General features: G+C 57.6%; 2 protein-coding genes and 2 long non-coding RNA genes across 7 annotated transcripts in view; 1 reads left to right on the top strand and 3 right to left on the bottom strand.

Annotated features, from left to right (window-relative positions):
• Window positions 1-23,912, bottom strand: part of LOC108387937 (uncharacterized) — a 24,554-nt gene extending 642 nt beyond the window's left edge. The window contains exons 1-8 of one of the 4 annotated variants that reach the window (XR_012130930.1): window positions 23,291-23,912; window positions 10,477-10,633; window positions 3,941-10,268; window positions 3,651-3,788; window positions 2,501-3,554; window positions 2,319-2,414; window positions 2,150-2,235; window positions 1,251-1,506 (exon numbers count right to left, since the gene is read on the bottom strand). This is a non-coding gene — a long non-coding RNA (uncharacterized lncRNA). Of the gene's footprint in view, window positions 1-1,250; window positions 2,236-2,318; window positions 2,415-2,500; window positions 3,555-3,650; window positions 3,789-3,940; window positions 10,269-10,476; window positions 10,634-23,290 lie in introns of all 4 variants that reach the window. The other 3 variants (XR_012130932.1, XR_001850943.3, XR_012130931.1) reach the window with 3 other exon arrangements.
• A 16,156-nt stretch (window positions 23,913-40,068) lies between these two features.
• Window positions 40,069-41,833, bottom strand: LOC118968121 (uncharacterized). The gene is made up of 3 exons (XM_036997002.2): window positions 41,679-41,833; window positions 41,391-41,588; window positions 40,069-41,168 (listed from the first exon to the last, which is right to left on the bottom strand). The coding sequence occupies exons 1-3, from the start codon at window positions 41,683-41,685 to the stop codon at window positions 40,630-40,632; spliced, it is 744 nt and encodes a 247-aa protein (XP_036852897.1). The 5' UTR covers window positions 41,686-41,833; the 3' UTR covers window positions 40,069-40,629.
• Window positions 41,834-41,855: 22 nt separating this feature from the next.
• Window positions 41,856-49,498, top strand: CBX4 (chromobox 4). Its single transcript, XM_036997000.2, has 5 exons — window positions 41,856-43,446; window positions 43,591-43,634; window positions 44,766-44,831; window positions 46,965-47,031; window positions 47,286-49,498. Exons 1-5 carry the CDS (start codon window positions 43,378-43,380, stop codon window positions 48,711-48,713), a joined length of 1,674 nt encoding a protein of 557 aa, XP_036852895.2. The 5' UTR covers window positions 41,856-43,377; the 3' UTR covers window positions 48,714-49,498.
• Window positions 49,499-59,534: 10,036 nt separating this feature from the next.
• Window positions 59,535-68,123, bottom strand: LOC118968122 (uncharacterized). Its single transcript, XR_005055480.2, has 5 exons — window positions 67,948-68,123; window positions 60,959-61,090; window positions 60,550-60,725; window positions 60,307-60,446; window positions 59,535-59,846 (listed from the first exon to the last, which is right to left on the bottom strand). It is a non-coding gene; the product is annotated as an uncharacterized lncRNA (long non-coding RNA).
• Between the last annotated feature and the right edge of the window lie 660 nt (window positions 68,124-68,783).

Here is a 68,783-nt window from a genome sequence, read left to right as displayed (position 1 = left end):
GGGGTGAGGCCTGGCACCGTGCTGAGGGCGGAGGGATGCTCAGAAGGGACATTCCAGCAGGGGTGCAGTGTCACAAGGGGCTCTGAGAGGAAGGGATGACAGTGGGCAGGTGCCCAACGTCGCAGCGATGGGGTAGAGGGACCCAGGGCCGGGTCTGAGAGCAGGCAGGCGGCAGGAGCTTTGCCCCGGCGGCTGGATGCCTCCTGTCCTGGCTCCCCTTGCGGGTAATCCATCAGCTTGGCTGTTCCTGTCCAAGCCCGCGAGCGGCCATAAACGCGCCGGCACCCACCCCCCCGCAAGTGGCCCAGGTTTTATGTTGTAAGGACACTGTGGGGCGTCTCAAACACGCCGCTAATGACAGGCATCATGAAGCAATAAAAGCGCTGGGGCTGGTGGGAGGGGGCTGGCGGGAAGGGCAGGGGCCGCCAGCACCGGCTCCGCGGTGCTGGCGGCAGGAGCTCTCCAAGAATTGATTAGTCTTGGACGTGCTGACCTTTTTGTTCTTGAAAAATTGCTTTTGAGCAGCTGAGGCAATAAAAGTAAATTGATTCAGAGAGAACGGAGGATGAAATTTGCGTTGGGCAGGGCGGGGCCCAGAGAAACACCCTGTGACGTCAGAAGGCCCCCACCCCGACCCCTGGACAGCGGGACATGACCTGGGGAGCCAGGGCGGGGTGGGGCTGGAGGGGGGCAGGCTGGGTCTCTGCAGAGAAATGAAACTGAGAGAGGAAAGAGGAGGGAAAGAGAAGAAATGAGACCCAGAGGACAGGTGGGGAGGGGAAAGAGGCAGGGATGCCAAGCCAGACGGGGGGGAGGCCACAGCACCCAGCAGGGGCCCGGGGAGGGTGCGTGACACAGGGGGCTCTCTCGACAGTGCATGTTCCCCCATCTCATTTCATCCCCACAAAGCCTCATCTTATCCCCATTTTATGGAATGAGAAAAAAGGCCCAGGGAGGTCTAGCTACCTGCTCAAGGTCACCCACCTGAGAAGTGGGGAAGCCCAATTGAGCCCCTCTGAAACCAGGCCAGGGGCTCCCGAGGGGGTCCCTTTACTGAGCCACAGTCAGCGACCCCCTCCCAGCACTGAGGAGTTACTGGGGTTTAACGGGCCCCACAAACTCGTGGGGTGAAGACTCAGAGAAGAGCCACATGCTGGCCCGGGCTGCTGGCGTGGAGGGCACACTAGGACCCAGCCAGCATCCTGCCGCCTCACGGGGCTCCCCCCACCCCCTGCAGGCAGTCTCCTCACCCGGGCTGCCAGAAAACCACGTGAGCTGGGCTGTGAAAGCAGTGGCTGTGGCTGCGTCTGCAGGGGCCCAAGAGTGCTGCAGACGTGGGCACGGCTTGGCACAGGAGAAGGGTTAACCCCGTGTCCTCCCCATAGCTGAGGCCCTTCCGCCAGGGCCCTGCCACAGGCTGGCTCCAAGTTCACAGCCACACTCCTGCGTCTGGGTTTGGAGGTTGGAGATGTGGAAACATGTGGCTTTTTGGTTCCAGTGTGTGGTCTCAAGTGGAGAATAAATACCAAATCAGTCTGGTGCAGGAAGTAGCAGGGGCCACCCCAAAGCGCAGGCACCCAGGGGGAAATCCAGACCCTGCCCAGGCTCTGGGTGATCCTGGGGGCCTTGAGGAGGCAGGTCCTAACCCTGCCCTCCCCCCGGGGCCAGCCTCAGAGGGACCAGTCCTGCATGGGACCCCACATCAGGACAGAACCCGCCAAGCCATGGGACTGCACCCTGCTGGCTCCCCAGGGAGCCTTTCTTGGCCTGGACTCCCCAGATGCTCACACCTGTGCGCCCCGCTCCCACCCAGCCTCCAGAGAAGACAGGAGCGTCGCTGCCTCCATTTCTACGGGGAGGAGAGGGCTCACCCGGTGCCCTCCTGTGTCTCCCGCCTCCCTGGTGCCAGCGCGTAGCCACCAGGTGTCCCAGCCCCTGCCAGCAGCACCAGCAAGGGGCTGCCCCGACTGGAGCATGCCCTGCCGGTTCCCCTGCCATCTGTACCCCCTCCTCTGCCCTCCCCCTCGGGGATCCCCGGGGCAAGAGGGGCCTGGGGCGCGCAGGTTGCCGGGCGACCACGCTGTTGCCAGTGGAGATGGTCATGTGCAGGCCCCCCGGGGCGCCCGAACCGAGGCTGGGCCCTGGGTACCTGAGCCAGGGCACTGGGCCGGGGCTGCTAGGAGGGATTCCGGGGCTTCTCCACCTCTCCTGGCGCAGGCTACCTCTGGCCCCGTTCTGCAGTCAGGGCGCGAAAACGGCGGGACGTCACAGGCCACCCCACGCCTCGCTGTCCAGCGCAGACCCCTCCCCACGCATACCGACTTGGAGTGAGCGCTGCAGAGGAGGTGGCAGTTGTGACTCCGAGCTTCCCAGCCCAAACTCCATCCTCTGGAGCTATTGGCCTGCAAGGGTCTCTGGAGGACAGAAAGGGGCATTTTTCATGGGAGACAGGTTGTTTCCCTACAAGGAAACTGAGGCCCGGAGTGGTTTAGGAACTAACCTGAGGTTTTACCACTAGGAAAGGACAGCGCTGGTACTCCAGCCTGGTTCTGGCCACTCCTCTCACTGCCCGCTTGGCTCCTGGCCTTAGTGGCTGGGCCTGGGCAGAGCTCTGTCTCCCTCTCTGGCTTCCCTCCCAGCTGTAAAGAGTGGCAGTTCCTGGACCTGGGAGACACGCCTAGGGTGCAGGCCCAGGCCTGGTACAAGGCCTCGAAGCCACTGCTGGGCTCCTCGCTGTTGGAGCGGGCCTGGCCCTGTGCTGGAGGCTGTGCAGAGACCAGCCCAGAGGGCTGTATACACAGAGCTCCTGGGACTGGCCACCAGGTGCAGCCAGGCCGGGCCCCTGGACAGGCCGTTTCACTTCCCCTGGAGCAGGGCAGTGAGGAGGAGGGAGGGAGGCCTGTGTGTCCCCAGGCTCCTGATCGGTGAGGTCTCCGAACAGGGGCCCCAGGCACTCTGTGCCAGAGCTGTGGCAGAGGATTTACGGAGGTCATGGGTGAACCCCTAATTCTCCTCCCCATGAAAACCACCCTAGGGGCCCTGGCAGAGGCCACCATGGAGGTCCCCTCCCTGTCCTGACTGGCAGTCCCAGCCTGTGGCATACACCCCCAGGGGCCACAGCAAGATGCTGGTATGGGTATCTGCCAGACCCCAGGACCCGAACCCAGAAGCTTCAGGGTGGGTCTGCCAAGTGCCTGGGCTGGGCTTATTCATCCATCAAATACTAATTCAGCAACTTCCAGTCCTCTCACTAATGTTGTAATAAAATACAAATTCCTCTAATGGTGTGTAGAATTCAGAGTAGGCCTTGTCACTATCAGATACCAAAAGGCAGGCTTGTGACTATGACTTCTGGGAAGAGTGGGTCACCTCTGATCTAGATAGTGTGCCCACCACCACCCACATCTGTCTCTCCCCCAGCATCTGAGGTTGGTGGAAAAGCCACCCTGATTCGTCCTGTGGTGGCCCATGTGTCATCCGCTCACCACGTCTTGGCTGGGCTGGACCATGTGGAGGGGAGGTGGTCAGGAATCCTCAACACAGACTGACTAGTCCTACAGGGATGGAAAGGAAGGCACGAGCCACACTGGGGGTGCAGGCAAAGGAGGGTGGGCACCCAGGAACACTTTGGGGAGGAGGGGTATTTTGACCTGGGCAGAAGAAGACAGGATTTCTGAAGTAGGGGGTTTCGATGGACCCTGTGTCCTCATGGGAAGGTCTGGCAGGAGCAAGCAGGTGGAAGTGCTAAAGATACATCCAGGAAGGCAGGCAGCCCTTCCAGCCTGGGTCTGCAGAGGACGTACTGTCAGCTCCCGGCTTCGCCTGCCACACACATCACACCACCTCCCCCCCCCCCCCCCCCCCCCCCCCCCCCCCCCCCCGCCCCCCCCCCCCCCCCCCCCCCCGCCCCCGCCATCTGAATGCAGGAAGGTCAACAAACCTCACAACTGAAGTGGGAGCACAAAGTGCAGCGCAAAGGAGACCCTGCCCTACCGGGGAGTTGTCATGCCTTCACAAAGCAGGCAGTCTGTGCCTGTGGATGACGATTTGTATGGGGTGGGGGGGGTTGTATGTATGCATGCATGCCGCCTGCAGGCAGAAAGGGGGCATGCAGTGTGTGCATTTGCACTACACACACACACATTCAGCAACCGCTGGGCAAATGCCTTTCCTTGGTAGGTCGGTGACATGCTGAGCACTTTGCCAGGGAAGCGCCTTCGCGGGGCCCCTAAGCAGTGTCCTTCCAGAGAAGCTAGGAACCCCTGCCCTGCAGCCAGAACTGTCCTCTCTCCGCAGCCCTGTCTGCAAGAGGTAGGTTGACACAGAACCCCAGAGGTCCCAGCGCCATCTCCCTCAGGCCCCCTGCTGCACAGAGCTCCCCCCACCCCAGAAACTGGCATTTGGGGGAGCTCCACAGTGATCTACAACTGCCGATAATATTTTGGGAACTGCCTTTTAGAATCAGTCCCCTGGGGAAGTCCCAGTCCCACCCCTTCGCAGCCCTGCTCGGGCTTTGTCTTGGTTTGGCTTTTGCTTGTTCGGTAGACTCTTCAGGTCTGGGGTGCTCACCTTCCCCCTGATCTGGGGGTCTCCCTCTATAATCATCTCCATCATCAGCAGAAGAAGGTCTCCCAGCAGAAAGCAGCCCATGTGGGGCTCTGGAGGGGGAGCCCAGAGCCACCGGAGCAGGGGCGGCGTGGGGCGGTGTGTAGACAAAGCACAGCCTGCCGGTGAGCCGATGGCCCCGATCTGTCTGTGGCCACCCCGCGTTCGTTGAGCCCCTCTGCCAGCCAGTACTGACAGCACTGGGGGTGCCCACCTGAGCCAAGGAGGGGGCCCTGCTTCTGGACAGTGCGTGGGTCCAGTGCGGTCGTACCATGCATTCCCCTCCCCCTTCATAATCCTGCCTTGCCATCTTCCGAGAGGGGTGGGTGGGCGGTCCTCCCAAAGCACAGGAATGCTCAAGATAAGGGAGACGCCCAAAGAAGAAACAGTGTCTCCACAGATCAGAACCCTGAGCGCTCATCTATGTGGGGTGTCAAAAATATTAAGGCCCTGAAAGAACTTTGTGTGGTTCCATTTGCGTGAAATGTCCAGAACAGCAAATCGACAGAGACAGAAGGATTAGTGGTTGCCTAGGGCTGGGGGACGGATGGGGGGCGTGACTTCTAATAGGCACAGCCTTCTTTTGGGGGTGATAAAAATGTTCTGGAATTAGATTATGGGGGTGGTCGTACTACTCTAAATTTACTGAAACCATTGAATTTTACACTTTCAATGGGAGAATTTATGGTGTATTAATTATATCTCAATAAAGCTGTTAAAGACTTTAAGTCTCATGGGGAAATGTTCCTGGTGGTATTATTGACCAGTCTGTACATCTGATTTCATCTTTACAGGTGTATGTAGTGGGAAGACTAGAAGAAGACACCAGACCATTCACAGGGCTTCGTCTGGGTGAAGGAATCAGAGAAGGTTTTGTTTTCCGTGTACAAACAGCCAGGGGGCAGGATCTGTCTAGAGCTGGGGGGGACACCACAGCCGAGCCCCTGGACCAGCCCATCCCTGCCCGAGGTGCCCCGTGACTCACCAGCAGAGGCTCCCTGCAGCACGCGGCCAGGGGTCAGCCCCTCCCTGGACAGGGAATGCTGCTGGGCCGGCGGGGCAGGCAGGTGAGGCGGGCATGGTGGGCGTGGTGGGCAAGCGGGCTCGTGAGCCCCACTTTGGCTGTGAGCTCACCTGGTTCGCCTCCAGGCAAGCGGGCAGGAGACCAGCAGTAATTATGCAGCCAGGCAGGAGAGCTTGGCACCCCTCTTTCATTCCCAAGGAGAGAGGTCACCCCTGGCGCCTGGGCCTGCCCTGGTGGCATCGCCCACAGGCTCTTGTGGGGTTGCTCATAACCCTCCAGGATGGGTCAGGAGGTGCGGCTGGTCCAGGAGGCTATCCGCCGGGGCCCTAGCCTGACTCTTGTTCGGGACCCCCGGCAAACCCTCAGGCCCGGGGTGCCCCGGTTGAACAGCTGTGCCTCAGGTGCTCTGCACAGCAGCAGGCTCAGTAAAGAGCCGTGGGCAGATGAATGGATGAATGAAGCAGGACAGACGAGGGTCCTGCACGTCATCCCAGGGTGCACTCACAAGGCCTTGTAAGGGCAAGTGCCCAGAGAGAGGGCCAGCACCGTGGGCATGCCTGAGTCACGGGTTATTCCTGGCCAGGGAAGACATTCAAAGCAGAAGTGGGGCTGAGCAAGGGGCCACCTGGCCACCGGGGGACTTGGCAAGGCTGGCAGTGGGGCATGCAGCCTGGAGTGGGCAGAGCAGGGGTGCCTGGGGCCCAGGTGGGAGGTTTTCAGAAGAAAAAGGGGCTGGCTGGGGGTCAGTGAGTCCTGCTAACGTGAACACAAATGCTGGTGTCCTGGTGCTCGGCACTGCGCAGCCGGTCGGCAGCCCTTCCTCAGGCCCTGAGCGGCTCAGGGAACGGGGAGGTGACCAGGAACAGAAGATGGAATCAGCCCTCCCTTCTGCCACCCAATGCCGGCCCGGCTGGTGCACGGAGAGGAAGGGCAGCCTAGCAGCTGCCTCCAGAGCCCAGGGGGGCCTAGGAGAGCACAGGGCCCACCACCTGTGGGCTTCGGCCTGGGAGGCCCAGCCGATGGGGAGCTCACATCATGGACCGGCCACTGGTCCTGCAGCACGGAGGCCCTTGCAGGCAGTAACGGGTGCCAGAAGCCCCGGGGTCATATCCCAGCTGTGTGGTCCTGGGCCAGTTACTTCACCTCTCTGAGCCTTGATCTCCTCCACTGTAAGATGAGGTTGAATACTGGGTCCCAGGGTCTGTGCAGGGATATGTATATGCAAAATATATGCAAAACACTTGGCATGTAGTCTGTGCTTGATAAGTGATGGCTGTTATCATCCTATTACTAATAGAATTAATATCAACATCATTGTTAATATTATTGTCCAGCTGCAATATCTTTGATCCTAAGACAAGACCTGCCAGCAGGGCTCCCTTGCCCCCTCCACACTGAACCCTGCTGGCTTAGAGTGTACAAGCGATTTCTTACGGATCTGGAAGATTTTCTGACTTTGTGCAAATGCCCAGTGCCTTCCCTGCCTCGTCCTCAAACTTGTCCACTTGCTTTGTGGCCCACTTTCTGGCTTTGGCAGCCTCCTGACTGGCCGTCGTTGGTGCCTGGCGGCCAGCACCTCCCTGGTGAGCAGGGCCCAGAGCAGGACTGGTGTGCGAGGGGTGCCTGGGGCTCTGTCCCTGAGCCTCCTCCACCCCAGCAGGGCCTGGGACTGGGTGGGAGAGGGCTGCAGGAGGAGGACGCGGGGAGGGGCCCCGGGAGAGGTTGAGGACAGAGGAATCACGGCCCTCTGAGGTCAGCCCATCTATTTTTACATCCCTTCCCAAAGAGGCCAGCCCTGCTCCGAGGCGGTTGCTCAGCTTGATTGTAATCCCCAGGGAATCCGGTGTCTTTGGGAAATTGGACCCAGGCTGGGGGTGCTCAGAGGCCCTCAGTCCCCAAGGAGGGCCTGAACTGCAGAGAAACTAGCCGCTGCACTCAGACAGATGGGCCTGTGCAGTCAGACAGACAGGCCTGGCTGCAAATGGGCGGGGCTCCTGCTCTGTGAAATGGGCATGACTTGCCCCAGCCTGCTGCGGGTGGGGGCGGAGTGCAGGGAGGCCTCTGGGTCATTATCTGGTGAGGGCAGGCCTGCCCCTCTGGGGTTGGTGCTTGGAGGCTGTGGGTGGGGCAGGCACGGCCGTGGGAGGCCTGACCTGGGAGGACTGGAGAGCTTCAGGGACCAAAAGTCCCAAGGGCTGGGGTGGCAACCCAGACCCCCTCCAGGAATAAGGAGCCTTCAGCTCAGCCCTCGTGGGGGTTCCCTTGGTAGAAGAGACCTTGCCCAAGGGCACACCCCTGCTGGGCCACAGGTATGCGAGCACCAGGGGGCAGGCCAGGGGGCCCAACCCCACAGAACTCCCCCTGCCGGGCCTGCCTCAGGACGGCCTCCATGGCTCATCCGCCAGCTCCCTGTCCCTCCTCAGGGGAGCCCCCATGGTGCAAACAAGCAACTTGGCTTCACCAAGGCACCTGGGCTAGGGGCTGAGGCAGCAGACCCCAACCTGGGTACTGGGCAGAGCCTGCCTCAGTTTCCCCAACAGCATACGAGCACCCCCCAGCCCCAGGACATGTGCAGTGGATTAGCTAGTGTTCCCCCAAGTTCATGTCTGCGCTAAGACTCAGAAAAGGAGATAGGGTCCCTGCAGGTGGAGTAAGTTAAGAATCTCGAGGTGAGGGCCCTCTGGATTTAGGGTAGGCCCTAAATCTAAGGAGTCAACTGAAGGAGACCCACAGGGGAGGCCCCGTGATGATGGAGGCAGAGTTGGGAGCCACACAGCCCCGAGCCAAGGAGCACCGAGGCCCCTCAGAGCCTCTAGCAGGAACCAGCACTACCGACACCTGGAATTCAGGCTTCGGCCTCCAGAACAGGGAGCGAATCCCCCTCTGCTGTTTAAGCCCCTCGCTTTGTGGTGACTTGTGACGGCAGTCCCAGGACGCTCACAATTTCAAAGGCAAAAGGGTCTCAAGACAAGGATTGCTACCTGTCCCCCACGCCACCTGTCCCCCAGACGCCCCACTTGGTCTGCCCTTGAAGCAACAGGCAGGGGCAGGAGGCAGACAGCGGAGGGGCCCCACGGGCCGGGCTGTGGGGTCATTTGATCCCGAGGTGCTTCGAGTCTTCAGGAGGAGAGAAACGAGATGGGATTTCAGTTATAGAAATAACTTCCATGCAACTGTAATCGAGCATTCATATCGAGCGGAGGAGGAGAGGGGACACAGTTATAAGGGTGACCAGCATCCCCTCTTAGCCCTGGAAGTCCTACACCCCAAGAAAATCTTCAGTTCTTGCGATTTCAACTGCAAAGGGACCCGTAAATGCCAGACACTGGGCTGGGCTCAGTGTCCCAACCCTGTTGGTGGGGGCATCCTCTTCCTTATAGAAGGACCTGTCACCTTTTTGAAGGGGGACAGGAAGGAGTGGCTTCTGGGCAGGCTGGGAGGGAGGTGGGGGACACACTGGCCTCAGAAAGCTCACCTCCACAGATGCTTCCTTCAAAGGAAGTTACTTAGGATGTGTGCCAGCCCGGCAAGGGGCACTAGGAAGCAGTGGGCTTCCTCCAACTTCCTCAAACATTGCCGTGTGACCCCACAATTCCACTCCCAGCTATGCCCCCAAAAGAACTAGATACAGGGGCTCAAAAGAATACATGTACACACATGCTCAGAGCAACATGATTCATAACAGTCCAAAGGGGGAAACAACACAGTGTCCACCAAGGGATGAATGGATAAGCACAAAGTGGCCCAGCCACCCAAGGGAATAGTATTCAGCCATAAAAAAGGAAGTAAGTCCTGACACATGACATAACATGGATGAAACATCCCAAACATCATGATCAGGGGAAGAAGCTAGCCACAAAAGGCCGCACTGTGTGATTCCATTTATATGAAACACCTTGGGTAGGCAAATCCCCAACAGGCAGAAAGTAGATTGATTCATGACTGCCGGGAACTGGGAGGTGGGGGGCCGGGGGCAGGAAAATGAGGGTGATTACCTTAATGGGCTGAGAGTTTCCTTGTGGGGTAACGAGAAGTTCTGGAGCTAGATGGAGGTGGCTGCTGCACAACATGTGAGTGTCCCAAGTGCCTCTTTAATACGGTCAGTTTTATGTGATGTGAGTGTTCCTTCCATTCAGGAAGGAAGTTGTGGGCCTACTGGAAGTAGCCCTGGTGGTGTGGCCATGCCAATAGCACTGGGAGTGCTGCTGCTCGTAGTGGGAACCAGCAGGGGAGCCCTCAGGTGCCCCCAGGTCAGCCAAGTCCCTCCCAGGATGCCCGCCAAGGAGCGGCACCCCCCAGCAAGCAGCCGAGCTGAGCAGGGGCGGGCAATCCAGAGGTTCTACCCCTACAGAGGCGTTCCAGAGACTTGATTTGAAGGATGTCACCAAGGCACCAAGGCCGATGGGACAGAGAGAAGCCTAAGGTCAAAGACCAAAGCCACTGGCCTTACACGCCACTCACCCGGGCCTTGAGCTTTCACGCACCGTCACAGTAACATGATCGTTCTCGGTCTTCGACTGTTCGTACCAGCCTATCCAGAAAGCACAGGCCATGATGGGCTGCAGAGCAGATACGGTTGTCTGCAGCCTTGGTGAGGCCCAGGAAGCAGAGCTGCAGGGGGTCGGGCAGCAGGGTGGACCTGCGGGCGGGGCAGGGGAGCTAATATCCACCCTTTCCCAGGGGGCAACCGGGACAGGCGGGACAGTGTCCTCAGTGGCTCCGGAAATGGGGTGGGACAAAGTCACGGAAGCGAGCAGCAGGGGAGCCGAATGTAGTGCCCATGGCTCCCGGAAGAGGTTGGGGAGCGGGGCGACCAGCATAGCAGAGCCAACAGGATGGCATCTCACCCGGATCGGGAGATAAGATTCACGTGGTCATCTGTCTCCTCCAGTCCTTGTCTTTAAATAGTGGCTTTGTGCATTGCCTCGTAAGCTGACAGCTCTGCATTAGGCCAAACGTCTCCCAAGTCCGGCCGCCACACCCAGCAGGAAGCTGACCACTGCCCTGAGCCACCAAGGAAGCAACCCAAACTTAATGCACCGAAACCGAACACTGCTGCTCTGCCCCCCACCTGTCCCCCCAGGCTGCTCCATCTCAATGTGGGCAATGCCAGCCTTCCAGCTGCTGAGGCAAATCAAACTCAGAATATCAGTGGCTCCCTCTTTCCTCTGCTCCCCACCTCAAACCTGCTGGCATTGCCTTCAGTATTGACCTGGAACCTGGCCACCCCCCACTGTCCAAGCCTGCATCATCTCTTCCTGGAGTCTTCCCTCCCCACTCCGGTCCTTGCCTGCCCTGGAGCCGCGCCGGCCTCAGCAGAGAAGCCCAAGCACACCTCTGAACACCCACGTCAGTGGGTGCCACTCCTGGGCTCACAAGCCAGCAAGGAGAACAGAGGAAGGCTAGCGTCCTTGTGATGCCCTCCGAGGCCTACATGCTGCGGTGGTGCCCCCATCCTCGCTCTGACCTTACTCCATACAGCCTCCTGCCTTGGGCCTTTGCCTGGCACACTCCTGCTTGCCCTCCACAGAGCCACATGGCTGGTGCTGTCATCTATTCAAACCCTTGCTCAAATGTGTCCTTCTGAGCCCATGCCCCTGACCAGTTTTCAAGTGCATGCCCCTGTCCCTGGCAGTCCCGATACCCCCTTGCCCTGCTCTGTTTCTCCTAGAGCACTGGCTGCATTTTCAGGTACTGTCCAACCCCTGCGCGCATGGTGTCTACTGTCTGTGGTCTGTCTGCCCGGCTGGGTTTATGTCACTGCAGGATGAGGCTGGCCCCGTCCACCTGCTCGGGGAGGGCAGAGATCCTTGTCTGTCTTCTTCACGGAGTTTCCCACAGGCCTAGAACAGTGCCTGGCACACAGGAGGCCGTTGGTAAATGTCAAATGGTAGTTGAATAAGTGTGTCCTCTGAAGATGCAGCAGAAATGGCCAGAGAGAGCTGAGGCCCTAAAAGTGGGTGCCTCCAGAGAACTGGCTCAGAAGAGGCAAAAGGGAGAGAAGGAAGTCACTGTGTGTCATGGGGAGACGTCTGCACCATTAAGAAATCTGGATGCATGTATTACTTGATTTTAAAGTTCATATTTTAAAACAAATAAATGGGCTTGTATGGCTCTATGTGTTTTCCTTTCAAGGAATAGCCTGCCTGGACTTGTTAAGACGTCATGGAGAAACCATCATCCCACATAAAAATCCCGGGCCCAGCTGGCCTTGCAGGTGAGTTCTCCCGGGCGTTGAAGGCAGAAATAATACCAACAAACTTTTGCGGAAAACTGAGGCAGCGAGCGCCCTGGCCAGTTCATTCATTCTACAAGTCCCGCCATCACCGTGATAGAAAAGTCAGATGCGTTACGGGAAAAGAAAACAACAGGCCTGTATGCCTCATGAACATAGGTGCAAAAATTCTAAACAGAATGTTATCAAATCAGATCCAGTGATACATGGAAAGGGTGACCCATCGTGCCCTGGGGGGCTTATCCGGGAATGAAGGTCGGTTGGTGTAACGTGTGAGAATCAGTCAATGCAGTTCACCGTTTTAACAAACTAAAGAAGAAAGATCATACGATTATCTCAGAATAGAGGCAGAAAAAGCATTTGACAAAATCCAACATTTATTCCTGACCCAAAAATGCTCAGCAGACTCCAAGAAAAAGAGAACTTCCTCAGCCTGACAAGAGGCACGACTTAACTCTTCCTCGGTGGCGACAGACTGAATGCTTCCGCCCACAGCAGGACTAAGACAAGGACCGCCACTCTCGCCCCTTCTAGGCAACATATTATCGAAAGTCCCAGCCAGAGAAAAAAGACAGAGGGAAACAGCATGCAGATTGCACAAGGAAAACACAGAACTGTCTTTAATCACCTACTCTAATGCAAATCAAAGGAAAGCTCCAAAAAAATTTGCTAGGACTTAACCAGTGAGTTTAGCAAGGTGGCAAGATAAACGTCAGTATATATAAATCAACTGTAGCCTCTCTATCATAATAACAGTTCAGAAATATTTTTTTAAAATGTAAATGTTATTTACAATAGCACCAAAGATGTGAAACACTTAAGGACAAATCTGATAAAGGATGTCTAGGAATCATGCACTAAAACCTGTGAGTCGTTATTAAGAGAAATAAAGTGCCAAATAAATGGAGAGAGATGCTCTGCTCATAGCTTGGAAGATTCACTACTGTTAATATGTGCATTCATTCCCCCCAAGTTGTTTATAGATCCATCGTGATCCCCATCAATCCAGCAGGCTTTTTGGTAGACATTGAGAAGCTCGTTCTAAATGTCTATAATTATTTCCATATAATTATATGGAAATAGAAAAGGATCTAGAAAAGAGGAAACAACTTTGACAAAGCACAAAGTCGGGGGGTCTAACACTACCCGATATCGAGACATATCAGGACGCTGCAGCAGTCAACGCAGGCGGTGCGGGAGTGAAATGCCGCAGGCGGGCTGATGGATCGGAAATGGGCTCGCGCAGACTCGGACGGCGATTCACGAAGGTTCAAGAGCAGCTCAGGGTGGGGCAGTCTTTCCAGCAATGGGACATTTGCATATCCATAAGTAAAAAGGAAACTTCCATGCATCCCACCCAGCATATAAAAAAGTTAACTCAAAATGATCATTGACCTAAGAGTAAAACCCAAAGTTGTAAAACTTCTAGAAAAAAAATTGTGACCGTGAGGTATAAAAGATATCTTGGATACAATAAGGAAAAATGTGGTCCATAAAAGAAGAACTTGATAAAGTGGAGTCATCAGAGTTAAAATTTTTTCTTAGTAGTTGGCTCGAGGTGGGGTGGGGGTGCTGCTAATGGGTATGAGGCTTCTCTGGGGGTGATGAAAATCTCTGAATGTTCTAAAACTGATGGTGGTGGGTGGTGTTTGCCCGTATCTGTGAATATACCAAAATTCTTTGAATTGCACACCTAAGTGGGTGACTTATATGGTATGCGAAGTATATCTCAATAAATCTATTATCATTTGTAAAAAGTTAAAACTGCTCTTTGAAAGACACTGCTTAAAGAATGGAAAGACACAAACTAGAAGAAAATCACTGTAACTCAGATATCCAATGGAGAGTGTGTATGAAGAATCTAAGAACTCCTAAAACTCAATAATATGAAAATAAACAACCCTCTCCCCATCCACCCCCAAAATTCCCAAGTATTATTTGAACAGATGCATCACCCAAGAAATTATATGGGTGGCAAATGAGCATATGAACATCATTAGTCATCAGAAAAATGCAAATCCAGACCACAGTCAGATGCCACCACACGCCAATCAGAATGACTAAATCAAGTCTGATGATAGCGAATGTTTGATGAGCACAAAGGGGAATCAGAATTCTCGCCACTGATGGTGAGAATGCAAAAATGGTGCAACTGCTTTGGAGAAGTTTGTCAGTTTCTTAAAAAGGTAAAGACATGCTATCATACGATCTTGCCGTCCCATCCCTCGATATTTAAATGAAAGTGTGAATCCATACAAAAACTTACACAGAAATATTCTTATTTGTAAGAGCCGAAAATTGGAAACAATTCGTCAACAGATGAGTAGATAAACAAATGATGTTATTTCCGAGCAGGGCAACTCCACTTCAACAGAAAGAAAGGAACTGCTCGTACACTCAGCAGCATGAATGAATCTTAAAATTAGGCTGAGTGATAGAAGCCAGACAAAAGAATACATACCATCTGATTCCATTTATACAAAACTCTACAAAATGCAAACGAATCTATGGTGACAGAAAGCAGATCAGAGGAGGATTGGGGAGTGAGGAGGCAGAGAGAGGGAGAGAGAGAAGAAATTTGGGGTGGTGAGGGATGTATTCACTATCTTGATTGTGGTGGTAGTTTGACATGTGTGTGCATGTCAAAACTTATCAAATTATACTCTTTAAATATGTGAGTTTTTGTATATCAATTATATATCAATAAAGCTGTTTTAAAAAATAACATGTCCTCATTTTTTCTTTTCTTATATATTTTATTTTTTGATAATTCTATATTGAGGCACAAACAATGAAGTGCACACATCTTCAGGACCGGCCTGCTGGATTTTGACACGTGTATACGCTGATGTAACCAACATATACTCATTTTAACCAGGGAAACAGCACAAAGATAAATGGAGATACATGACCGCTCCCCCCACCTGCCCTTTACTCCCACTCACTAGGGTTTCCAACAGCCAGTTTGGGGTTTTGCCACAGATTTCTCTCATTCATACCATAAAACACATATGTGATAGGGATAATTACTGCTTGATTATATTGTTAAATAGGGAACCATGACCTACAACTTCTATTTGTTGGAGTCACCAAATATTTGATGGACATCTCCTTCCATTTCAATTGCTATAGATTTAATTCATTCCACTTTGATGCGGCCTGATAAGCCGTGGTGTGAATACACTTCGGTTTCTACAGTCATTCCCCTAAAGATGTGGGCTTTTGTTCTTCTAGTCCATCGCTGGTTTGGGGTTTTGTTCCACTTTGGTTTTACTCTCCATAAACAATGCTAGAAAAGTCTTCATTTGAATCTCTTTGCAAATACTGCTGCTTTTATTTCTGTTGAAGAGGTTCCCGTAATGGAATCATCGGGTCAAAGGTCATGTGTGTATTATTTTCTTCTTAGTAAATATTGCTAGATTATTTTCCCAGGAAGTTGTGCCAATTCACATTTTCACCAGGCATGTGCCTCAATGGATCTTAGAGCTTGTATTAAATTTTCACAACCTAAAGAGTGAACGATATATCGTTTCATTGTCTTAATTTGGATTTTCCCATCGGTGAGCTGCAATGTTGTTTCTTGTTGATTCATTGAATCATTTCGTGTTTTGTTTCACTAGAAACAATGTGGTTATTGCGCCTATATCCTTGTCTGTTACATTTTATTGGGATTTAAATTAAATGAACCGTTCGAATCTCCTTTATTATGAATGACCTGTTTACATCCTTCACCTGTTTTTCTGTTGATTGTGTTTATCAAATTGTATGAGCCGTTTGCACATTAAGGAAATTAAATATGACACACTAGATACACACATACATATACACCACACACATGTAAATGCAAACATATACATGTCACGTCAATACACAAGCATGATACACACATACATGTGCATACACTTGTTCCATGCACCTACATGCATGTGTATACATATACACATATACACACATGCCTACACGCATCACATACACAGTGTGCACTGTGTATGCATATTCACGTGCATCACATGCATGCATGCATGCACACATGCACACATACATGGGTACACACATATATATATAACATGCACATCACGTACAAATATATGCACGTGAACATGTGCATTGTGCACACACAACATACACATAAATACATGCATATGTGCACATGTGTGCATAGGCACAGGCATTGTCCACATACACACACATGCATGCATGCATAGAAGTTGCATGTAACGCCATAGGGAGAAGAGCATGTTCCAGGGCACGTTCCTGAAGAAAGATCCAGGGCCTGGACAGGTCAGTGGTGGAGCTGCCACAAAGCAGGATGCAGGCAAATGGCCATGCGTGGACAGGGTAGTCAACCCAGACCCTGCAAAGGGTTCACAGACCACTTGGCTGCTGTGACAGCAACTCCTCCTGGTGCCCGAATGGTGCGGCCTGGTGATTATGCACCCTGATCATCACACCTGGCTTCCACCACCCCCATGCCAGCCAGCAGGATGGTTGCACCACGGGGTGAGTCATCAAGGCAGGGCTCTGCTGTCTTCCCGCTGCCAGTGTCCCTTCCAGGAGGCCTGATGCAGATTTCCTTCCTGTCTGATGTCTCTCTGGGGTGTTTTGGGTGAGCAGTTTTTGACACGTTGAAGGGGAAATTGCTTTTCCCCTCCTGCTCACGAGACTCCGCTCCTAAGACTTTGATTGCAGAAGGCCCTGGGGTTGACGAGTGCCTGTCTCAGCCTGGCAGGTGCGCTGATGTCAGTGCCCAGCTGAGCGGGGCCAGGGGCCTGGGAGAGCACAAGGGCGGGGAGGGGCCCGTCAGGGGTGGCACTGGTAAGTGCCAGGCTCCACGCCATCATTTCACTCTTTCTGTATTTTCAGACCCCCCAGTCCATCTGAAAATGTTTAAGCGAGGAAGGGAAAGCAGCCTAAATGGGAGGGAGGCGTCCACCCCAAGGGGGAGTTGCACCTGTGTATCGCAACGCCCAGAGCAGCCACTAGGAGAACAGCAGATGTTCCGAATCCCCGCGAACAGGTGGAATCCTAACGTCCAAGTGACCCACAGAACAGCAGGAAAAGAGAACCAGAGGGCGCAAATAGGAAAGCAATAATAACGGGGCAGACTGAAATCCGACCAGATCGATAATTTAGCTTGAATGCAAGATGCTTAAATGCAACAATTAAAGAGTTTGGCAGAGTCTTTTTTTAATGACCCAGTGATATGCTATTTACAAGAAGCTCTCACTTCAGATTCAACAATGGCATCTCACTGAAGAGGATGTACAAATGGCAGATGAATACATGGAAAGACACTTAACATCATGAGTCATTTTAGGTGAATGGAAATTGAAACCACAGTAAGTGCGCTGCGCACCTATCAGAAAGACCGCACCGCACGCCGGCAAGGACCCGAGAAGGGTGCCTCATAAAGCGCCGGTGGGGGTGGAAAATGGGCAGCTTCTCTGAAAGCAGTCGAGCAGTTTCTCACAAAGCTGAGCATGTGACCACCGTGTGACCCAGCAGTTGCTCTCCCAGCATTTACCCCAGAGAATGGGAAGCTTATGTTCACACATGTCCATGAACGTACATAGCAGCCTCAGTCCTAAGAGGCAAAAATCAGAGACAACATGATGACCTTTAACAGGCCACTGGGCACACAAACCGTGGCCCAGCCACCTAGGAGTCCCACTCAGCAGTGGGAAGGATGACCCGTCGCTGCACACAGCGACCTAGACTGATCTCCAGAGAACTATTCGGCACGGAAAACGCCAGTCCCGGAAGGTTACACGGGGCATGACTCCATGTCTGTAGCATTCTCGAAATTATAAAATTACAGAGATGGGGAGCAGGTTAGTGGCCACCAGGTCAGGCTGGAGGCTGGTGGGCGAAGAGAGAGAGGTGGGTATGGCTCCCACCCTTGAGAGGCAGGAACCCTTCAGTTTTCTGGCTATAGTGTTGGATACATGATCCTACACTGGCAAGAGAGGTGTGTAAGGACAGACAGACACACACACACACACACACACACACACACAAGTACCAGTGAAATGGGGGAAATGCCAGCAAGACTGTGCATTGTATCAATAGCCCCACCTTGGTTGTGACATTGTTCTGTATTTGTACAAGGTGTCACCGTCGGGGGACACTGGGTAGAGGGTACGCGGGTCTCTCTGCATCATTTATTACAACAGCATGTGAATCTACGTGTATCTCAACATGAAAAGGTTAATGTAAAAAATAAATGAACAGAAAATAAACAAAACCAAGCAAAACTCCCTCCAGCCTGCACCAAGTTTCAGTCCAACCGTCCAGCGGCTCCTCCTCCCCCACTGGGGGCTCCTCAGCCGCACCGTCCCGTCCTCTCCCAGCTGGCTTCTGCCCGAGCCACTCCAGTCCCCGGTGACCTACAGCGTGTCACCAAATTCAGGGTTGTGGCTTACCCTGGATTCTCCCAGAAGCAAAGCTTGCAAGAGGGTTGGCTTGATTTGCAGAAAGAGTGACGCCAGAGAGCAGGTGGGCGGAGGGGGAGGAAGAGCAGAGGAGCTGCGGCCAGAAGGGGGACCTGCACGGGGAGTCGCCATCACCAAGGGGCGCCTGGCCCCGGCGGCCTGCAGGGCGCAAGGGGAGGCACATATGTCCCTCGCCACCGCCCCCAGTGTTCGAGGGTGACTCTGAGACCCCACTTGTTGCACACACGTGGTGCTGAGCGGGCTCCCCGCCTTGGGTGGAAATACGAGGAGCCGTGCTCTAGAGGCCAGGGAAGAGCCCGAGCCCACCTCCAGCTCCACACCCCGTCAGCCAGCCCCTCGGAGCCTCAGCACCCACACACTCCTCCACAGCCCCCCGGCCCAGGACTGTGCTCCCATCCACCCAGACACTGAGCAGCGTCTGGGAGCCCTTTCCCTCTCTGCCCCTTCTTCAGAGCCATCACTAAGGCCCTGGGAGCCGGTCTAGCTGGGGCCCGTGGTTCCAGGGCTGGCCAGGGGACTGGGCTGATGGCATCTTCCAAGAATGGAAAGAAGCAGGGCCTGGCTGAAGTCCCTGGGAATCCATCCTGTGCACCCGCCCCTCCAGCACGTGCCCAGCTTCCTGGGGGTCACTCAGCTCAGATAAAACTCATTGAGAAATCCAAAGGCCCCCGGGCAGCAGTGGGGGATGTAGCATGGCACTGGTGGCCCCTGGGAACCACGGGAGACCAGCCGTGCCTGGCAGGTGGAAGTCACAGAATTAGTGCCTGCTGAAGGCTAAGCTCCCAAAGCCCACTGCTCCAGGACCAGACGGTGGGCAGCAGCTCTGCAGGTCTGCTGAGGCCATGCAGCCGAGGCCGAGGACTGCCACAGGTCACAGGACCAGGCTTTCCACAGCCGTGCCAGACTGGGATTGCCGTTTTGGGTCTGTATCCCCCAGTGAGGACAGGAACAATGCCTTCCAGACTCTGTGCCTGCCCAAGGCTCAGCATCCAGGCCTGGGGTGCTCGGCGGATGTCACCCTGAGCCGAGATGCATGCTGGGTGTGTGTGTGTCCTGAGACACAGGCGAGGGCATTGGCCCCACCCAGGCCCCAAATTGTGCCAGGGCCCAGGCCCTCAGGTCTTCTGCAAAAAGAAAGGGTATGTGGAAGTGGTGGCACTGGGCGATCGGCAAACAGCTGACTCCCACCCTGGGGTCATTGAGAATGTCCCCTGCCTCCAGGGCAGGGTGGGGGCCCTGATCTCTGCTCCTTGGACTCACGATTTGCTGCCCTGGGTGTGTCTGAACCACCTGCACGGTTCGTATAGAAACCCTGGCTTCTGACGCAGTCGGTCTGGGCCGGCTGGGCCTGCTGTTAGATAAGCTCCTCGGGATTGTACGTGAGCCCAGGTGAGGAACCCACCAGCTTCCAGGCCAGAGCCTCCTGAGCCACTCCAGTCTCAGACACTTCAAGGCCTCCATGTGCCCATCTGTAAAATGGGGTGATGACGCCTGCCTGAGAGGGACATGGGAGGAGCAAATGGGAAACTGGGCAGGAGCCTGGGCCTCAGCAGGGACTGGATAATGAGCCCCCAGCCCCCAGAAGTCCTCCCCTTGTGTTGTCCAAACCCCCACCCCAGAGGCAGCCGCACTCTAGCAGAGCCAGAATGACAGCCCTGTGTCCAGACAATGACCCTGTTGGGCTTCCAGCTGTGTGACCCTGGCAGAGACCATAGGAGGCCCCAGACCTGGGGGTTTTACAAACATGGACCTCGGACCCCGTCCCAGGCCTGTTGAGTAGGGCCCTCTAGGAGCAGGGTCCCAGCGTTTCTATCTTAACCAGAACACACGGGGGCAACCAGCCAGACGCCTGTATTTTGGACCTGAAACCTTAAACTTTGGAGCCTCTGTTTTCCCATGTGTGAAATGGGGGTGATAACAAGGGCCTCGAAGGCTGAAGGGACAGGGTAGGCAGATCAGCAGAGCCCTGCTTCCTTCCCCCGCACCAGGCCCCTGACCCTCTGGGGCTCCACTGCCCCCTCCAGGGGGTGTCTGTCACAGGCCGTGTGCCCCTCTGGTTTCCTTCCTGCCCCGGGTGGCCTTCCCTGGGGTAACACCCCTGGCTTCCGGCGGGTGAGTTTGAAGGGCCCTTGTTCAAAGATGAATTCCGGGACAGTGACAGCAGGGCATCAAACCAAGTGTGGAGAGGGCAGGGTGCCTGTGCCCCCGGGAAGCCACCCTGCCCCAAGGGGAGAGCTGCAGGGGGCCAGAGGCAGACCAAGCCCCCTTCTCCAGCCCAGCAAGCTGCATCAGAGCCTTGCGCCTTGCTTGCTTCGCTCAGCGTCAGCGGGGCCCAGGGAGCCGCTTACCGACACACTCGAGACCCTGGCAGTCCTCCAGAGACATGCGGCCCGGGAGGCAAGGCCTTGCCTCAGTCCCACTGCAGCCCCGCTTGCTACACTGTCAGCCTTCGCCCTCTCGCCATCCCAGGGGCGGGCAGGCCCTTTCTGCCCGGCAGCACCACATAGCCGTGAGCCGGGCGGAGCCACGTCCCCAGTGCAGATGGGCCCCACCTTCACCCTCTGGTGAGGAGCAGGTGCAGCCAGCCGATGCTGCTGCCTTCTCACGGGTGAAGCCAGCAGGGGAGCCCAGCCGCACACTGGCCTCCGCCCCACGGCTCCCAGCCGCCGGCCTCCCGTGCTGGGTGCTGCAGCACAGGCCTGACCACCTCTCTGGAACACGTTTTCCCACAGAGCCGCTCACACGCCCTCTCGCTGAGCGCTCGGCACTCCCTGCAGGGGGTAGGCCCCAATCTCAGGCCCTGGATTAAAAGCCCCCCAGCAGCTGCTCCTGCGAGATGAGAATCTGCCCCAGGTTTCCAACCTGTGATGATTCTCCTGCCCTGCTCCTCCGGGCTGAAGGGCTCAGAGGGCACGGTGTGCGCCTGAGGGGCGGCGCGAGGCAGCCGCTGGCAGTTACACCCCTCCGTCTGCCTCTTTAACAAAGCCCCCACCTCCAGGCACTGCCAGGCCAGGGACCCCTCAGCGAGTGGCCCCCAGCCCCACCCCACCCCACCGCCCACCCCTGGCTGCCTGTGACCCTCCGTCCTGGGAAGGGGGTGGCCATCTCCCTAAAGGAAGGAGGACGGGCAGATGGGCGGGTGGGTGGAGGTGTGGAGTGACCCCCCTTCCTTCTTTCAGCCCTGCCCCAGGGCCAGTCTTCCCGGTGGTAGGATGGTGGCAGGTCCCAGGGAAGGGCACTGAAGGACGAGGCTGGTTTGCCTGGGAGTCTCCCAGGGGCTTTGAACGCAGAATCCCGGGCCTTCCTGGCCCAGCTGTACCTGCCTCTCTGCAGATGATCCACAGGACAAGAGAGAAAGGGACAAATACTGGGAGTCTGCCTCGTGGGGGAAGTGGGTGAGGGGCTTCAGGGGGCAAGGGAGAACGGGGCCCAAAGGCCAATACCAGAGACTTCCAAAGGCCGCCCATCCCCAAGCCAGCACTTAATCCTCCATTCCTGCTACTTAACCTCTCCCACCAGGGGCTGGGCACTTTAACTCCTTTTAAATAAGCCCTTGAGGGCTCAGAAGAAATTGTTGCCAGCAATTCAAAAGCCCTGAACCCTGAGGGCAGTCAGTGGCTTTTGGTCCAGCTGCCCTGGCTTCTTTGCTGTCTCCAGAGGCCTCCCCACTGCTCAGAAACCCAAGCCTGATATCCCAGGGAGGGGGGCTTCCCAGGGAATGTGGCATCGTCACCCCAAAGCCTGGTCTAGGTCTCCTGGGCCCCACTTGCTGGCTGCCTGGCTTAGCTGCCTCTAAATCTCTTGGTTCCAAGGAAGGGGGACCCCAGTCGGGCAGACCTGGACCCAAGTCCCCTTCCTGGCTGAGAATTGTTGGGCAATTACTTCCTTTTCTGCAAAACGAGTTCACAGCTCTTGTGAGGGTCACAGGAGCACACCCATGAAACACCTGGCCTGGTGCCTGGCAGGTCACAGGGCGCGAGGCCAGAGCAGAGCCTCCCCCCGCGTCAGGGACAGTGTGCACAGAACCAGTCCCTCCAGGCGTGGGCAGGCTCTGTCAAGGAGCCGGAGATCTCCGAACCCCTGCAGCGTCAGAAGCCGCTCACACCCAGAAGGAAAGGCTCCCGGATGAAACACAGGACACAGTCAAATTTGAATGTCATTGTTTATCTGAAATTCAGATTTAACTGGGTGTTCTGTATTTTTATTTGTGAAATCTGGCAATCTTAATGGAAGGAAATCCAGTAACAGGGGGATTGGTTTTGGTTCTTTAAATCCCCTGATGGCAGAAGGCAAGATAAGAAAATTAGGTGAGACATGGATACAAATCTATAAATACACTGTCATCATTACTGGTTTTGAAATTTTTATGTATATCTGCATAGAGGGAGAGCCACCCGGAAACAGACACCGACTGTGCCAGACAGACAGAGACAGACAGACGCACAAGACGGAAGAGAAGGGCAGCCCCCAGAGGCCGGCAGGGGCCACCCTGGGATCACGGGCTGACAGACAATAATTTTTATTTCTTATTTTTGCTTTTTAAAAAATCTCTCAACATTTTGCAGTACATGTGTATTACTTGATAAAAATATATTTAAAACTTACATGGAGAATTTTTGCGAATCACTGTGGCGTTGTGAAGGGGTGAGTGCAAGAACCGTTCAAACATCCACTCCCCCAGGACGTCTTATACTTTCTATGGTATGTGCGTCCCCAGCTCTGTGCACCCCCACACTTTACCCTGTCCTGGACACTCTGAGTTGCGGTGTCCACAGGACATGAAGACTGAGCCCAGGTGCTGATGGCCGGGGGCCCACGGGGACACGGGGAGGGAGGAGGTCATGCGGTGGCCCCAGCCCCGGCCCCTGCCCCTCCTCCCGGCCCCTTCCCAGCCTTGCTCTTTTTGTTTTTAGAGTCTCCAGTTTCCCCCACAGTTCCCAGTTTCCTCCCTCACTGTCAGCTGTCATTACTCACCGCCGTCTGCACATTCTGACATCCATGCTTTCCTCTGACCCTCTGCGAACTCCATGGTTAAGACTGTGTGTGAAGTTCGAGTCCACAGGCCCAGAGCGAGGGCACAGCTGCTCTCCTGTGAGAGAAGTGGGGGCCCGTGAGGCACAGCCCCACGCCGTCCCGGCCTCCTCGGCCGGGTGTCCCGCGCAGGTGGCTCTCCTCACTCTGAATTCTCCACGGTGGTGGTGACCGCACTTTTGCCAGGTTCCCGCTCAGAGCTGACAATATTTTTTATCTGTACCACCACATCTCACTATGATGAAGGGATGTGGACATGCGCCGTGGAGCTGGGGGCCCCAGGTGGAATCCTGCATCAGGTAAGACTGGAGGTCCCCAAGGTTGGAGGTGTGTCAGTCAGGGTTCAGATGGAGACAACAGAAGGCACTCCGGCTACTTGCAGCAGAAAATGCAATGAGGAACTCCCAGAGTCCTTGGGAGGGCTGGAGAAGTAGGCTGCGCCTCGGCTGCCGAATGACTCCCTGGGTGCCACCAAGCAGGCCTGCCTCCCCAGGGAGGGACCCAGCACCCCTCTGGAGCCACTGGCCCGAGAGCACTTGGAGCCGACCACGGCTTGCTCAGCAAGCTCTGCATCCTGCCACCTCTGCCTCTCACACGCCCTGAGTGACACCCATGGGATGCCACTGGCGCACCCACCCCCGAGATCAGAGAGGTTCTGTGTCACTCCCAGCTGCAGATGCCCAAGGCTGCCTCTGCTTGGCCACATCTGAGTGCCAAACAAGTCTGGGACCTGCCCTGCTCTCTGCAGCGGAGGCCGAGTGCCAGGCCGCACACTGGGCAAAGAGGTTCCAGAAAGGAGGCCCGGGTCAGGGCAGGGCTGAGACAGAATCGGCCATGTGCCGAGCTAGCAAGAGTTCTTCAGGAGGTGGGGGTGGCCCTGGGCTGGCACCTGAGCACTGGGCCCTGGTGTGGCCCTGTGACCCCTGTGCTGTGCAGTCTTGGGCATATCACTTTAGCCTTGCACCTTGATTTCCTCCTTGGTAAAGAGAAGGTGTTACTTGCTCTGCTTATGGCTATAGAGGGGATTAGATGAGATCGTTAAAGTGTTTCATAAAACTGTAAACGGGGGCGCCCTTGTCTGCCTCAGCAGTCCCTCTATGCAAGTGGCCTCTTCCTTCCCTTCGGCGTAGATAGCAAAGCTGATGTACATCCATCACTAACCAGGTCTAGACGGATGGGTGAGCCAGCTCAGGGTAAAGCCAGGCCACAGGGAGATACTCCCCACAGGTTAAACTTCAGGAATTTCGCCAGCTGATAAACTTCTCAACAGCAGCTTGAAAGTGGGTATGGTGGGAATATTTACACCACGGGAATTGGTGAATGATGTAAATCAGGCTTTTTATCCCCACACCCCAAGCTGATTATTAAACATTTACCAGCATGTCACTGATTAAGGCAATGATGGGTGAGATTTCTGGACAGCTGCGAGCTTGGTGGGTCACGCTGGCTACACGGGATGTCACCTGAGGAACTCTTAGCAAACCCCAGTGCCCAGATGCCACCCCAGGCAAACTGAATGAGCAGGAGGGGGAGCAGAGGACCAGGGCAGCTGGGGGGGTGGTAGCAGGAGGAGACTGCCAGAGGTGTGAGCCTGGGACGGGATCTGCAGACGAGAGAGGAGGCAGAGGGCAGAGAGCAGGGATGAGCAAGAAGGAATGAGACCTGGGCAGCAACGCAGGGTGGGCCAGTGGGCGCGGCAGGGAAGACGCAGAGTCCCCCCCGGGGATACCCGTTTTCTCAAGGAAGGGGCATTTTCAGCTGGAAAGGCTGGAGGGGGGTCATTGCATTCAAGGTGATGCTGACTGCACCTCCTCTGAGTTCACGAGCACCCCAGGACCTGGAGGCTCAAAGAAGCATCCCTAGGGCCGGGCTTGCAGTAATCTGCACAGCCAGGAGGGTTCCGCAGGCCGCTCAGTCCGCGTGCTGGGTGCTGAGCAGGCGGGCTACAACTGCCTTTTGTTTGTGGGAAAAAGTGCCTGGAGGTGGTAAATTAAATTTAAAAGCACAAAAGAAAAAGGAGGGAAATGGAAATCACCACACACTACCACCTGGAGGTGATGCCAGGAAGGTGACAGTCCCTTGGGCACCTTAGGTGCACATTCATGCACATACAGACCATGCATGTGTACAGACACATGTACTTAGAGAGCATGTGTGCACACTGACACACATACAGTGCCCATGTGCAAACACATGCACATATACACAGAACATTGTGCATACTCACACACATATAGGCAGATGCACACACATTCAGCCAGCACTCACCTGCTCAGTTCTGACTTTTCATATCAGAGCTCTTTGGGCAGTGTGGGACCCAAACAGGCAGGGAGAGCAGGGTGAGCACAGGGCCACTTCCAGCCTGTACCGGTGACAGCCAGGTGCTCAGCCCCTTGGACCTTGTCCAGGCCCCAGTCCCGAGCTCTGCCGCATCCCCTTGGCTTCCAGGGTGCAGGTCTTGGCCAGGGAGAGTATAGAGGTTGTGGAGGTTCCAGTTTGGCCCAGCACCCTTTCAGAGCAGCCATTCTCCCCTATTCTCTTGGGGAGCCTGAAGGTGGCCCCGTCCCCCCTCAAACACTCTGCAGATGACCTTGCCTCCAGCTTTTCTGAAGAGAGCGCCTCCCCAGGACCCTGCCCTCCCAGAACATCTCTCCTCATCCGCTCCTGACTGGCCACCTCCTCCTTTCCAAGGGGACCCCCATGTGAACTCCCAACACCCCTACCCCTGCATCTTCAGTCCTGCTGTTCCACCTCACCCCTCTCCTTTGCTCACCTCCCGTGGCCCCACCAGCCGCAGCCCACTGCTCAGCCTGCCCTGATGTGGTCACTGGTCAGGCTTGCTGTCTGTGTGCCAGTGCATGGGCATGTGTGTGTGTATCTTTATGTGTGTCCCCCACCCGTCCTCTGTGCTGCCCTGTCTGCTGGCAGCTCTGCTAAGACAGCCCTCTCCAGGTTTACCAGCTGGCCCCCAGGGGCCCTCCTCGGCTCTGCCCTGGGGTCTCCCTGAGCCTCCGCTGTCTCCTTACACCCACCTGGCTTTCACAGTGGCCTCGGATGGCTCCATCTGGCTCTGCTTTCTCCCTGACCTGCGTGCGTCTCTGCTTGTTGGGCAGCTTGACCAACAAGAATTGCTTCTCTCACAGTTCCAGGGGCCAGAAGTCCACTCATGGGGTGGTCCCTGGAATCCTTGACTTCCCAAGGCATTGCTCCAATGTCTGTCTCTGTCTTCGTGTGGCTTTGTCCCTGGTGTATGGGTCTCTGTGCCCAAATCCCCCCCTTCTGAGGAGGACACCAGTCATAGTGACTTAAGGGCCACCCAGATGACCACATCTCCACTTGATAACATCTGTGAGACTCAATTTCCAAACACGGCCCCATTCTGAGGTTCCAGGTGCACCTGAGCTTGGGGGGCATCCCTGTAACGGGGCTGTCCCAGCAGCAAACTGGAAGGGCTTGAATGAGGCCTGCAGGAGCCTACAAGAGGCAGGGAGCCCAGGAAAGGAGAGGAGAGGGAAGCGTTAGAGGAGCTGGATCAGCAAGGGGAGGGCAGAGGGAGACGCAAAGCAAGAGGCAGGAGGCCAGGGGGGCAAGAACAGGGACTTCAGGGACAGGGACATCCTGGGGGCAGAGTCTGTGGCGGGAGGAGGGAGGACCGCTCACAGATGGCATAGCCCTGTGGCCCTGCAAGGAGAAAACACATCTCCATCTCAAACAGATTTGGCATTTTCATCCAGGCATCAGAGGCAGCAAAGAGAGGCCCCAGCCAGAGTCCCCGAGTGTCACATCTCAGTGAGCAGCTGACAGCACCGCTCACTCGGCGGCCCCACCAGGCCAGCAGCCTGCGAGAGACGCAGCCTCAAGGATGCAGCCCCATAATTACCCTCGGCTGCCAGCAAGCACGTCCACTGAAAAGATAAGCAGACGCTGGGAGAGGAGGCCAACCCACCCTGGGAGGCTCCTACAGACGCCTTAGAGGTGCACCCTGCCTAGACGACACCAGAGGCTTCCTGCATGTAACTGAAGCCCTGACCAGGGCTCGGGACCCTGACCAGCACTTGGGAAGAAGAAACCCTTCTCCAAAGAAACAAGCTCCCAGGCGGGCAGAAAACTATGTTCCCAGGCAAGAGCCTTCAGGGTGACCCCGGTGTGCAGAGGACACCTTGTTAATGTGACCTCCTGGATCCAGGAACCCAACTGGACAGCCCCATGGGTGCCTGTAAAGACTGCTGCCCACCCTGGCCCTGACCGCATTTTCTAAGTCAATCTGGGTGGGCCCCAGTGGAGGTGGGCTGCAGCAGCGCTCTCCGTCAGCACCTGCTTTGGCCCAGACGAAGCCTTCTGGCCAAGCCTGATGCCACGCCTGACTATTCCAGACACACAAATGGCCGTGTGACCACTGACACTCCGTCCAGCCACTGATGCTGCCCAGGGCTGCCGGAGCATAAGCCAGGGAAACAACAGAAAGCTGTAACAGGCTCATCCCTGGGGGATGTGCTCCACCGGGACTTGGATGTCACCACACCTTGCCCCCGGCCTGCTGTCCAGTCTGTACCCATGAGTCATATGTGGCTTTCAAGCACCCACGGAGACGTGGCCAACATGCAAAATCTACTGCAGTTTTCCACAGCTGAGAAAACAAAAAAATAAAGTAAAACATCTCATTAGTAACTCTTGTGCTCATCAAGTTGAAATGGGAACAGCTTGGATATACTGGGCTAATAAAAGATGTTAGTTACTTTTGTTTCTTATTTATTAAGGTGGCTGCCATCCCAGTGGAGGCACAGGTGAGATTTCTATTGGCCAGTGCAGCCATAGCCCCCTGCAGCGAGCTGTTGGCTTCCACCTGCTGAGTGACGCTGAACAAGTGATTTCACCCATCTGAGCCTCATCCATAAAGCGGAGTGAAAGCAGAGCAGCCCCCAGGCTCCCAGCCTGCAGAGAGAATGAAATGCAGAGCTCTGTCAAGTGTCACCTCAAGCCTGATGACCACCCACCCTAGTGCTCAGCGTCCCTGCTTCCTTCACATTTATGCAATCTTTCAGAAAAAACTGCCTGGTGTGTGCCTGAGCGCCTGCCCCCACATGGTGGGGTGCAGCCAGGGGTCTGGGTGGCAGGCAGTTGGACACAGTGCGTGCTGCACCCCATAAGTGCTTAGTGACTGCTAAGTGCACAGACCTTGGGCGAGGGTGTTTGCCACCCTAACTGTGACACTCAGTGGCTGTGAAGACATTCTGTCTGCATTTGGCCTGTTTTTGCTATAAAATGGAGATATGTTTAAATGCTAGGGTTCCCGTGAGGAGCCAGTGTGTGTGGGGAGGGGCCCGTGCCAGGCATGGGAGGCCGCAAGTGCGCCAGGGTGTCGGTCCCCTCTCTCCTTGCCCTGCCCAGCTGGGACAGGGCTTCCCCAGGTGGAGAAGGGTGACAGAGGGGACCACGGAGCAAGGGCCAGGCAGCAGGTGGGTGCAGGGAGAAGGCCTTTGGCGCTCAGCAGAGAAGCATCGGTCAGATCCAGCGGCAATGATGAGCAGATGGGTGTTGGGGACAGATTCTCAGGGGGAAGGCGAGCGGCGGAGCCGCCAGTCGGGCAGGCGCTGGCCCTGAACCTGCCGTCTGGACATGAGGGAGGGCAGGGTCGGGAGTCGTGCGAAGGCAAGGAGGATTCTTCTTCCAGACCTGTCTCTGGGCCCATGCGTTTAGGGGGGACTCTGGGGTCTTTAATGGCATCATGCCGTGGGTCCATTCAGCAGTCCATTCACCCTGACTCGCTGGTTCAGGGGCTCTTGGCAGGAGCAAGTGACAGCTCCCGGGCCGACAGCCTCTCTTCTGGAAGCCCCCACGTCCTCCAGGCCATGTCTGAGGAATGCCTGATCTGTAAAACAGAGAGGGGTGGGGAATCCCGAGTGAGAACCCGCAGCACGGCCCCCGCCCTGAGTAGGTGCTCAGCAAAGATCAGCAGACGTTACCTTCTCTTTCAACCAACAAGAAAGAGCCCAGGGTCCGGCCTGGGCAGGTAGGGGCGTCGAGGATGGCCTTTAGGGCAGGCACCCCAGCTCAAATTCTGGCTCCACCCCAAACTGGGGGCTTAAGACAACAGAAATTCGCTCTCTCAGAGCTCTGAAGTCAGAGATTGCAGTGGTGGCAGGGCCATACTCCCCCCAAGGGCTGGGGGTAGGTCCCTTCCAGCTCTTTCAGCTTCCAGGGACCTGGGTGTCCCACGGCTGGTGGCTGTGTCCCCCCATCTCTGCCTGCAGCATCATGTGCATCTGCAGAGGGGAGAACGTCCACCTTCTCTGTCTCACGAGGACACTTGTCACTGCATGCCAGGCCAGCCCCACTCCAGGGTCGTCTCACCTCAGGGTCCTTCCCTTAATCACATCCACAAAGACCCTTAGTCCAACTGACTCCACATTCTGAGGTTCCAGGCAGACATATTTTGCAGGGCTACTCCTCCACCCATTAGTCTGCTCTTTGCCCCCCAGATTCACACCCATCCCTTGGGCAGAGTACCTTCGCTTCTCGTGCCCTCTTGCATATGGTTCAACTCTCCTTGCCTTGGTTTCCCCCACAGAACTGAGGATAAATGATCGCTCATGCAGTGGTCGAGTGGATAAAACTGAAGTGTGTTCACACTTGGTGGTCCCTGTCCTGGGAGCTGCCTGTTTAATTCACTCAAAACCACGCCACAGACCCCAGGCCCACCTGGTGCTGCTCACAAGATGGGAGGACCCAGGGCTTCTTCATAGCCTGGAATAAAAAGAGACACCTTGGCACATGCCCTCCAGCTGAAAGTGGGAGGGCATGTCTGGAGCTGGGCTGCCCTGGGGCCACTGCACAACCAGTTAGAACCCATTTCCTCACCTGTAAGTGGGCGGTGGGTGGAGTGCCATGGAGGTAATAAGGCAAATCTCTCAAAATGGGGTATGAGCTACCTGAACACAGTACCTGCTGCCATCCTGGGCACACAGCCTGGTGGGTCCCCTGCACCCCACACAAGCCGACAAGTGGCTCCGCTGGAGCTGGGAGGCACTCTGATCCATCTCTCCTGGCCTCCTAGCCCCCACCTTGCTGATGCCAGGGTGTGCATTAGTGAAGCTCTGCCCAGCTGTGCCACCCAGGCCACACCCATGGATCCAAGACAGGCACCGGAGTTGGCACTTGAACATCATCATCACACGCAGCAAGCCCAAGAGCCAAAGCGGATGCCCCAGCTGCCCCAGCCCCACTGCTTCTCAGAGGTCCCTGACAGAGCCCCATGCTCTGCTCCACCCTGGGCACTCCTAAGTGTGCAAAGCTCTTCGCCTATTGATCCGGTTGACCTCCATGACTACCAGCCATTTTATTGTTAGCCTCCTTTTCAGAATGGGGAAAATGAGGCACAGGGTGATGAGTCAGCTGCTCATGGTCACAAAGTAAGTGAGTGGCTCAGCTGGGACGCAAACCCATGCTATCTGGCTCCTAGAGTCTGAGTCCTACCCTCCCTGTTTGGCCTTTAAGTCTTCAAATCCATGAAGGGACCTGAGGGAGAGGTGGTGCTTCCAGATGCTTCTTGAAAGCAGAGCAGGTGGAGGAAGGGCCTCCAGGAAGTGCTAATCCTGCAGGCTCCTCCTTAAGTCCTGGGAACTTGGGCTGTGTCCCCAGGGTCTAGGCCCGATGCCATTATCTGGCCAGCAAATGATGGTCCCCCAATCGTGTGCTTAAAACCTCCAAAGGCCTTCCACAGAAATCTGAATCAAGTCCAAACCCCTGGTCGCTGCCACTGGCGCAAACTGCCTTTGTCCTTCTCCAGTCTGCTCTCCCACCCTGCTCCCCCTACCTCCTGCCTTCCTTCTGGTCCTCAAACATACCCAGTTTGTGCCTGCCTCAGGGCCTTTGCACCTGCTGCCTCTTGCCTGGGAACGATCCCCGACCCCCACCCATCTTTACACAGCTGGCCCCTTCTCACCACACCAGTCATAATCCACATGGGCCTTGCTCAGGGAGCCTTTATCCGACCACCCAGTCTGAAGTACACTATATGTACACACCTAAGGAACAACACAAAATAAAAGGATGATTCTTTTCTACCAGCAAGAGCACGATCAGGGCTGGGGCTGAGGTTGGACCAGCCCCTCCTTGGGTTCAGCAGAAACAGAGGCTGGGAAAGTAGACATGGTCAGACGTGGGACACGAGGTCCCGTAATAAGCTGGGAGGACAGAGAGAGAGAGCATGGGGCAGCCCCAAGCATAACGGGCCCTTTGTCCAAGGGCTTGGGGCCATCTGTCTTCAGGACAATGCCTGCGGGGTCTGGCTGCCTGGGGATCAGTGCAGCCTACTTGAGGGGGCATCTTGTCCTGGAAAGAGAAGCTGTAGGGGTGCTGTCCCGAAAGGCTGTGGCTCACCATCCACAGGCTTGATGCTTCCTTCATGTGATCGTGTCTAATGTGCCAGGCCTCCCAGTGCCCCATGCTGCCCCATACCCACTCCAGGTCCTTGAATGGTGTCCCGGTGCCTGGCTCTTACCACCCCGTGGATCCCAGGCCTGGCCCCTCCTCCTGTCTCCTCACCTTCTTTAGGGTTACCTATGGAGCTGGATTACTCCCCTCCACCCTTGTCATTAGACAGATTGCATTTATTTACAGTAATCTAAATGCCTCCGCTGGGCTGTACAAGATGCTGAGAAACGTTTAGCATTAGCAGCCGGTTCTCTGAGGAAAAAGAAAAAACGTATAATTTTACTGATAAAAATTTTATTGTATGTGTATCATGAAATTTACAAATTATAATAGAATAGACAATATTCTTTATTGTAAACTCTATATAATCAGCTGATTCACAGGATGCTTTGTTTGACTTTTTGCCAAACTCCGATCAGGAGCCGATCCCTGCTTGTGACCGACGAGCGAGGGTGGCTCTGAGGCGAATGCTGGTTGATATTTTCACGTAAGTCAACTAGGAAAGCGAAGGTGAAGCCAAGATATCAGACTTCACTTGCTCACAATGACATGCGCGACTGCTTTGCTGAACCAGATTAGAGTTTTTCAGCCCTGACTGTCTTGTTTTTTCTGTCTTTGGTGCGATCACAGTGTAAGGCCTGCAGACACGATACACTTTCACACTCAACATGCCTCGTTAATATTTTTTCCACTGCTTTAAGCCTGGACCATCAACAAAACCATGATTTGCAGTGTTTGCTGATTTCTGTGGTGCAAATACTCCCCCATGGCTGACGTTCGGCTGCCAACAGGAAGTCACTGAACACGGAATTGGGACACAACCCGCAGTTGTCACTATTTCTACCACACAGACACACTAGACCTAAATCTAGGCGTAATCATCACCTCAAGAACGTAGCCAGAGGAAAACGGAAGGAAATCATGAGGAGGAAGTGAGTTTTGAGCACTTATTACCTTTGTTCTTATTATATTTAGTTATAAATTTAAATAATTTCATTTTTAATCATGTCTGTGCTTAACAACTGGTTTCTCCCAGTTTCTGACACTGTAGCCTTTGGCTCTCGGAAGCCAGGGTGAGCAGCTCCTGCGCACTGCTGGCAGAAGCTTCTTTTCCTCGAAAAAATCCTATTTGTTCAACATTCGCTTGACAGATATTTACTGGGCATCAGCTATGTGGCAAACAGGGTTTGGATGCTGCAGACACGTCAGAGAGGGGACGTGAGCAGGACCCTGCCCTGCGGACTCGTGTTCCAGCAGGAGAGAGACAAAGAGCATCGTCGATACACAGGATATTATCTTGGAAGGAGAACACGGTGCTGCAGGAAAGGGGCAGACCGGGAGCACAGGCTGTGAGGGGCGGCCGTGCTCATCGGGTGGGCAGGGGCTGCACGCTGGGATGACGCTGAAGGAAAAGCTTGAGGGAAAAGGGGAGTACCCAGGCTGTGGCCTCAGCCAGCACAAAGGCTCTGGGGTAACAACGTGCCTGGCCCTGTGGAGGAATATGCGTGGTGGGAGCAGAGTGTGCAAGGAGGAGCGTGGGAGGAGAGGAGGGCAGAAGGGGGACGGGGGCAGGCCATGCAGGGCCTCACTGGCCTTTGCAGGGCACTGAGGTGAGGTCCTGCCTCCTCTTTGTAAATGAAGAAATTGAGGCTGAAGTCCTACAGGAAGCAGGTTGGAGTGCCAAGTAAAGCCTGTCTGGTCAGCTTGGATCGCTCTGTACCCCTGCCTCCTCCCAGCAGGCAGACTGTCAGCAGCTGTCTGCCAACTTCCCCAGTTCCTCCCTGTCCCAAAGGCCCCTTGGGTAGCACCCTCAAATATCAGTGCTGCTGATTGGGTGGCTGGTGGGGCCGGCGGGGAGTAGTAGAGACTGGCCAGGGAGCAGGGTGCCCAGGGCGTAGACCCCACAGCTGGGAAGGTGCTGGTGACTCGTGCACTGATGTGGCCACACCTCACAGCCCCTGCCTTGTCCCCTGCAAACATGCTCCTTGCCATGGGTGCCACCGAGCATGTCCCCCGAAGGGATGTTTGGCTTCCCAGGACTGCTAGCCTCCTTCTAGGCCCTGACTGTGGCAGTGAGCCCCCCAGGACCAGGTGGTCCCCGGGCCCAGGGACTGACCCTGAGGGAAGCTGATACAAGAGAGGAAGACAACATCCATCCAGAACAGCAGAGGCTGGGCAGTGAGCCCTGGGGAGGGGCCGGCCTCCTGGGCCCCAGGCTGGTCTGATGCTCCAACATCTTGAAATTTTTCATTGTTTTTGAACAAGGGACCCATGTTTTTATTTTGTCCTGTGGAGTGGACAAATGGCCCCACTGGCCTGCCCCACGTGGGCTGGCAGGAAGTCAGGAGAATCCCAGGAGGGGGGTCCCCCCAGGTGGGGCCCTTGGATGGAGGAGGGCAGGTTCCAGGTCACCGGCAGGCCCTTGTGCTGCTCCAGGTCCCAGACCCGATCTGATCCGAATAGGAGGAAAGAGGCCCCAACTAATCCATCCTTGGGAGGGGTGGAGCTCTGTGACTCTCAGTGCCCAAACCAGGATCCTGCCTGCAGTGCTCTGGGGAGTGGGAGGAGGACCAGGGGCTGTTTTGAAACAGACAATTACAGCCAGTCCACGGGCCTGCTCGATACACTATTGACAGCTTCACCTTGGCAACCTGGACCTCGCTCTTCCATAAGCACCTCTCCCTCATGGTGCAACTGTGGTCTTAAAGGCACACCTCCCTCCCGTCCCAGCCAGCGAGCACCAGCCCAAGAAGGGCAGGACAGAGCACTTGGCTGTGACAGGAGCAGAAGGCGGGGAGACTCCTACCCAAACAGCACCTCTACTGCACTCTGCGGTGGGGACCTCCTGCGTTCCTGCCTGCCTCCCATCTCCGGAACTTCACAGTTAAGCCCTTGCCTACTTGGAGCTAGGGTTGTCAGAGGTGCACACTCTACTTTACCCCCCGTCTTTCCAAAGTGACAGGTCCAGACACTCTATTGTGGGATTGGAGGGTCTGAGTTTAGGAGGGAATTGCTGGTGTGCATTGCAAATAACCAGGCTTCTGATGTGCAGTGTGAAAAAACATAATCAATGCTGTTCAGAAGCAGCATGCACTCTACAGACTGCGTGCACAAACGCCAGCCTTGCCGTTCTGAAAACAGGAGTTGGGACTCGTCTTCCTGGCCACACACAGGGCCCACCTTAGAGCACAGAGCTTCTTTGTAATTCCGGTGATGTGCAAGAACCAGTAGGCAGGACTAGGTTCCCTGGGTCAGGCTGAAAAGCAAGTGGCTGGTGCTGAGGGCCCAAGTTACCCTTGGTTCAACTGCTTCAACACCCGCAGTGTTGCAAGTGTGTCTGTCTGTCTGACAGGGCCTGTTTGGTGAAAGAAGGCAGAAATCAGGCTTAGTGTAAATAGGAAGGTATCTTTGCTGTTGGGTTACCAAAAAGGAGATGAAAAAGTCACATCAGCAGAGTGTGTGGGAGTGAGCGATCCCCAGACATCTCAGTGTACATAACAGCTGTAGCTCCTTCTCAAAATTCCAAGAAAGACTTCTCTCCCACGTCGGTTTCTGCAGCAATATTTCCCTGGTCATGTACAACATTTCTTGGCTTCTATGGCACTTGTTCTTTGTTCCCAAGCCAAGAAAAGAAACCAGTAATCAATAATAGGTTCGAAAAGAGAAGGACCATTTCTCCCCATGGATCTTCTTACGTGAGACTCTGCCATCTCTTTGGACTCAAAGAAAACACCAGTTTCAAAAGCAAGGGGGTGGGGAGTGGGGGTCACAGGTCCATTTCTGAACCTTCCTATCCGAATGAGTCAAAGAATACAAAATCACCCCATTATAATCATTACTGTCAAATCTCAGGCAATCAACTCGCAGACACAGGCCAGACGGACATCCGGGAGAAATGAGAAAGCAGAGCTGGTTCTGAGCCCTGCAGAACTGAACCCTTTAAATAAAAGGAAGAAAGGCAGGCCTTGTGTTTTTATTTCCTGGTATTCCCTGTTTCTTTTACATGCTTTTTATTTCATCAGCATCAGAGAGAGACCTGCGATCCCGAGTGAGGGTGAGGGGCCCCAGGGTGCTAGGGGTCCAGGTCACAGGTGCTGGGAGCGTTCCGGATCCCAGAGGCATCTGTCAGGAGCTGACGGACCACTCACTTGAACCCACCCTCCGGGCCAGCTGGTGGTCCCCATCCACCAAGTCTTTCCAGAGGCAGCCTTCTTGAACCTTCTCCCAGAGCAGGACCACAATCTAACCTTCCTGGGCCTGGGGAACTTTTGCCTTTGGGGGCCCCCTCCTCCTTAATAATGTCCTCAAAATTCTAGTTTATAACTGCACTGGTATAAAGATGAACACATTCATATTATTCATATTGAAACATTTTCTTCAAACTTAAGGATTTTTCTCATGATTTTAAAAGAAATGAGATACATACAAAATACATACAATGGGATATGATTTAGCATTAAAAAGGAAGGAAATTCTGGTACATGTCATGACATGGATGAACCTTGAGAACATGATACTGAGTGAGATCGGCCAGTCACAAAGGACGGCGCTGTAGGAGTCCACTCATGGGAGGTACTTATTAGTCAATTCATAGGAACAGGACATAGGATGGTGGGCGCCACAGGCGGCGGGGAGGGAGAGCGGGAGGTTAACGGGCACAGAGCTTCTGTCAGGCGGGATGAGAAAGCTCTGGAGTTGGATGGTGGCGATGGTCACACAACTATGTGAGAGTGTACTTACTGCCACTGAACTGCGCATTTAAGTGGTTAAGATGGTAAATTACATATCGCATGTACTTTACCACAATTTAAAAAATAAAGAACGTTCTCTTAAAAATAAATAACATTTTTGTGAGCCTCTGAAAGTGTCATGGGTGGTGGCACTGAGCCTCCGGGCCTGAGAGCGAGCAAAGCCGCGGGCCCAGAGGCAGGATGGCTGGCGGGGCCTGTGTGCGCACTGGTGCACACGCACACAGCCACACACTCAGCACTCCCTCCACTGGGGTCTCGCCTAGAAAAATGAAATACTAATGTTCTCTGGAACCTAATCTCAAGACATATTCCCACCCAGCTCCCACCTTTCTCAAGGCCATTGTCCATCAGAGGAGGAGGACTTGGGGTCCCTTTCCCTTACTTGGGGTGTTTCCCGTTCCAGTCAGCAACCCAGGGGGGCAGCCCTTACAAGGGACTGGCAGGGCACTTCTAAGAGGTGGCATTTGTGGGCCCAGAGAACTTTTTATTTTCAGTGAGCTTCCGTTTAGGGAACAGAATCACACCCCGGTGGAGCTTCAGTTCGGGCCCCCTGGGCACTGATTGCTACCTGAAGCCGGCTGGCTTGCACCTCTGGGGAAATCTGCACTGTAATACCAGTTGGCTTTTTGCTGGCCCTTTGCTGGCAGAACAAGCGGTTTTGTGATGCTCTTGACCTGGGATTTCCTATAAAAAGCTCAGCTGAAAAGATGTACGTATGCGCCCCCCGTGGACCTCTCACGGAGAGGAGCGCTGAGCAAGGGGCCCTTTTGGGAAGCAAGGCCCTCGCCCCTGAGATGGTTCAGGCCTGGGGGTTCGGGGCGCCTGAAGTTCCAGGTCTCTGTGGGGCCGGTCGTTTCCAGATGGAAAACCAGCAGCCTCACAGCCCGAGGGAGGGGGAGGAGGAGGGGTGCCAGACGCGGGGCGCACGCGGCTCTGCAACGAGACCCCCTCTTCGCCCGCCAGCAGGTTTCCTTCCCACTCCAGGAGGGGCGCTGGGCGCGGAGGGGCAGCCCACTCCGCGGGCCCCAACCTCCCGCCAGCCCGAGAGGAGCCCGCCCCCTAGGGGAGGGCGCGGTGAGTGCAGGCCCCTCGGCGCCCCTGCCCCGGCCCCTCCCGGGTGCCTGGAACCTGCAGGTGAGGCCGCGGCCAGAGTTGGGAGCCCAAGGAGACACCTCGAGCGTCTTCAGGGACCATCCCAAGAAACTGCCCCTCGGAAGAAGTTGGGGAGGGGAATTCTTGGGGAAACCTGGGGGATCTTTCCTGAGGTGGAGGGGACACCCACCCATTTCTAACAGGATCAGGAGGGCGGGGTGAGAGGTGAGGGGGATGGACTGGGTGACCACGTCCCACAACCTTGTCATCGGCAGTGGGGATCGGGCGGGGACGAAGGCCTGGACATGGAGGGGCAGTGCCACGGGGGCCAGATTCAGCTCCGGAAGTGGCCAAAACGGGGCCGATAGAGACAATACGGGACTCCGGGCATGCCCGGGGCGTTGCCACTCGAGTCCCGGCCCCCCGCCCCCAGCCCTCGGCTCTCGGCCCTCCGCACCGCAGTGCAGGCCGAGCTGCGCTCTGGCTGGGCCCTCCCGGCCGCCATCCCACGGTCACGAGATCCCTGGGCACCCCCTCCATTCGCCCCTCGATCCTACAGGGACAGCCCCCCCCAGGTGTCCGGCGGGCCTCGCCGCGCCCCCGCCCCTGGGGATCGATCGGCTCGCTGGCGACGCGCGGCCGCCGCTCCCGCGCCTCCGCCCCCTCCCCCGCTTGGGCTGCTCAGGACGCGGCCTCCGAACAGCGTCCTCGCGGTTCCGGGCCGCGGCCAGGCCCGGCTCCCGGCCAGCCGGGGAGGCGGGGGAGCCCTGAGTTCTCCCGATCGCGCCCGCCCGGCAACTCGGGGGTTGGTGGGGGAAACGAGACCGAGCTCGGCTACCCCGGCCAGCGGCGCCGGGCACCCCACCCCCGCCTCTCCCCGCTCGCCAGATACCCCCCTCGGGCGCGCGCTTAACCCCCAGAGCGCCGCGGGTCTGGAGGGGCACTCGAGTTGGGCTGCGGAGAGGGGATAGCCGTTAACGCTCGACCGGCCACTTCGGGGTCCGCCTGGGGGTTTTGGTTTCATCCCTGGGTTTGCTGCAGCAGCTCTTAGTTGGAAAAAGGAAAGAAAGAAATCGGCCCTGTGCGTGGGCCCCGCTGGGATCAGGGGGCGCAACGGGGCATCCGAGAGCGAAAAGCAGGGGCGGGCGTGGAGGGGCGAGCATGGTGGGCAGTCGAGGCCCGCGGAGAGACCTTGGGCCAACGAACGCGGAACGCGGAGGCCGTTGTGGGTGCGTGGCGGCGGGCGGCGGAAGCAGCTCCAAAGATGGTGTTTGAAATATGGATCCTGGGGCGCAGATCTCCAGGCCGGCGAGAGCCCCGCAACCGAGCTTGGGTGGGCTGCACTGACGTTGGGAGAAGACGGGCCGGTTGACATTGCAGAAAACGCGTCCCGCTTCCGCGCCTGCGACCTCCGCGTGTTGAAATGCGGAGGCGAGGCCCTGTGGGCGCCGATGTGGCCCCAAGGAAATCCCAAGGGGCCACAGCCTCGCAACGCTCCAGGCCCGTTGCCCCGCCCGTGCACGCCGCCTGGCCCTTCCACCCAGAGCCCCAGTTCCAGGCCCCAGCGGCCTGCTGCGGAGGGACTCGGGGCCATCAGGGGGTTGGCCGCTCAACTGCAAGCTGACCCTGCGTGGGAGGTGTGACAAAGCACAAACATGGGGGTGGGGACCCAGAGGGAGGAGGGAGACCCTTAGGAACAGAGCCATCCCTCCGAGAGGGTGCAGGGGCTGAGTGCGGGGCTCCCACGCCGGCTCCCCGCTCTTCTCCCCCTCGCCCCCCGCCCCCGCGCAATCCCACCAGGTCGGCTCCCCTAAAGCCACTGCTGATACAAACGCTGATGCTGAGGTCAAAGACAAGTTCCCGCAGTAACAATAGAGAACAGAAATGAGCTCTTGTCAAAGCCTGGGCAGGTTTTGTAGTCGTTGCTAGCAAATTCTCCCTCCGGTGTTTGAAACCCACTCTGGGGGCCTAGAGAGCCACGCCAACTCCTAGAGCTTTGCTGACCAGGGCGGTCACAGGCGGCCCCTTCCGGGCAGATCCCAGACCTGCGCTGCATGAGCGGGCGGTGGCCTCTCCTTGCAGAGAGCGTCCGTCCATTTAGGAAGAGGACCTAAGAAGTCGTTCATTTCAGCGGGTTGGCGCGGGTCAGGCCCCTTCGGGACCTGGACTCTCAGTGACCACCCTTTGGTCCAGGGCCATTAAAAAGTTCTGCTTCTCCGGGGTCCGATGTTTCGCCCTTCTTTCTGCACTCCCAGCGGGAGTCTGCGGCTAGTCCGGAAAGCATAACACATCTTTTGGGGCCCTTGAGGGCCCCTGGGGGCCCCAGTTATAGGTGACACCCAGAAGGCTTCTGCCCTTCGGAGGAACCTTGGGGTGCAATCTAACCCTGGCTGAGAGAGGGCAGCGTCAAATGCGCCGACTCGCGACCCTCTCCGGGGTTCCCCTTCGGGGCTGGGGACATCCCGGGTGAGAGGCAGGGGCCACAGCTGAAGGCCCTGGGAATCCCGAGTTTGGGCTCAGCTCGCCCGAGGCTCCCTCCGAGGGGCCAAGGCAGGGGGGTGCGGTGGTAGGGGAGGCCCAAGGGAGGTTTCCCAGGAGGGGTTCGCGGGGCGCCTCTGGGGAGCTTGCAGAACTCTCGCCGCTTTCCCTCCCGCCCGCCCCCCCGCACACGTCCCCTCAGATTCTGTCTCTGCCTCCTCCACACAGCCCATCGGTGCCTGGGCAGACCTGAGCTGCTCCCCACATCCGCCGGCAGGTGAAGGGTGGTCGAGGGCCTGCCGCCGAGGTAAGTCTAGGTTTCTGGGAGCTGGCCTCTCTCCACATCCTCCTACACTCCGCGACAAAATAAACAACCGCTCCAAGGGGCGGGTTGCCGCGTTCCGCGGGTGCTTCTACATTTCGGTCACTTTACACAGAAAGGCCAGGAGCGGGGGCGGCCGGGGTGTCAGGGCTTCTGAAGAGCTTCAGGGCGTCCCCTCCTGCAGGCTAGGGGAGCCTGGCGGCTGCTCAAACCACCACATGGGCAACTACAGTAAAGATCCTCTGTGGGGGCCGGCGGCAGCCACTCCTCCCCAGCTCCGCCGCAGGCCCAGCCCGGCTCCTCCGCAAACTTGCCGTCGGGGCACCGGGTACAGCTGCGTGGCCCCCGAGGTCCTGAGAGTGGGCCGGGGAGGGGCTCGGGCAGAGCAAGCGGAGCCTCGGCCTGCGGAGTCCGACGCTCCTGGCGTCAAGGAGGCTGCAGCGGTAGCTAGCCCTCCCCGGGCGACCCCTGACCGGGACGCCGCGGAAACACCCATTGGAAGCAGATTTTTCCAGGGGATTTTCTAGTGAGCGGGCAGGCGGAGTGTCGGGAAGCTCAGCTCCTCCCCTAACGACGGGTTTATCCAGACAAGGTCGCTGCAGATCCCTGACAGATCGGCAGCGCCGACGGCCTGGGGCTGGGTCAGCGTGGAAGGGTGACTGTCGCCCTGACGGCGCTTCCTGCGACAGCTTCGGAGACCCTTCCTCTTCTGCAGCTGGGTTGTCCCAGGCTAGAGCTCCTCGGCCTGGGCAAGAGTGTCGGAAAAAACCAAACGCAGCGGGAGGAGAAAAGCCTTTTCCTTGTGTCCCCCTCCCAAAGAATTCCCCTCCCCCAGCTTCTATAAACCCCGGGAGCCCCCCTCCTTTCCCGCGGAGTACCGGCAGGCGTGCTCCCCACCTAGGCTGCCCCCCCACCTCCCAGGGAATCTGGGGTTTGCCTCTCAAGCTTGTCTGCAGTTTCTACAGACCGAGCACCTCTCCGTGCCGCCAGAAACGACCCCCGCTCCCAGGACCCCTCCGGGGATGGATCCACGCGGGCGTCTTGGGCAGCGGCCGCCTCTGCAGCAGGCTGCAGTCGCCGCCGGAGCTGCGCGGTGGCGGTGAAATGGTGGAAACAACGTGTGCGTTCTTGAACACCAGACCGTCTCCAGGATTCTCCCGGATCCCTGGACGAACACGAGCCCCGCTCAGGCTTTGGGGGTTCACTTCGGCACCTCGCCCTCCCTGGCTCGCTCAGGCCGCCGCTCAGCCCCCACCTAGCATTCAGGGACGTGCGTCAGGGCGTGAGCGGGAGCCCGGATGGCTCTTTGCTCGGCTCCCCCCTCGCTCGCTCCTCTCTCGCTTTGGCTTCTGCGCTTTTTCTTTCTCCGCAGACACTCAGCCAAGGGATTGCGCAAGTTCCTGCTCCCAGTCCTTCAAGGGCCGGGAGCAGGGGCCCCGACACACCCGGTGTCGGCGCACCCCTGCACCTCCCACTCGAGCCGCCCTGCCTCCTCCCCAGGTCCCCTCACCCGCAGCCCGACCCCACCGAGCTCACGGCCCCGCGGGCGGCGCCCTCGGGAGGCCGCGTGGGGCGCAGCAGCTCCCCCAGCCGGACGCTGGAGCCGCACGCCAGAACGCGCCGTCTCGCCGCCGGAGGTGCTAAACTTCACACTCGGCGACTTCTCCGCCTGCGTCGGGAGGCCTCGGCTAGGCTGACTGTCGGGTACCGCGGACTTGAATTCATAAGCAAAGCTTGGCTCCTGGGCCATTCCACCCACCTCCCCCTCGTGGAGCCCCGATGTGCCCCTGCTCAGCTTCAAACTCTTCTCGAGCCTCCCCGCTCCCTTTCGATGACTATGGGGGACCCCACGTAAACCCTCGGGCCCCCAAGCGGACCCGGACATCCCCTGCACACCCTCGCTGTACTCCCTGCTTCTCATTCTGCTTGGTCGCGGGATGGGGTGAATCTGCTGGAAACTAGACCGCCCCTGCCCTGCCAGGGAGAGAGCCGAGGGTAACTTGCAGGCGGATCAGGATCCGGGCTGGGCCTGGACTCCGAGTCCCCTTCTGGTAAGGTTCTTGGGCGCTAGGGCCCCTGGCTGGCCGCTCCGCCATTCCCTTGCTCGACTCTTTCCCGCGGTCTCCCTAGCGCCCCACTGCACCCAGTCCTCTCTTGTCCCTGCCCTTTCTCTCCCACTCCTCTCCCATTTCTAAATGCCCGAAGCCTCTCGGACGGGGCGGCGCGGCCCTCAGGGTTGGGGGCGCAACTGCCCCAGCCCCGATCCCGCCCCCTGCCGGCAGCTCCCCAGGCATCTGCACATGACGCAATTCGGTGCAACTGGAAACTGCAGTGGATGCTTCCGTGGCCCCCAGCAGGGGATCCCGGGCGATGCACACTGAGAGGGAGAGGCGAGGGGGCAGACCCCGGCGCCGGGCTGCGGGCAGGGGTCGCGGCCGAGACCCTCCCGGCCCTGTCCTGCGCCCCACCTCTCTCCGCCCTCGACCGGCACACCTCTCCTCCCGGGTCCCGCTCCCTCCCTCTCCCGAGTTCGCGGCTCCCTCCTCCTGCACCGCCCCGGCACCCTCCTCCTCCCGGCCCCTCCCGCGTCCTTCCTCCTCCCTCCGCCGCCGGGCCCGGGGCCTCCGGTAGGCCGGGCTGCGCCAATCCCGGCCGCGGCCCGCCCCCTGACGCCGAGCTGGGCCCGGCGAGGCCCCGCCCGCTGACGTCCGGATTTGCATGAGTTCTTGTGCAGCCGCGGCCCGGGCTCAGTTGTCTGAGCGAGCGCGAGCCGGGAGTCGGGGCGGCGCGGGCAGCGGCGGGTGGCCGGGCTGTGCTGGGCGAGCGGCGGCGGCGGCGCGGGCGGCGCGGGCGGAGGGGGCGCCTCGGCCGGGGCGGCAGCGGGACGCCGGCGGGAGCCAGCAGCGTCTGCAGCCGCGCCGGCCGCCTGCGCCCCGGCGCGCTGCGGCTCGGTCATGGAGCTGCCAGCTGTTGGCGAGCACGTCTTCGCGGTGGAGAGCATCGAGAAGAAGCGGATCCGCAAGGTAGGGCGGCGCGGGGGCGGCGGCGAGGCGGCAGGGAGCGGCGGCCGGAGGGGCCCGCGGGAAGGCGGGGAGGGGGTGGGGAGGCTGCGGGCCGAGCCGGGGATCCCGCGGAAGCTGATGGAGTGCTGTCTCTTCCCTCCGCAGGGCAGAGTGGAGTATCTGGTGAAATGGAGAGGCTGGTCCCCCAAGTAAGTCGCGGCGGAGGGGCGGGGGCGTGCGGTGCCGAGGCGCGGGGCTCCCGGGCTCCCGACCCGCCGAGCTGGTGGGGTGGTGGGGGAGCGGACGGGAGGCGGGGTGGAGGTGGGGTGGAGGAGGAGGGGGTGGGGAAGTCGGTGGCAGGCACTGGGGAAGCCGCGCCGCCGAGCCCGAGCCCGGCGCCCTGGGTTGTGCTCCGCTCTCCGGGAAATGCCATCACTAATTTATGCACTGGAAGGAGCCGGCGGAGCTGGAGAGCCGCGGGGCCGAGCCGGGGAGGCCGGCGGAGGGAGGGAGGGCGCAGGCACTGACTGATGTGCAGCAGAAAATGGCTCCTTTCCCCTTTCCCTCCACCGAACGGCTCCATATTGCAAAACCAAAAAAAAAAAAAAATTAAAAAGCGACGAAAATGCAATTGTGTGCCTCTTCCCTCCTGGTGGTGCAGGGAGAGGAAGAAAAAAGGCAGAAAATGTTGGGAACTGTCACTGCGGCGCTTTTGGTGGGGAATTTTTTTTTTTAATTTGAAATGCGAAGGCACCGGATGGAGACAGACGCGCAGGCACACGCACACACACACTCACACACACAGGGAGAAGCATATTTTTGTGTTGCTGAGTATTTGGGGGTGCTTGCCCGTGACAGCGGACTCCGGGGCCGCAAGGGGGTGTAGGGGGGCCGTTTGGCTCGCGGTGATCGGATTAGGGGTCAAATGGAGAACGGCTGAAGCCCTCGCGGAGACTTGGGGCCAGGGAGAGGAGGGGGACTGTGACTCGGCCATTCGGCTGCTTTGCACGCAGGGTTCCTGGTGAGCAAAGTGGCTTTGGAACATGTCGCAGTAACATGCTTAAAATTCTTGACAACTGCGAAATAAACTGCTAGTTTCATTTTCCTTACTCCTCCCCTTTCTTCCTGCCCTTGTGTGTTTATTTTGACTTGGGGGGGCGGTGTATCAGGGACCGCGTCAGGCCCGAAGAAATCTACCCTTCCCCCCCCTCCCAGTCCGCAGCTAAACAGCTTTCGGTTCATGAAGACAGAGTGGGGCCTTATGTCATTCCTCACCTGGAGGCCGCAAAGCTGGCCCGGTTTTTTTTTACGCCGTGTCCCCCTCCCTTTTCCCTTGCAAGATATAACACGTGGGAACCCGAGGAGAACATCCTGGATCCCCGGCTGCTGATCGCCTTCCAGAACAGGTGAGCGTCCCCCAAGCAGAGGCCGCCGGCAGCCGTGACCGTATATGGGAATGGGAGAGTGGGCCACGCCGCAGTGGGGAAGGGGGAAAGGGCCGGGACGGCGCCGGTGGGAGCTCCCCCTTCCCCGGACGGGCCCGAACCGGCAGGGCTGTGGCCTCGCTCCTCTAACCAACGTCCTTGGCAGTGGCGGCAGCCTGGGGTGGGGGCGGGGCGGGGCCGAGAAGGCAAGGCTTGTTTTGGGGGAACTTTGGGAAGGGTGCATGCGGGAGGCCCTACAGCTGCCAGGAGCACTCGGGGCTGCGCCCGGCACTTTGCGGGCCCCCCTCCCGTCGCAGCCTTGGAGCCCCACCCCCAGAGCCTAGGTGTTGCTTTCCTGCAGCCACTGGCCGCTTGGCACCGGCACCTCACGGGGCAGCTCCAAGGGAGCTGGCATTGTGAAACCTCCGGACGTCACGGAACTGAACTTAACCTGTTGGGGGCTGGAGAAAAGTTGACAAGGCCTTAGGCTCCCACACTCAACCCCAGGGAGCTTGGGATAGGCAAGGGACAGAGTCTGTTTGGTGCTGGGTGCCCTTCATAGCCCCCACTGGGCTACTTGGTGGGTCTCAACCCCCGTGGCCAGGGCAGGGGGAGCTCGGCCTAAAGGCTGCAGGATGGGCGCTGCCTGGTGGTGGAGGGGTGGCTTCTGAGCAGAGGCTCATCCTCTTGAGCACAGATGCTTGTCACGCTGCAGCTGCCGCAGCTGGATTCACCGCCGGTGGCTGTGGCTCTCTGTTTCGGGGAGGACAAGAGGGGGTAGGGCGGGGGAGGAGCGGCAGGAGTCCGCAGAGCCCGGCCACCCCGCTGCCTGCCACCCCCCTCCCTCTTTTATTTTGCATTATTTCCTGTGGCGCGTTTGGCGCTAAAACTGTAAACTCTAGACCCTCAGAGTGAGCGACCAGCGGGGAAGTTGCTCTCCCGCGACGCAGGGGGGCGCCGAGAAGGGATCCTGCCCCAGCTCCACCTGGGAGTTCACCACCCTGTAACCATGTCACCGGCTGATGCCATGTTGCATAATGGGTCCCCAAAGAATTAAAACTCAGGCTGTTGCAATGCCATGCAACTTCGGAGTCAGGCCCTGGGTATGGCGGACCTCCCCTGGGCTAGCCCGTGGGGTGGTAGGGTTGCCTAGGGTTTGGAGAGCGGGTTTCTGGTCCGGGATTGGGCTGCAACTTTGGCCGACACCGGGGAGGCATCCCTTTCTCCCATGGAGGGCTGGGCCGTGCCGGGACGATCCGCTCCCAGCCTCGGGGCTCCCTCCGCCAGGCCGCAGGCGGAAGCCTGGCAGCTGTATTGACCGGCGCCACCGCCCGTGGGTTTTATTAAAAATTTGGAAATCTAGACGGCTGGGAGTCGGGCTCGTGGAGGAGGCGGTGCCTCTGCGTGCCACCCTCGCCCCGCCCTGCCGCCTCGCTGCCCCGCCAGGACCGCGCCGGAGCCGGTTCACCTGGTGGCTGCTAACCTGGCCGAGCCCTAGCCTTGGCGGCCGGCCCCCGCCCCCAGCCCCTAATTGGCTCATTTGCCGCTGTGTAAACAAGGGCGCAGCCCCTCCCCCTGTTTAGTGCACTGCCTTTAGGAAAACGAGTGCTCCCTTCTGCCGGCGGCACTCGTTATCTGAATCTTAATGAGGTCATTAGCATCCCATGCCTCTGACGGGGAGGGACGTCGTCGGCACACACCTCGTTTGGACCTGTCCGCAGTCCCTGGACCCCCGCATCCACTGCGCCTTGCGCAGGGCCGCGGGCCAAGGCTGTGGTCGCCAGTGCCAGCGACCCAGCCGGGAGCTGCCGCCTCCCCGACATAGGGGGGCGGCAGTCCAGGTGAGGACATCAGAGATGGTAGAGCTCTTCGCTGAGGACCCCTTGGGCAGATGGGGGTCGCTGCAAGTGAAAAGCTGGGCTCTGGGACTTGACCGAGGCGCCCAGCTGGCGGCAGAGACGACCTTCTGCCCTGAGCTCTCGATCCCTCCGGGTCTTGCTGGCCCGGCTGCTCGCCAAAAGGGTGGTTGGGGGGCAGTCCTACTGCAGGTTAGGGCAACGCAGACGGAAGGCGACGCTGAGGCTAATAGCACTGAGTTCTGTTCCCTTCCCCCAGAGAACGGCAGGAGCAGCTGATGGGATATCGGAAGAGAGGGCCAAAGCCCAAACCTCTGGTGGTGCAGGTGAATACACTTACTGGCCCTGGGGCTGCCCACGAGTCTTTCCCTAGACATTGCATGCTCCGTGAGCTGCCTCCAGGCCCGGAGGCGGGGGGAAGTTTCTCCGGGGCACCCAATTCCACTCCTTGCCACTCGACCTCCCCACACCCTGCCACCCTTAAGCAGCTACCGACCCTGTGGGGCGCTCCTGATGCTCAAGACGTGCTCTGGGGGCTGACTTTATACCTCCTTCTCCCATCCCTGCTCTGTTCCCCCAGGTACCTACCTTCGCCCGCCGCTCCAATGTGCTGACCGGACTGCAGGACTCCTCTGCGGACAACCGAGCCAAGCTGGAGCTGGGAGCTCAGGGGAAGGGCCAGGGGCATCAGTACGAGCTTAACAGCAAGAAGCACCACCAGTACCAGCCACACAGCAAGGAGCGGGCAGGCAAGCCCCCACCTCCCGGCAAGAGCGGCAAATACTACTACCAGCTGAACAGCAAGAAGCATCACCCCTACCAGCCCGACCCCAAGATGTACGACCTGCAGTACCAGGGAGGCCACAAGGAGGCGCCCAGCCCCACCTGCCCGGACCTGGGCGCCAAGAGCCACCCTCCCGACAAGTGGGCCCACAGCGCAGGAGCCAAGGGCTATCTGGGAGCCGTGAAGCCACTGGCCGGTGCGGCCGGCACTCCAGGCAAGGGGTCCGAGAAGGGTCCCCCCAACGGGATGACGCCGGCCCCCAAGGAGGCGGTGACGGGCAACGGGATTGGGGGCAAGATGAAGATAGTCAAGAACAAGAACAAGAACGGCCGCATCGTGATCGTGATGAGCAAATACATGGAGAATGGTATGCAGGCCGTGAAGATCAAGTCCGGGGAGGCGGCAGAGGGCGAGGCCCGCTCCCCCAGCCACAAGAAGCGCGCCACGGAGGAGCGCCATACCCCGGCTGACAGGACTTTCAAAAAGGCACCAGGAGCCGAGGAGAAGAAGGCAGATGCGCCCTCCAAGAGGAGGGAGGAGGAGGCCCCCGGGGCCGGTGACCCACAGCCCCAGGACGCCAGCTCCCGCAAGCTCTCCCCGACCAAGGAGGCCTTCGGAGAGCAACCCTTGCAACTCACAACCAAGCCTGACCTGCTGGCCTGGGACCCGGCCCGGAGCGCGCACCCGCCCTCCCACCACCACCACCACCACCACCACCATCACCACCACCACCACGCGGTCGGCCTAAATCTGTCCCACGCGCGCAAGCGCTGCCTCTCCGAGACCCACGGCGAGCGGGAGCCCTGCAAGAAGCGCTTGACCGCGCGGAGCATCAGCACCCCCACCTGCCTGGGCGGTAGCCCGGCAGCCGAGCGCCCTGCAGATGTACCCCCCACCGCCACCACCGCCCTCCCGCAGCCGGAGGTCATCCTGCTGGACTCGGATCTGGACGAGCCCATAGACTTGCGCTGCGTCAAGACACGCGGCGAGGCTGGGGAGCCGCCCAGCGCCCTTCAAGTGAAGCCCGAGGCGCCTGCTGCTGCTGCTGCTGCGGCGGCGGCGGCAGCTGCGCCAGCGACAGCGGCCGAGAAGCCTCCGGCCGAGGCCCAGGACGAGCCCGAGGAGCCGCTGAGCGAGTTCAAGCCCTTCTTTGGGAATATAATTATCACCGACGTCACCGCGAACTGCCTCACCGTCACGTTCAAGGAGTACGTGATGGTGTAGCCGGAGGCCTCGGAAGGGGAAGGGCCGTCCTGCGGAGGCTTAACACCTGGGGCCAGGGCGTGGACCTCTCTTCCTGCCGACCACGGGAGATCCCGGCCGGCCCCCAGCCCCAGGACGCTGGAATCGCCGAGCGCGTCCTTCCGCGTCCCGCTGTCCGGTCCTGGCTGGGGCGCCCGGCCAGCCCCTGCCCCGCACGGGCCCCTTCCGCGCGGTGCCTGCGTATCCCGCCCCCCATCTGCCCCATCCTCGCGTGGGACCTCCGGGACTGACAGGGCAGCCACGCGCGGCGGTCTCAGAGTTATAGTATTATATTTTACCCGTGCTAACTTGTCAAGTGCAGACTTTACTCCCGTTTGTACGTGGTGTTATTATTGAAATGTATTGTTTGAGCGCAAAAGGCCCCACCACCCTCTTCGGGCTGATATATATATATTTATTTGTAGGTATTTATATATTGAAATATAAAAACCTAGATTTATGGAGTTTCCTCTAGATCACGTTATATTCTATACCAAACTATTTTCTGTTGACCTTTCTTCCCGTTCATTCAGTATTTCGGTTGATTTCATTTCCTCCCCTTCCAGGAACTGCGATACCGGTAACCTTGGTATATATTTTTTGATACTGTACACATGGATGTGTTGTTTCTATGTGCAAAAAAAAAAAAAGTTTGTTAAAAGGCTAAACGAGCTCTTTAGAAACTGCTGCTACTAGAAATGTCTAAACTATAAGCTTCCAATTATTACCTGCTTGAATGTAAATATTAAATGGAGATGTTGAAGGTGCATTTTCGCTGTTTGAGATGAGCGCAGAGGGAACGTCGGAGGCTCAGGACGCGGCTGGATCCCTCTGCCCACCCCACTTCCGCTCAGGGCTTGGGAAGGAAACCTATCGCGTCCTGCATTAAACCTTTGCAAAAAGCACAGCCGACTGGTTTCGCGGGCAGAGGCACCCGCGGCAGAGGAGTGACCCGGCTCCCCGGAAGTGAGAGGCGCTCCAATGGAGAGGGGAATTCCTGCGGGGGGTGGGGGGCTGCCGGCTCGCCCGCCCAGAGCTTTCACGCGGGTGCCCGCGGCACGGGCAAACCCGGGGATCCGCGCGGTGGGGGAAGGGGTGCACGGGTGAGCGAGCGGACAGAGACGTGGGTGGGGCTAGCGTCCTCGCCGCACCCGCCTGGCACCTGCTGATCTTTGCCCCCCACCCCTCAGGGGCAAAACACCCAGGCGCTGGCCCTGGTGGGGCACGGGTGTTCCTTCTCCATAATCGCTGCGGGGTAGGGCAGGTTCTGCTGGGACGGGACCGTCCCACCCTCTCCCGCGTCCCTTGCTGGCATCGCTGGCCCCGCCCCACCGAAGAAGCCGCCGAGGCTCTTTCTCTGCCAGGCGCTCTCCCCGGAAACCACCAGGCCAGAGGCTCTGACTGGAGGCTCAGCGAGCGCGGCTGGGGCAGGGGGCGGGGGGCTTCCTGCGAGGAGGAGGGTGAGGAGGAGGGGGACGAGGCCTAGCGAGCGAGGCCTGCCCACCCCCACTTCCTTCGCGGGGAACTGTAGGACCCCATCTCACACATCCTGCTTGGGGTGGCGAGGGTGGGGCCCTTGGTGTCGCGGGGCAGGAAGGGGTTAAGGGTCCAGAGTGGGGCGAGGGGAGTGGGCCGGACTCAGAGGTGCGGCTCTCCCAGCCAGGAAGCCGCGACCCGGGAATGCCGAGGCCGGGGCCAGCTTTCTGCAGACGCAGCGATCTTCCTCCTGGCTGGGGTGGACGAGAAGGGCCAGGGGCCGCGGGGCTGGGGGCCTGGTGGGCGCGGGACTGCTCCTGGCCTCCAAAGCCTCTCGCCTGCCGGCCTGAGACTGGGGGGCCGAGCCTGTGCAGGACGCCTGGGCGGAGGAGGTCACCGTGGTTCAGAATGGGGGGCGGGGGGAGCAGAGAGCCCGAGGTTGGGAAGGCCAGGGGAAGAGATAGAGGGCCAGGAGGGCGGGGAGGCCTGAATGCGGACAGTGTGGCCAGTGTTGGCTGCAGGCCACCAGCGGCTGGAGGTGGGGGAGGGGAGCCCAGCGGGGAGGAGGGGAGAGAGGGAAGGGAAGTTCTGAGAAAAAAAACCGTTGGGAGTTTGTAGCCCTGGCTTTTGTGAGCTGTCCCTCCCACTCCCCCCATCACCCCAGCCCCTTTAGAGTGAGTTAAACACTCCCCCTCCCCCTCTGTGTAATGAATGCCCTTTGCCACCCTGGGATTGGAGGGAGGGGTGATCTTGACTGCTCCTGGCAGACTGCCTGCTCAGCACTAGAATCGGGCCTGTCCTTCACTGGCTGGTACACAAAGGCGCATGCCAGGCCGGGATTGCGTCTCCCTGTTTTTCTGGTAGAGGAGAACTTAAAAATCGAGAGTGGGGAGAAGAGCCCCTGTTCAGGTCTGCACTGTTAGTGGCTTGGGAGTAAGCCTTGGCCCCTGCAGGTGTCCCTTGGGCCCAGTGGGTGGCCTCTGCCAGGCTGAGACTGGGGAGCAGAGGATGGTGCTGCTGGAGAGCAGGGGAAGGAAAGGATACGCTGCCACTGGAGGACAGGTGTGGCCTGCAGGTGGCCTGAGGCCTTGAAAACAGGGCCTGGTGGCTGACTTTCTGGGGTGGGTCTTCGGGGAGGGCAGCCCTAGGAAGAGCCTGGAACCTGAGGTCACATGGATGACAATGGGACAGAAGCAGGAAGATCTGCAGGGATTGCCAACCTGGTGCCAGACCCAAGAGCATCCCAGAACCCCTCTGGCCCGAGAGGGACAGGACCCTCTCGTGTGAGCTTCTGGGCCATGCCAGGTACCACTTGAGGGACTGAAGTTCTCTGTGGAATGAGCGTCAGATTCTGATGGCGGAACAGTTCGTCCAGGGCGCGTGGCTGCCATCCGATTCTGCACTGATTCTAGAACCAAGCTGTCTGATCCACCATCCCGCAGAGAGGTACCCCGTGGCAAATGGCCCCCCAGACCTCTTGGACAGAGATGTGTCTGATACCTGGGGACGTTCAAAGAGGGTCGGGGCCTGTTGTTACAGAGTCCTGCAGCCCCCATTCCTCTTGGTGTGGATCGCTTCTTCCTAAGGCAGGGGGTAGATGTCTGTTCATGCCCAGCCCTTCAGAAGCAAAGGATCTCATAAAACCTCTTTGAGCCCAAGTTCTGGGGAGAGAAGGAAAGCAGAAAGCTGGGATCCTCACCCTGCACAGTAAGAGACCCAAACATCTTTGTTGTTGTTTTCTCCAAATCAGCCTTTCTAATGGGGCTGAGCCTTGAGCATATTGGCTGGGGCTGACCCACAGCAAAGAGAGGGGCACTTGTGTATTCATCCACCTCTCGGAAGCTGGTCCCTTGCCAGCCAGTTTCAGGCTCTCGCCTACACCTTCCCTAACTCATTTTCAGCCCTTTGAGGTTTGCCCAGCCCTTCACTGCTCCACCCTGGGATCCCACTGGTGTGCTTGGAGGTAGGATTGCCAGACTGAGCATGTAAAAATCTAGGATGCACCATTGAGTTTTAATTTCAGATGGACAATGCATAATATTTTAGTATAAGTATAGCTCATGAAATATTTGAGATATACTAATACTAAAAAAGAATAAATGCATTGTTTATGTGAATTCAGCTTTACTGGGCATCCTGAATAGCCTACGTGGTCTGTCCCTGCCCACTGGGAGTCTCATCCCCATAAGCAAGAGGGGGTACAGAGAGCTGAACCGCGAAGTCCTGCAAGTGCACTTATCATGGGACATGGAGTCTGTCTGTGTGGCACAGAATGGTCGCTGGATGACAGTGGGGCCCTCACCTGTGGGTTAAGGTGGGGGAGTGTGCCTGGGAGTGGCCTAGACAAAGGGGTCCCTCCATCTGCTGGCCCACCTTGGGCTCCTGAATTGAGGCCCCTCCCCGCTCCTGCCCACCATGAACAGCAAATTTCTAGAACACGGAAGGAGGGCAGAACAGATCTGGCTGCAGCATCCAACCCCCTCACCAAAAACCTTTCCTTCCTACACCTCAGTTTCCTGAGCACCTTCAGAGGCTCTGATAGTGAGGATGAACTGGGGCATCAGAGAGCCTTGAGACTTCTGGAAAATCCCCCAAGCAAACACCGAGTTATTTTTTTTACCAGCAACTGTTAAACATTCCATGTCAGATCCACATGTCTTCTAATGACTTCTGGCTGGGAGCTCAGCTAGATGGAGGGACAGGTACCCAGTGAGGTTTACCTCTCCATGACTGCCAGCCCTCCCTGCCTCCTGCTTGCCATTACGCAGCAGGCACCACCACCCTCTGTATGCCCCCTCACTCCTGGCTTGGCGAGCTACCCGCTGACCTGGGGCTTCCTCCACAGCCCCTCCAGCTTTATCCCGGGTCACTGAGAATGACCCTGGGACATGAGAGAGTTAGGACAGGGCTGAGCAGCCGAGCCTGCACTTGTACAGATCAAATGCTGTGCTTTCTGAAACAAGTTTCTTCTATGGTTCTGGGTTATGTTTGCTGTTTATCAGAGGTGAAAATTCTAAAGAGGAAATAGTTATTCTTGGACACAAGTGTCCATTTCCTGTGGCCCACTCCTCTCTTTAGTTTGTAATTGCAGATACCCCTGGCCTTGATCCAGTGTTCATTACCTGCTGGGAACTTCAGAAGTACCATCTTGTTCAATTCCCACTCATCTCCATGAGGTAGGTCCTCTCCTGGTCCCCCTCTTACAGGCGGTAGAACAAAGGCTTAGAGGCTTGAGTGACCTGTCCAAGGTCAAACATCCAGTTAATAGGGAAATGGGTTCAGAGCCAGCCTTGTCTGTCTCTAGGGACCAGGCTTCCAGTTTCCAGGGTTCTGTGGGTCTTTGCCTGAAATTGTTCTGGATTATTCCAGCCTTTACCAGAACTGGCAGTGCTTGAACTCTGCAGTATCTACTGCCTCCCCCAAACTCATCGTCAATCAGTTGCACACTGTAACATACAATTATGCATTGGCCTTGACCACCATGAAAGGTGAGGGGCATGTCTGGGTATTTTATGCTGTCCCGTAACCCGTGTACACATCCTAAATACCTTAGAATCAGTTGCCTTGAGGATGTATGTGTACAGATTCCTGAGTGTGCACGTGTGTGCATGCATGATGGAGGCTTTTGGACACTGAAGCTTATTCCTGCACTACAGCTGTTAGCAGGGCCCGCAGACCAAGGAGGGGCTCTGAGCCGCCCCGAGGGGCCTCAGTGCTGAGGCTGCAGAGTAGCGGCCGGGACTCAGGCTGTTCCCTTCCTCCCCACCATGGCAAAGGCAGACACACAGGTGATTAGCTGCTCTGGGGTCCTGTTGCCCCCTCACTCCTCACTTGGTCCATCTGTGAGAGTTTCAGGAGAGTTTATGTGGTAATTATGTGGTAATTGAATTTAGGGAAACAGACCCTAAGGGTAATCCTGGAGTCTGTTCCAGGAAGACTCATGGTTTAATTTCCATATTTAGCTAGTGATGCACGTTACATGCTCCTGGCAGCACCACAAACGCTTCATCCTTACGTGTTTAGTTGTAATGTGAGGTTCAGGATGGTAGAGATATGGGTGTGTGACTCCAGAACACACACACATACACACACACATGCACACACACTTACCGACAGACAGCCCACACCCTTCTTTTATATCTGTGTATGGTCTCATGTGAGCTGTTTGGATATGGCCTGACACATAGTAAGAGCTCACCAAATGTTGCCTGTGACTATTATTTTGCTTAAGCAATTATATGCAGGGTCTCAAATCTATGTAGGTGCACAGAGCTGGCATTACCAAAGGATGTCAAAGGGTGTACGTGCATTTCAGTGTGTGCAACTGTTCATGAGTGTGCGGGTACATGAGTGTGTGTTTGTATGAGTGTGTGTGGGTGCGTGGGTGTGCGGGGTGCATGAGTATGTAGGGCACATGAGTGTTTGTGTGGGGCATATGAGTGTGCGGGTGCATGAGTGTGTGTGGGTGCATGTGTGCGGGGTGCATGAGTGTGTGGGTGCATGAGTGTGCAGGGTGCATGAGTGTGTGCAGGTGTGAGGGTGTGCGGGGTGCATGAGTGTGGGTGCATGAGTGTGTGTGGGCACATGGGTGTGTGGATGCATGGGTATGCAGTGTGCATGAGTGTGGGTGCATGAGTATGCAGGATGCGTGAGTATGGGAGGACATGAGTGTGCGGGTGCATGAGTGTGTGGGTCTATGTTTAGGGATGGAGGAGGGTTGAGGGAACACAGTCCCTGCTGGCAGGAACACCTCTCATTTGTTGCTTGAGTGAAGGGTCTTTTCAAATACACCCTGGAGTTTAATATTGCCAACTGGCCTGACTCCTTTCAACCTGCGCCAGGTGTAATGTAAACCTCCCTGGATTTCCTCCCTTTCCTGTTTCATCTGAGAAATTCTTCACTAATTCCATGGTATCTGGTTTCTCATTGTTTTTCTCTGCGTCAGACAGCCCCTTGGGGTGGGCTCTGGAAAGGTGTGCTTGAGGCTCTCAGCCCTCCCAGCAACACTGGCTCTGCCCTCACGACACCACCATCTTCCAAAACTTACGGGGACTGTGCTAGGTGTCAGGGCCGTGTAGGGCATGACATTCCGGGGAGATGAGCAAATACCTTTCACAAACCAGAGAATGGTCCTGGGTAATCACTTCACTTCTGCCAAGCAGTATCCAAATTACAAAGAACGGGACAACGGTGTTGATATTCTTTGTAGTGTAACACTGAGATTACATCAGTGTAACAGAGTAATGGTGTGTTGTCCATTCTCTGTTGAGGTAGTGCTGTTTGGGGTCAAGGACAAGGGAAAATACAGCCCAGGGGGAGGAGGCCTGGGCCATTCCAGATGCAAGCCGGGGACCATCTATTTTCCTCTGACTCTCTAAAGGAGGTGGGATTACAAAATCCTGTGAGTGGTGGGGTGGGGGGAGAGAAGAGCCTGGCAAGCCGAACTCCTCCCATAAGCAGCGGAAGCGAGCATCCTTCTAGCCATTTCCTGCTTTGTTTTTGTGCTCCCCGACTCTCCTGCCAGGGCTGAGCTGGGAGAGGAAGTGCTGGGCTAGGCGAGGGCGACACAGGACTGGTGAGATTCCTCTGAACCTTCAGTGCATCTTCCCACCATCTCCTCTCCTGGCACTGGAAATTATTTATGTTTGCAAATTGCTTTTGACTCACATGAGTTATTCCTCTTGCCCGCCACCAGGTCTGGGGATTGAGAGTGTCACTGAGCCGGTGGGTTGAGAAATCCAGGGGCAACGGCAGCCGGAGCATGGAAGTGAAAACCGCAGCCTTGAGATTTAGTCCCAGCTCTGCCACTGCTGTGTCCCCTTCCTGGTCATTGGGTTTCTCATCTGCAGAATGAGAGTACTGGGTGGTGTGTGAGTTCTTCAGGCGCTATGGCTCTGGTGGTCCCTCGACCCATGACCCCTAAAGAGACACAGATGAGGTGGGCACCCTAACCTGAGCCTGGCAATCCTGGTGCCGCTGAGCTCTGGAGGGTGGAGAAGGTGCTCCCCAACCCCTGGCCTGGCGAGAAGAACTAGACTGGGTGGCAGGGCAACCAACAATGTTTCCTCCCCTAGTCTTGCTTCTTGCTGGTCCTTAGTGATGCCTCCTTCCATAGACTAAGATGAAAACAGATGTCTGCAGAGGAACCTCCAGGGTGGAAAGTCCCTGGGGCTGGTCCAGGAGAGAAGCCCACACAACCCCCCAATAACTGGCCTAGTTGGGACCAGGGCCAGAGCAGAATCAGCCCCTTGGTGGGTGGGTAGGGTCACCTCCCCTTCAGAGAGGAACAGATTCGCCCACGGATGATGGGGTCATGGGCTCCCGGAAGCTCAGAGCAGAGAGGGGCCTTGGAGTTTCTTCTCCAAGTTCTTACCCTACAGATGGAGAAACCGAGGCCCCAGAAGACCAACGCCAACATTAAAGTGAAGTATCAGTCATTCCCCGCTCACAAGTGGGTATGTGCGTTCCAACGGGGAGCAATGCTCACCCAATTCACCTACTAGGGAATGGAATTTATTAATAAGAATGATCACATAATTCAAAGTTCAATGCCACATCCATGAGTGATTGGCTGGGCACTGCAGTTGAGTGCCACGGTCTGGCTTCTATTCTCTGGACTGTGGTTTGGGCCCTCATCAAGTGAGAAGGCAGGAGGGTCTGGGCTTCTTTCATACGGTGACCACCAAGTGGGGTCACTGTTGTGGGCTTAGCTCCCTGAGGTGGCAAGACGCCTGCTAACGTCAGAGCTTCGAGTTGTCTTGCCTCTCTGCCTTAGCAGAATGAATGATGGTACTGGCTCGGGGCGGGGGGGCAGGTTCTGTGGCCTGTGCACCTTTCCCTGGGAGAAGACCTGCATGTGGGTAGAAGGCAGACAGAGAGTGGGCAGAGAGACTTTCTGGTCCTTTCTCCTGGGTCCAGAGCTGAGTTGCTAGGAGTGTGAGATCCCAGCTGGGTACATCATGATGCCTCCAGGGTCTAGGCTCTCAAAGCCGACTCTCCTTAGTTCCGTGTGAATCATCTTAGGAAGGACGCATCGCTCAGAGGAGGCACCACCGACTGTGGGTTGAAGACCTGCCTAAATGGCACCTGCACACATTTCAGCATTTTGGAGAGGATGGGAAATTTGCAGAGGACCTAATTCAAGGGAGGAGGCAGCTGCAGGGAGACAAGGAAACCCAAGAGGGCCAGCAAGAGAGAGGCAGGCACAGAGGTGAGCAGACCACAGTGACAGGGACAGAGGAATGGTGAAGGATCATAGCAGGAGCACAGAGAGAGAAAGCAGGTGAGGAGAGAGACCAACTCAGATAAGGAGAGAGAAGTAAAAGCCAAAACAAGGCTGGGAGAAGGAGAGTGAATTCAAGAACACCAGGTTGGAAGGACTCAGAGTTTAAGTCACCAATACTGCGACAAACTGTGCCTTCTGGGATGGTGCACTGAGAGGGACACAGCCTCACTCCTGGGGCGCTCCCGCCCATGGTGCAGAGCCTGGATCTAACCCCCAGCGACATCTGACACGTACTCTTCAAACAGCAAAGCGAGGGATCCCAGGGGAAGTTGGAGGCCCTGCCCCAGACTGAAAGGACAGGACCCTGAGCACAATTCGTGACCCTGACACAAGGGAAAAAAATATTAAGAGCATTATTGAGAAAATGGGCAAAATTTGCCCATGGACTATGGCTCATATCATTGTGGGTATTGGATCAATGATAAACATCCTTAGTTTTATAACTGCACAGTGGTTAAGAAAGAAGACATCCTGTGCACAGGAGAAACACACTACCCCAAAGTATTTAGGCATTAAGGGGCACGAGGTCTCCAGTTGACTTTCAAGTAGGTCAGAAAAATATATGGGGAAATATATATATATATATATATGTATCGAGAGAGAGAAAACAAATGGGCAAAATGGATCGACCCAGTGAGTCCAGATGAAGAATATATGAAAGTTCTTTTACTATTCTTGCAACTTTTCTGTAAGCTGACAAAAAATGCTGGGTTGAGGTTGAAAAAGAGGTCCCTGGAGCTTCCCACTGGGGTCTGGGGACAGTAGCTGGCTGGTGCAGAGCCCCAGGATGTCCCTGGAAAGAGCCAGAAGAGCCCCTGACGTGGGCGAGGCTGAGAGCCCAGCTCTCTAACAGCTGAGGACCTCACGGAGACTGGGCCAGCCCTTCACTGCCTACTTGAGGGCCTGTTTTCCAACCCTTCACCCCATGACCTCGACACAAATGAATGTGGGTCTGGGAGGGTGGGCCCACAGCCACCTGAGCCCCACACCAGGGGCCCTGGGAACCTCCAGGTCAGCCTGGCCTTTCCTGTGGCCCAGCAGAGCCTGACCTTACCCTTTGACCACGTGAGGAGGCAGGGTGGGGCGGGAAGGAAGGCTCGTGTGCCGTGTGGCAAACCTGCTCTGCGTGCCGGCTGCTCTGTGCTCACCAGCTCTGGGGCCCGGGTGGTGGCTCTGAACCCTAGAGCTCCCCAAGGCAGCCCATCATTACCATCTAGGTCTCCTAAATGCCACCTCTTAGAAAAGCCCTCCTCGGCCAATGACCCCACCTCATCACCTCAATTTACTTCTTATGTTTTAACTTGCCTGCCGTGGGTCTCTCTCTCTCTCTCTGTTGGTCTTATTCAGTACTGGGAGTGGGGCACAGTGCTCAGGCTAAGGTCTCCCCAGCTCCACCCTCCAGACCTGACAACCCAGCCTTCTGTGAACAGGGGCAGGCTGACGGGCCCAGTGTGAGTCCAGCTGCTGCCGACCTCCTGGGCCCCAGAAACACCTAGTCCTGCCTCTCATGAAGAGGTTCTAAAAGTGAGGCATCCCTGGGCCCCCAAACCGCCCTCCTCATCATGACCTGGATATTTCCAGGCTGACTGAAGAACATACTAGAAGGGAATCATGCTTTTCCATTCTCTTGCCTGCCCCCTGACAATGGGACAGAGGCAAGATCAACAGCAAACAGGCAATGAATGTTGCCTGGTGAGCCAAGCTTGAGCAAAAATGAAAATCCTGGGTTTTGGGGTTAGTTTAACTCATAATTTGGCTTCCTCCCTGGCACATAGGATACTCTGAAAATGCGCTTGGAAGACCCTAATCTAGGCTGACCTTTGCCCCCAAGAAAGCTGGCATTATGTGGAAACACAGCATACATACACCAAGCAGTGGGCCAGAGGTGACCATGGCATCCCAAATGGAGCTGGTCCCTTCCCTCACCTAACTGGGGCCCAAGGAGACAACCTTATTGAAACCCAAGTCCCAAAGAGGCAGGAAATAGCTCAGAAAATCTAGAAAAAAAGCTTCAGAACCACATCCACTGCAATCTGTTTACTGCTGTCGAGTCGCGTGCAGCCCCTCTTGTGATACTGTTGCAAGATCTAAATACACACCGTGCATTGCAAGGAGCGCACCACACAGACCGATTCAGCTGATCAAATCTTGGCAAGTCAGCGAGAAGGGACCATATTGACATGTAAAACATTAGCGGCGATCTCCTGGTCTGCTCCAGCCGCCTTCCCAGCTGGTTGGAAGAAACGAAATGTGCCTCCAACTCCAACCAGCTGGGTCCTTTGCAGGCAAGCCATCTCTTTGTGCGGCCCGTGCCTCGCACAACAAGCACAGGAACTGCCATGTTGAGTGGAGCGCTGACAAAAGAAGAGACCAACTTTGTGTCCCAAATTCCCACCCTCGAGATAAGAGTGGGCAAACGGTCAAATCTATAAATAATGCTTTCAAGAGGGGCCCTTCCTGAGGCACCTCACAGACTTGGCAGGCGTGGGCTGCTCATGCCTCTGTGCTCCAAATGCAGAGCTGGCAGGCTCTCTAGCTGGGCCTTGGGAAGCCCTCCTTGCCTCTCTCCACCCAGCACTGAGCCAGGAACATGGGACCGTCAGCCACGCATGGTGCGCTTCTCTCCACTTGCCGTGCAGCCACGCAGCTGCCCAGAAATTAACCTTGGTGCAGAAGAGCCCTCCCCCAGTTCCAGTCCCCCGTCCACCCCCAGTTAGGGTAAGGAGTCTCTACCAGGCTAAGAACGCGCCCAGAATTCCAAGCAGGAGCTCTGTGCTCCATCTCACCATACAGGGATCCCCGTGTCTCCCTCACCTGCTGGTAGGGACTGTGTCCTTGCCCATCTCTCCCCAGCACAGTGTCTGGAAGGCCCGGGTAGTATTTACTGAATGAGCTCTGTTCACGAGGATACAAGTCTCTGCTGCTCCCCTTCTCTTCATGTCCCCTAAGCCAGCCTTAGAAAAGAGTGAAAATTCAGGGGATAAAACTCGCCACTGCTGCCCCAGCACTCGTCTTCTCAGGGTCTGTCCCTGCCCCCAGGTCAGCGTGACTACTCACCTGCCATGGGGGAGAGATGCAGGGGAGGTGCCCCTCTTTCTCTCCCTCTGCACCGTGAGCATCTGTAGCTATCGGATCCCATCTTTGTCTGGACACTTCTCTCATTTGCTGAAGAGATTGCCTCTGTCATGGCTTGCAAGGTGTTTCATTCTCTCTCTGATAATTTTCATTATTAACTTGAATTTAAGAGAGAAGCCAAAAGTGATACCAGCCCCTGGATAAACACAACCACCTGGTGCCCCACGACCCAATAAAATGACAAGAACTCACAATTATAGATTGCTCGCTGAGCCAGCCTCCACAGAAAAGGCTTTACATGCTTTCTCTCTTTTAATCCTCAAAATAACCTGGTACAGTGCAAACTATCATTACCCCCATGAGGAAACGGATGCTTTGAGAGGTCGAGTACCTGGCCCAGGGTCACAGAGCTGGTGAGCGGTGGAGCGAGGGCTGGGATCCAGGCAGCCTGGGCTCCTAACCGCAGTGCCACCCTGCTGCCACCAGAGATCTTCAGATGCAAAGGGTGTCTAGCCAGGACCAGCTGTAAAGTGGGACCACATGTCAACAGCTTGTGGGACCACAGAGTCAACACAAGGATGGAGCTGCAAGGAGCCCCGTAGAGGCTCCAGGACATCATTCCTGCTTTTTAAATGGTGAATACCGTGACTCTCGGGCCCCACACTTCAGTCAGTGAAGCATCTGAGACCATGGGAATAGCCCTTCTGCCAGTGACCCCTGCTTTGGGTCAGCTATCAACACAGACTGAGAGATGGCAGCTTGATATGGGATGGGACCCGTTCAAGTTCTGGTTCAGACCCAAACACTCTGGCTTGCTCCAGGACTGGCTCCGCCCTCTGGACACCCCCCACCCCCCCCACACAGAATGTGGCTGTAGGGCTGCCTGCAAAGTGGGTGGCTGCTGGTTACCACATCCCCTCTGCAGACCAAGCAATAACCTCTGCTCCTCACACCTAAGTTCCCTTGCAGTCTCTTCTCTCCTGCAAGCTGGTGGGAGGGTTTTTACTCCCCATCTTCACTTCATGGTCACCTATTTCCATGGCTCCCAGTTCACACTCAAGTTTTGGTCACGTCCATGTGGACTCAACTGTCAGTCCTAAAAATCCTGTAACAGAAGCCTGAGTTGGTCAGGCAACTTGCATCCTGGCCTTTCCTGTAGCCCACAGCTCCAAATTAACCTGTGAAATGCTCTCCATAGCTGCTTCATGGCACTTACCAGAGCTGTAAATTACATAAGGTGCATAGCTTTTCTACTACTGCCCCCCTCACCCCAGGCTTCAAGTGCCATGAGGTCAGAAGCCAGGTATGTTTTATTCACAAAAATATCCCTAACTCTGAGCATTGGGCTTGACCAGCATGGATAAAGTGCCCAGGAAATCACTGTTGGGTGAATAGGTAGGAGGACGGACGGACAGACGGATGGATGGATGGATGGATGGATGGATGGATGGATGGAAGGAATTGAGAGAGTGGAAAAATTTCTAGGATGCCAGATTACCAGAATGGGGTTGACCAGGGCCCAGGTAGGTACATTAAATCTTCCCCCACCTTCTTTCCCCACTTGCAGGCTCTCCTGCTACCACCCTGGAGGCCTCCTCTAAAACTGGCCCAGAAATCTTTCCCCGGTACCCAGCAGCTCCCTGGGGTAATGGCAAACCCAGTGATTGCTGAATGAGAATATGTTCTTTCTGCTCGTTCAGATTTTGCTTTTTCTTCCTTGGTCTGCTGCTCCAAGGAAGGTATTTGGAGCATCCCAGTAGCTGGGGCTGGGGGTGCAGATGGGCAGGCTAGAGCAGGTCGCCTTCACGCACTTCTGCGCAGGAGCACGCTCAGGTTGATGTTTCATCCAGGGGTTGCCCCGGGAAGGAGAGCAGGGGGAGGGGAGGGAGGATGGTCCAGTCTTGGAGACACTCGTTTCCTGTTGCTGCTGCGTCCGTGCTGGTGATGTGGGACTTTCTATGCACCTTCTTCATGCCCTCAGTGCCAGGAACAAAGGAGCATTTAAAGAGGCTTTTCCATAATCATGATGGCAAAGAGGACTGCAAGGACATGGACACTACTATGGAGAGAAAAGGCTTTCCTCCCCACTATTTTTCTAATTCGGGCACCCACTAGGTGCCAGGCACTTTCTGCATTATTTCAGCGTCCTGCCATGGCCCCTCTGTACAGACAAGGAACATGAGGCTAGGAGAAATTCAGCTCCAGCAGCTCTGGGGTGCAAACCCACTGTGTCTGTTCCCTGGAATCTTGGAGGTGGAAGCCTAGATGTCTTCCAGCCCACCCTCCAACCTAAGCAGGAATTTGCTCCCAGATTTCCCAAGGAGCCCCTGGTAGGCACCCCACCCTGTCTGGAGCTAATTGCTGACTGCTCCTCCTCAACTGCTTTTAAAACCAGCTTCCTCCCAACTTCCTCTCTTTTCATCTGGGCTCTGCCCATCGGGCAGGGCTCCAAGTGCTGGGCGCTCTGGGGTACACAGCCTTGGCAGGAGGGTTCCCCAGGCAATGGGGCTGGCCTCCAGCCCTGCACTCCACCAAGGTCTGTTGAACACGACCTGGAACCTCACCCTCAGCTCCTACAACCACCAAGCCAAAGCACTTCCAGAAGGGCAACAGCCTCTCCCAGCCCCAGGTGAGGCAGTAGGGGGTCCCTGCCTCCGGTTCTTTCCCTACCCCATCCTCCCCCCACCTGCCTCTTCAAACCGCTCCCTGGCCTAGAAGGAGTAAGCTACCTGCAGGAGGTGGTGAGGAGGCGCTGGTGCTCTCCGGGCAGACAGCTCTCCTCTGCCCCACCCCAGGTTCCCAGCGGGGGGAGCACAACATGAAGGAGGCAGGGAGGCGCAGGCTGGTCTGGGAGGACACCCAAACGAATCACCAACGTTGCCTGTGGGTGCCCACTGCCCTCCCTTTCCCACCAAAAGAGTGCGGCGGGGATGGGAAGGGGCGGGGCTCGGAGGAGGGGCGCACCTGCCCCCACGCAGGCTCTGCTGACTCCGCAAGGCTGGCTCCCCAGGCCCTTCCGCCCAGCGTGTCTGCCTTCCCTCAGCGGCCCCGGCCTGGCCCAGGGACCCTGACATTGGGCCATCTTCCCTCCTCGCCCCCGTGGCCGCCGCAGCGCAGCCCCGCACCGGCCTGAGACCGCAGCTCCTCAGCCCCGCACCGGCCTGAGACCGCAGCTCCTCAGCCCCGCAGTCTCCCCGCCCCCGGGCGCGGGGATCTGCCGGCGCGCCTAACACGGCCGCCACACAGAGGGTGGGCCCCGGCCGTGCCCTGTAGGGGGTTGTCATCGACCAGACCCCGGGGTGGACGTGGGGGTGCAGTCGCTTTCTTGCGGCGACCTGGTGAACTGCTCACGGAGCCTTTGAAACACGTACGCGGGATGGGCTGTGGGGCCACGTGCCTGCCCTGCCTCCACGGCGGGGTGCTGCGGCCTCTCCGCCCCTATGCCCTCGAGGTCGGCCCTGCTCTGCGGCCTCGGCCCCATGGGGCAACGCCCTGTGACTCCACGCAACAGCCACCTTCTAATGACCCAACACCTGAGTTAGGGCTCAGCTCGGTGTGCCAACCTGACTCTAAGCACCCCCAGGGCAGTCGGTGTCTAAGATGATGCGCACTGGGCGAGGCTGGGGGTGGCTCCGCGCGGTGTCCTAGGGCCCGGGTGGCTGACCCCACGGAGCGGAGCCGCCAGCCACCGGTTTCCGCGGTGGAGAGACGGGTGTGGGGAGCGGCCCAGGGGACCCCGCTCACAGGCAGGACTGTCCCTTTGCCACCCACCTTCTGGGCAAGTCCATTCATCGCAGGGCAGCCAAGGCTGCAGCCGAGGCGCCTCACCCCACCCACCCTGGGAGCCGGCCGCCCGCGGGCCGCCCGGGGAGGCTTGGGAAATGGGCGAAGTGGTCAGACTGGTTTCTTCAGCCAGACTAGGAATCCACGCGGGCTGGCAGGCATAGGTGTGGGGGGTGGGCTGAGCCCCGCGAGTGGCATGACAGGCCACCCCGGGACACGCTTTGCTTCTCATCCCTAAAGCGGACCCCGAGGTTTGGGGGTGGGAGGACTTACTGGTGTCTGTCTGGGAAACCCAGTTTCCAGGGGAGCTCCAGCAGACCGGCCGTTCCCCGCCCCCTGGAGTCCAACCCCCTCCTGACTCCGTCCAACATCCGATGTTGGCCCAGAGGGCTCTCAGAGGAGTGAGCTCCCGGTGCACAGCCAGCTTGGGCTTCCATCTCCATATTGGAAAGAAATCGGGGTGGGGTTGTGTGAGGAGTCCAGTTCTGACACTAACCTTCTGCGTGACCTTGCACCAGTCACTCCCCTCGCCCAGCCTGCTTCCCCATCAACCATTGTCCCTTCAGGCCCCACGATTCTGGGAGTCGGGGTGGACCAGAACTAGGACTTCCTCCGGGGTCGGTGGAAGGGGAAGGCGGGCGCCAGAGACGGCGGCCATGCGCTCCCCGCGGGTGAGCGGTCCCAAGGAAACTCAACTAGCTGCTGGGGACGGTAGGCTCCCCGACCCATCCCCGGGCGCTGGGATGGGAAAATGGAGTCTTCCGGCGGTAAATTCCCTGCCAAGGAGTAGCGTGGCACTTGATGGCGCAGGCTGGCAGGCGCCAGGTTGTCCCGGGGTCTCTGGGCTAAGGAACACGTGCCTCACCCTCCCCTACACACCCCATAAACCCCTAGGTCTGGAAGTCCTGAGCAAGATGGGGGGGGGTGAGGGGGACAGCACTGCCATCCCAGAAAATGGAGTGCTGAATTTCCCGCTCGCAGCAGCAGCTGGGCAGCTAGGGGGGTCTCGAGGGCCGCCCGTGCGGTGGTCTCTCTGAGGTTCCTCGGTGGGAAAACTGGGACGTGAAACTGGCACTACGCGGGGGCGGTGGGGGACTCCGGGACTAATGACCCCCCGACCAACCCAAACAGGAGAAACTGAGCTAGAGGAGCCCCCAGCCCTGGTCACCGCTGTGCCTGAGGGGTCCCCTCTTTCCGCAACCAGGGTGGGCTGCGGCAAGGGCGCGGGTCCAGCCCGGCAACCAGCGTGGAAAGGGGGGTCCCAGCTGACCCTCCGGGGCTGGGCAAGGGGCCGTCGCACGCGAAGCCCCCTTGGGGTGGGGGGGGTGCAGCGGTCCCCCGAGAGAGGCGGGGCGAGGGCGCAGGCCCGGGGTTGGCCGCCCAGCACGGGTGGGCTGCAGGGGCCCCGCGGCCGGGGAGGGCTTTGTCTCCGCAGCTCGGCTTTGGGAAGGCGCCAGCCCGGGTACAAGATGGCGGGGAAAGGGTGGGATCGCGGGCTCTCGCCACGCGGAGCGGCCCCGCTCAGCCTGCTCTGCAGAGGGGGAGGGGCAGGGGTGCTGGCGCCCCCGCGCCCCCGTCCCCCGCTGCCCCCCAGCCGGTGACCCAGGGCCCCTGTCCCCACCGCCTCGGTCTGGGGCTGCAGCCTCCGCCTCGCTCCGCAGAGCCCCGGCCGCAGCAGCTGCAGAAAATGGCTGCCAAAGCGGCGCCAGTCGCCACGCTGCCACGGGCGGGGACGCGCGCCGCAGCCCACCCGCAGCCCCTCTCCCTTTCCCCCGCCCGGGGACTGTCCTCCCGGGCGCCGGGACCCTCGCGGGCACCGGGAGAGCAAAGGAAGGATCGGGAGCGAGCGGGAAGGAGGAGGGGCGGTTACCTGCCGGGGGAGGGGGCCATGGGGTGTGGGTGGCAGGGGGACAGTGCAGGGAGGGCGCTCTCAGTCTGTCCCCACCCCGCATGCCCATGCCCTCGTGAGGACGCGGCTCCCAGTGGGGAAATGCTAATGGGTTATTGACCTCGGTGTCCGGGTGCCGCCCCCACCCTTGCAGATACCACTGTCTTCACCCCAACTCCCACCCTGGCGTTGCAGCTGGGCTGGTCAGCCTTGACGTCCCCGCAGAAAAATAAATAAATAAATAAAATAGCTGTGTGCGTGCCGACTACAAAACGACCCAAGCCCGGAACTCCGTGGAGAAGATCCGGGTGGATCCTCCGGCGCCATGAAACAGCGGCGGCGGTAGCTCGGCAGGTGCCGCGCGCCTACCCTCCTCTCCGCAGGGAGCTGCCCCCGAGCCGAGCCTCCGCCCAGCTCAAAGCCACGCGCGCCGAGGAGCCGCCCGTGGCCACCCTGTGGCTCCCTGACACCTGGTCCCAAGCACGCTTCTCTGGACTCCAAGGGGAGCCCGGGGCTATGGAGAGGGGCGCCCAGTGCGAACCGGAGTCCCAGACCCGGGTGCGAGCTTAGGATAAGGCCTGGGGGTGCACCAGAGAGGGGAGAAAATTGTCCCCAGAGCCCCGGGCCTGGGGTTGCTGAGGAATAAACGAAAAGTGCGAACAGAGGACCCGTGGGTGGGGTCGGGCTCCGGAGTCGGGACCCTTTGGCGAAGTCGAGCTGGTGCGTACGTAGCCCCCTCTTTCCCGAACCCGGAGAAACCCAGACCCAGAGCGGGTTGGGCCGGCAGGGGAGTGGTGTGCCTGTGAGCTTGGGGCTTTATTTTCCCTAGCTGCAAGTTTCTCTCTCACCCTTCCCGCCAACCGTATTCTCGATTCGGGCGCTTTCACCACCACCGGCAGAAAAATTCAAAATCAATAAATAGGAAGGCAAGGAGAAGAAGCAAACAGGTCAGGGTAAGGGGTTTCCAGATTCGAGCACGGCTTCTGCTCTTGGGGCTCAAAGGAGAGAAAAAGAGGTGCATTTAAGGAGTCACGTCTCGGTGCGGGGAGCAGTCGGAGGACACCTGGGGGCTCACATTCCCCCTCCCCCTGCTGGACGGAGGTATCCGTGTACCTAAGCACATAGAAACTTGGGGGTGGGGATTGAATATAAACGACCTGGCTCACTGGGCTTAAGACAGGGGCGGGGCAGGAATGGGCTATGCAGGGGCACCAAGAAGCTGCACCCGGGCATCCACGGATTTTTGAGTGCTCAGAGGGGGCCTCCATGGCAGAGGTCTGGAGCTAGGCGCAGACCCAGGCGAACCCTCTGCCCGAAGGCATCCCCAGTTCATGAGCGGAAGGGAAATTGTGCTTTTTGCTAGGCAGAACACCATGGCAGCCAATCTCAGCCAAGGTCAGGGAGGGGTGCTGGCACCAAGGGCTGCTGCGGCCGCAGAGCTTCCTTCCGCAGAAACAGCGGGGAGGAGGCGACAGCGAAGCTAACTGATCCAGGGGGAAGCGCCCTCCCCAATCTCGCACCCATGTTCCCTGGCCGTACCCACTTCCGCCACCTTCCCCGCAGAAAGGGCAGGACAGGGAATTTGAGATTTGGAAGAAAAGAAGGGAGAGAGCAGGGAAGGATGCCCGGAACCAAACGGAGGTCACGAGGGTCATCGCGCCCCGTTCCCCCATCCCCCACCCAAGCCGGCCTCGGGAGCGACCCCCCACCTGCGCGGTGCTCCAGGCGCAGGCTTCCCAGTAGGGGGCATCGCTCCACGCCTCCGCGAGGTGGCGGCCCTCGAGGCGAGCTAGGTCACAGGCAAAGTCTCCAGGGTGCTAGGGTACCCATTGTCTTAGCCGGCCCCCTTTAGGTTCCTTGGGAGCAGGAGCGTGCCCCGCTCGGAGGACAGGCGCTGCGGAAGTCGCGACCGCCCGGGAGGGGTCAGCTGGACACCTGTGTGTGCGTGCGCGTGCACGCGCCTCCGCGCGTGAGGGAGGGGACGAGGGGCACCCTCGGAACCGCAGGCCTTTGCTGCCTGAGCCTGAGGCTAACCGGAGCCGCAACCCCAGAATAATAATGACGTCTCATCCCACGGGTGGGCCCAGCGCTGGGCACCCGACCTGCATCCCGCAACCACCGCTCCCTTGCATTCTGCCTGGAAACCGGAGGGTGGCTCTTCGGATGCATTTTCCTCCCGCAAGCAGGGTTTTTTTTTCCTTCCCCTCAATAATTGGCAGGTTTTTTAAGTAACCTTTAAATGAGACATCGATTTATCATTATTCTGATTGCATTTCAGAAATCCAGCCCGAAGGGACACCGCGGGAGATGGCAATTTGGTGGTACCTAGGGCTGTTTGTGGTCTAGCAGAGCCCTAGCCCCGCAAGCACATTTCCTCAGCAGCTAATTGCTCTGATTACCTCTGGGGCGGGGGAGGTAAGGATGGGGTAGACTTGGACTTTTCCCAGAGCCCAGTGCGTGCACGCCGTGGATCTGATGCTGTGGCTGCTACTGTGGCAGTGACGCGCCCCTACACACACCGCTGCAGCGCCCCTCCCGCATCCGG

Source organism: Manis javanica, chromosome 4, assembly GCF_040802235.1.
Source record: "Manis javanica isolate MJ-LG chromosome 4, MJ_LKY, whole genome shotgun sequence".
NCBI classification, from domain to species: Eukaryota; Metazoa; Chordata; class Mammalia; order Pholidota; family Manidae; genus Manis; species Manis javanica.
Note: the sequence above shows the minus strand (reverse complement) of the source record. Positions and strands in the feature narration are given on the sequence as shown.

Excerpts from the sequence above, each read along its gene's own strand:
- LOC118968121 (XM_036997002.2), bottom strand. Across the intron at positions 41,169-41,390 it reads GCGGCACGGAGAGGTGCTCG|GCCGAGGAGCTCTAGCCTGG; the intron begins GTCTGTAGAAAC and ends ACTCTTGCCCAG.
- CBX4 (XM_036997000.2), top strand. The coding sequence starts at position 43,378 with ATGGAGCTGCCAGCTGTTGGCGAGCACGTCTTCGCGGTGGAGAGCATC. Across the intron at positions 44,832-46,964 it reads CTGATCGCCTTCCAGAACAG|AGAACGGCAGGAGCAGCTGA; the intron begins GTGAGCGTCCCC and ends CCCTTCCCCCAG. Across the intron at positions 47,032-47,285 it reads CCAAACCTCTGGTGGTGCAG|GTACCTACCTTCGCCCGCCG; the intron begins GTGAATACACTT and ends CTGTTCCCCCAG.